The following is a 52,986-nucleotide window of genomic DNA, read 5'->3' on the forward strand; positions in this document are numbered from 1 at the left end:
GCACAACTTCCCAAATTAGCTCTATTTCTTAATGCTGCTTGCCAGGCTTCATCCTGAAGCAAACCTTGTGCCCCAGTAAATGTGTAACAACTCCTGATGAGGGAGATGAGAGTCGTGGGTCCCGGGAGGGTGGCCATCCGAGTGCCACACATGTTCCCAGCTCCCTTTCACACCTACGCTGGAACAGAGAGGATATGACAGACGGCGTCTGTGGAAGGCTGTTTCTCATCCTGCTCCTCCTCCCGTCCCCGCATTTTCCTTTCAAACATTTTCTTTACTGTCATCGAGTTCAGGGAAGACGTACCTGTAGCACAGCCCTAACACTGCCTGCTGAGTGGTACTCAGCCACCACGTTGGGAACACTTCAGAGCATAGCGCTCAGGGCCTGCTGGGGAAGTTCTCAGCTTCGGTTTTGAAACAATTATGAGATGCTGAAAGATGCTCAAAGCATTTCATCCTTACTTTTATAAAAGAACAAACACTCCAAAATAAACAAACACTAACTCATCCATGCCAAACTGCACTTTCCAGAGGAAGCATGTCAGCAGATTCAAATGAACAATGAGAGAATCCCATGATACCAAGATGATTCAAAACTGATGCTTCAGGTTGACATCCAGAGCTGAGAGAGCCACAGGTCACCATCTGGCCTGATTTGGGGCAGTCCTTCCCTTTTAGTTTATTTGTGTGGTAGCTGAAGAGGTGAGACTCTTTCTAGTCAACAGGCTGGCTTCTCCTGTTATAGAATAATTGAGCATCTAGGCCTGACTTAGTGGTTGGTGTGCTATATTAAGAATCATATCCTCTCCCTCAAAGTCTAGACAGTATATTTGTGGCTCTGGCTTATCTCAGGGGTTATGGATTCAGGGATCAGAGAGTTTTCAGTCTTTACATGGATGAGTTCACTGTGACTCTTAAAAAGTTCCCACTGAAATTAGCAGGCACAATTTGACAGACACTTGGAAAGGATTACCCCTAATTTGGTTGAGGTCAGGTTCGGAAGTAAATTGTTTTAAAAGCTTAGGCTTTAGGGCCCTGACTGTTTAGCTCAATGGTAGAGCATCGGCCTGGCGTGTGGAAGTCCCAGGTTCGATTCCCAGCCAGGGCACACAGGAGAAGCGCCCATCTGCTTCTCCACCCCTCCCCCTCTCCTTCCTCTTTGTCTCTCTATTCCCCTCCCGCAGCCAAGGCTCCATTGGAGCAAAGTTTGCCCGGGCGCTGAGGATGGCTCTGTGGCCTCTGCCTCAGGCACTAGAATGGCTCCGATTGCGGCAGAGCGATGCCCCAGATGGGCAGAGCATCGCCCCCTGGTGGGCATGCCGGGTGGATCCCGGTCAGGCGCATGTGGGAGTCTGTCTGACTGCCTCCCCATTTCCAACTTCAGAAAAATACAAAAGAAAAAAAAAGAGGGCTGTAAAATCTTAGGCTTTAGGAAGCACAAGTTGAAGATGAAAGTGGCACAAGTTAAAAAGAGGATATGAAAAATGTTATTTAAGCTTTGTCATGCCCTGGCCTATCTCTCTCCTCATTCAGAAGACCCGCATTGTTCACATGACAGCTGTCTGCAGTGCTCTGTTCTAGCACTCTACAGACAGGTCACCTCTGGCGAGATGGAAGCTGGGGAAAACGTGTTCTGGCAATTCTACTGGGTTCAAAGGATAAGTACTTATCCTCAGCTCGCCAAGGAGAAGAGGCATTCAGGCGCAGTCTGGAACAATCACTGTCACCTTTCCAACTTCTGTGTTGATGACATCAAATGATCGACAACAGAGAAATGATTAAAAATAAACAAGAAAGAGTTTTCCATGATTCACTAAAGTGGTAGGAGTATTCTGTTAGTCAGGAAAGCTTAGAACAATTCATCAGCTGCTACCTGAAATTTAGCATTTAACTTCATTAGGCCCAGTTAGGAATTAAGCAAAACAGAAGGTGTTTCAACACGACCAGCTACTCCAGATCCCAAATGCTTCCCTGTGAAATTTTTATTTAATCTTTTGTTTTGTCTTGCTTTTTGATCCCACAATAAGCCCCATTATTACCAGATTAAGTGTTCTGAAAAGTAAAATATAATGACATTGGCTAGCTGTCTGTCCCAAACCCCCTTAAAACACCAAAGAATAAAGTTGGCTATTCTAGTCACATTTCCCCCAGGAAAGAGGGCCCAGGCCAGATGCCCCTCTCACAGAGCCCCTATGGGACAGAAGCAGAACCTTTATGTCATAGGTTATGGCTGGATTTTTCCAACCACAAAACAGAAGATGAGAAGTAAGCACACTCCTGGAACATGGGGGAAAAACGAACTTCTGCCATCTCATGATTAACTTTCAACCTTTTTCATCTCGTGGCACACATTATGAATTACAAAAATTATCGGCACACTCTAACCCACCAAGTGTGCAATCTGTGGAGGGGTTGAATGGGTGAGGCCAGTCTGAGCCCACACTACAATCTTACTACAGAAGACTCTGTGGGAAGACCAGGCAGCTGCAAGAGGAGAAGCAGCTGAAAAGTGTGGACAAATCTTATGGAGCTTGGGGCTTATACGGTGCTACTGTCATCTCTAAGCAGGAGGAAGCTGATCCTTATACAAAGGTTGGCCCCTCCCACAGTACCCAGGCACAGAAAACACAGACACAAACAGCAAAAAGTATAGAAGCTGCACACAGGTAGCCTACAGCAAGTTACAAACAACAGCTGACGCCAACCCAAGAAGACCTAGGGCCAACACAACTGGTAGTGGGTGGCCAACAGCATCAGCCTTAGACTCAGCTACCTACACAATCAGCACACCCAAAGGTGGACTCTAGCAGGCACCAGATGTTGTGGAGAATAAATATGCTTAACAGGACAGACATTGCACAGTGTGCGTGATACATATGATCAAGGTTGACCCTTAACAGCCAGCCAGCCTGAAGGGATAACCATACCCACAAAAGAACAAACTGCATTTAATACTCACATTCAATAAGAGGAAAAATAGTACCCTCAAGAAGCATTCCAAGAACAAGGAAAATAGGTGGCCTGGTGGTCAGTACCACAAGCCCATCTTCTTCATAAAGCCATCACAAAAATTTCAAAGTCAGACAGCACCACCTAATGCACAAACAAAATGGGCAGGCGGAGAAATGCAACCCAAATAAATCAACAAGAGAAATCCCCAGAAAAAGAACTAAATGAGATGGAAGTAACCAAACTACAAGATGCAGAGTTTAAAATAATGATTTTTAGGATGCTCAAGGATCTTAGAGCAACAATGGATGGACATAATGAGCATGTAAAGAGATAGCAAGCCTCAAAAAGGATATTGAAATCATAAAAAAAAACAAAACCAGTCAGAAATGACAAATACAGCCCTGGCTGGTTGGCTCAGTGGTGGAGCGTCGGCCTGGTGTGCAGGAGTCCCAGGTTCAATTCCTGGCCAGGGCACACAGGATAGGTGCCCATCTGCTTCTCCACCCCTCCCCCTCTCCTTCCTCTCTGTCTCTCTCTTCCCCTCCTGTGGCTGAGGCTCCATTGGAGCAAAGTTGGCCTGAGCTCTGAGGATGGCTCTGTGGCCTCTGCCTCAGGAGCTAAAATGACTCTGGTTGCAACAGAGTGATGCCCCAGATGGGCAGAGCATCGCCCCCTGGTGGGGGTGCCGGGTGACAGGCACATGCGGGAGTCTGACTGCCTCCCTGTTTCCAACTTCAGAAAAATAAAAAATAAAAATAAATAAAAAAAACAGAAATGACAAATACAATATCAGAAATGAAGACTGAGCTAGAAGGAATCATTAGCAGGTTGGATGAAGCAGAGAATCGAATCAGTGATTTAGAGGACAAGATAAACAAAAACATGGAAGCAGAGCAGCAAAAAGAAAAGAGGCTCAAAAAATCTGAGGAAACTCTAAGAGAGCTCTGTGATAACATGAAGAGAAACAACATACACATCATAGGGGTTCCTGAAGGAGAAGAGACCCGAACAAGGATAGAGAACCTGTTTGAAGAAATTATAGCTGAAAACTTCCACAAATTGATGAAGAAAAAGGTCACACAAGTTCAAGAAGCACAGAGTGTCCCATTAAAGAGGAACCCAAGGAAGCGTACATCAAGATACATCATAATTAAAGTGCCAAAGTTAAGAGACAAAGAAAGAATATTAAAAGCTGCAAGAGAAAAGCAGTTAATTACCTACAGAGGAGCCCCCATTAGGATGACATCTGATTTCTCAACAGAAACACTTGAGGCCAGAAGGGATTGTCAGGAAATATTCAAAGTGATGCAAAACAAGAACCTACAACCAAGTCTTCTTTGTCCAGCAAGGCTATCATTTAAAATTAAAGGAGAAATAAAGCTTCCCAGACAAAAAAACAGCCTCAAGGAATTCATTACAACCAAACCAGTACTGCAAGAAATGTTAAGGGGCCTGCTGTAAAAAGAGCAAAGGGGAAAAAAATCTAGAAAAAGAGGATTGTAGATTTAAAGAGTAAAATGGCAATAAATAAGTATATGTCAATAATAACCTTAAGTGTAAATGGATTAAATGCTCCAATAAAAAGATATAGGGTAGTTGCATGGATAAGAAAACAGGACCTGTACATATGCTGTCTACAAGAGACCCACCTCAGAATAAAAGATACATATAGACTGAAAGTGAAGGGATGGAAAAAAGTATTTCATGCAAATGGAAATGAAAATAAAAAAAGCTGGGGTAGCAATGCTTATATCTGACAAAATAGACTTTAAAACAAAAGCTATAGTAAGGGATAAAAAAAGTCACTACATAATGATAAAGGGAGCAATCCAACAGAAAGATATAATCATTGTAAATATTTATGCACCTAATATAGGTGCACCTAAATATATAAAGCAGATTTTGATGGACATAAAGGACGAGATCAACAGCAATACTATAATAGTAGGGGATTTTAATACACCACTAACATCAATGGATAGATTCTCCAGACAGAAAATTTACAAAGAAACAGCCACCTAAATGACACACTAGATCAACTGGGTTTAATAGGTATCTTCAGAACCTTTCACTCCAAAGCAGCAAAATATACATTCTTTTCAAGTGCTCATGGTTCATTCTCTAGGATAGACCACATGTTAGGACACAAAACAAGTCTCAATGAATTTAAGAAGATTGAAATCATATCAAGCATCTTCTCTGATCACAATGACATAAAACTAGAAATCAACTACAATAGAAAAACTGAAAAACATTCAAACACTTGGAGGCTACATAGCATGTTATTAAATAACAAATGGGTTAACATCACAATCAAGGAAGAAATAAAATATTTCCTTGAAATAAGTGAAAATGAACATACAACAACTCAAAATTTATGGGACACAGTAAAAGCAGTTTTGAGAGGGAAGTTCATAGCATTACAGGCATACCTTAAGAAGCAAGAAAAAGCTCAAATAAACAACTTAACCCTCCAACTAACAGAACTAGAAAAAACAACAACAAATAAAGCCCAGAGGAAGTAGAACAAGGGTAGTCAACCTTTTTATACCTATCACCCAATTTTGTATCTCTGTTAGTAGTAAAATTCTCTAACTGCCCACTGGTTCCACAGTAATGGTGATTTATAAAGTAGGGAAGTAACTTTACTTTATAAAATTTATAAAGCAGAGTTACAGCAAGTTAAAGCATATAATAATAATTTACTTACCAAGTACTTTATGTTGGATTTTCACTAAGTTTGTCAGAATAAATCTTTATAAAACAACTTACTATAGTTAAACCTATCTTTTTATTTATACTTTGGTTGCTCTGCTACTGACCACCATGAAAGCTGGAACACCCACTAGTGGGTGGTAGGGACCAGGTTGACTACCACTGAAATAGAAGAAAGGAAATAATAAAGATCAGAGTGGAAATAAATAACATAGAGGTCAATAAAACAATACAAAAGATCAATGAAATCAACAGCTGGTTCTTTGAAAAGGTAAACAAGATTGACAAACCTTTAACCAGACTCATCAAGAAAAAAAGAGAGAGGACTCAACTAAATAAAATTAGAAATGAAAAAGGAGAAGTAACAACTGACACTGCAGAAATACAAAAGATTGTAAGAAAATACTATGAAGATCTGTATGCCAAAAAATTGGACAACCTAGGTGAAATGTACAAATTCCTAGAAACATACAATCTTTCAAGACTCAATCTAGAAGAATCAGAAAACCTAAACAGACTGATTACAACAAATGAAATGGAAACAGTCATCAAAAACTCCCAACAAACCAAAGTCCTGAGCCAGATGGCTTCACAGGTGAATTTTACCAAACATTCAAAGAACTAACACACTCTCACACTATTTCAAAAAATTCAAAAGGAAGGAAGACTTCCAAGCTCTTTTTATGAGGCAAGCATTATCCTCATTCCTTTTTTTTTTTTTTTTAATAAATTTTTATTAATGGTAATGGGATGACATTAATAAATCAGGGTACATATATTCAAAGAAACATGTCTAGGTTATTTTGTCATTAAATTATGTTGCATACCCCTCGCCCAAAGTCAGATTGTCCTCCGCCACCCTCTATCTAGTTCTCTGTGCCCCTCCCCCTCCCCCTAACTCTCTCCCTCCCTCCCTCCCATGTCCTCTCTCCCCCCACCCCTGGTAACCACCACACTCTTGTCCATGTCTCTTAGTCTCATTTTTATGTTCCACCAATGTATAGAATCATGTAGTTCTTGTTTTTTTCTGATTTACTTATTTCACTCCTTATAATGTTATCAAGATCCCACCATTTTGCTGTAAATGATCTGATGTCATCATTTCTTATGGCTGAGTAGTATTCCATAGTGTATATGTGCCACATCTTCTTTATCCAGTCTTCTATTGAAGGGCTTTTTGGTTGTTTCCATGTCTTGGCCACTGTGAACAGTGCTGCAATGAACATGGGGCTACATGTGTCTTCACGTATCAATGTTTCTGAGGTTTTGGGGTATATACCCAGTAGAGGGATTGCTGGGTCATAAGGTAGTTCTATTTTCAGTTTTTTGAGGAACCACCATACTTTCCTCCATAATGGTTGTACTACTTTACAGTCCCACCAACATTATCCTCATTCCAAAACCAGGTAAAGACACTACAAAGAAAGAAAACTATAAACCAATATCCCTGATGAACATAGATGCTAAAATTTTCAACAAAATATTAGCAAACCGGATCCAGCAATACATTAAAAGTCATACATCGTGATCAAGTGGGATTTATTCTGGGGAGGCAAGGCTGGTAAAATATTTGCAAATCTATCAATGTTATTCATCACATGAACAAAAGGAAGGAGAAAAACCACATGATAATTTCAATAGATGCAGAAAAAGCATTTGATAAAATCCAGCACCCATTCATGATCAAAACTCTCAGCAAAGTGGGAATACAGGGAACATACCTCAACATGATAAAGGCCATCTATGACAAACTGACAGCTGGCATCATACTCAATGGACAAAAATTAAAAGCAATCTACTTGAGATCAGGAACAAGGCAGAGGTGCCCCCTTTCACCACTCTTATTCAACATAATTCTGGAAGTCCTAGCCACAGCAATCAAACAAGAAGAAGAAATAAAAGGTATCCAAATTGGAAAAGAAGAAGTAAAACTATCATAATTTGCTGAAGACACGATACTGTACATAGAAAACCCTCAAGTCTCAGTCAAAAAACTACTAGACCTGATAAATGAATTTGGCAAGATGGCTGGATATAAAATTAATATTCAGAAATCAGAAGCATTTTTATACACCAACAATAAACTGTCTGAAAGAGAAATTAAGGAAACAATCCCCTTCACTATTGCAACAAAAAACAATAAAGTACCTAGGAGTACATTTAAGCAAGGAGGTAAAAGACTTATACTCAGAAAATTATGAGTATAAGACATTAAAAAAAGAAATCAAGAAAGATACAAACAAGTGAAAGCATATACCGTGCTCATGGTTAGGAAGAATAAACATCATTAAAATGTCTATATTACCCAAAGCAATCCATATATTCAGTGCAGTTCCTATTCAAATATCAATGGCATACTTCAAAGATATAGACCAAATATTCCAAATATGTAGTATATGCAACCAAAAAAGAACACAAATAGCCTCAGTAATCTTGAAAATGAAGAATAAAGTGGGATGTATCACACTTCCTGATATCAAGTTATACTACAAGGCCATAGTAATCAAAACAGCTTGGTACTGGCATAAGAACAGGCATACAGATCAGTGAAACAGAACAGAGAACCCAGAAATAAACCTACACCTTTATGGTCAATTGATATTTGACAAAGGAGGTAAGAGCATACAATGGAGTAAAGACAGTCTCTTCAACAAATGGTGCTGGGAAAATTGGACAGGTGCTTGCAAGAAAATGAAACTAGACCACCAACTTACACTATTCACAAAAATTAAAAAAATGAATAAAAGACTTAAATGTAAGTCTGAAACAATAAACATCTTGGAAGAAAACATAGGCAGTAAACTCTTGATATCTCTTGTAGCAATATCTTTGCTGATATATATTCACAGGCAAGTGAAATAAAAGACAGGATGAACAAATGGAACTATATCAAACTAAAAAGCTTTTGCACAGCAAGACACCATGAACAAAATTAAAAGACAACCCACACAATGGGAGAACATATTTGCCAATATGTCTGATAAGGGATTAATAACCAAAATTTATAAAAAACTTCTAAAACTCAACACCACGAAGGTAAACAATTCAATTTAAAAATGGGAAAAAGAACTGAAAAAACACTTCTCCAAAGAGGACATACAGATGGTTAATAGGCATATGAAAAAATGTTCAACGTCATTAATCATCAGAGAAATGCAAATTAAAACCACAATGAGATACCACCTCACACCTGTCAGAATGGCGCTCATTAACAAATCACCACAGAATAAGTGCTGGCGAAGATGTGGAGAAAAGGGAACCCTCCTGCACTGCTGGTGGGAATGCAGATTTGTGCAGCTATGGTAGAAAACAGTATGGAGTTTCCTCAAAAAATTAAAAATGGAACAACTGCCTTTGACCCAGCTATCCCACTTTTAGGAATATATCCTAAGAATACCAAACCACTGATTCAAAAGAAGATATTCATTCCCATATTTATGGCAGCATTGTTTGCAATAGCCAAGATCTGAAAACAGCCCAAGTGTCCGTCAGTGGACGAGTGGTTTTAAAAGCTGTGGTACATCTACACAATGGAATACTACATAGCTGTGAAAAAGAAGGAAATCTTACCTCTTGTGATGGCATGGATGGACCTGGAGATTATTATGCTAAGTGAAATAAGCCAGGCAAAAAAAGACAAATATCATATGATCTAACTTATATGTGGAATCTAATGAACAAAAGTGAACTGAGGAACGGAATAGAGGCAGAGGCAGGGTCACAGGAACTAGAGGGACAGCTGTCAGAGGGAAGGGGGATGAGGAAATGGGATCAGAGAAGGTAAAGGGATTAGTGAAATTATAGATACATAACACAGAGACACAGATAACAAGACAGCAAATCCCAAAGGGAAGGGGGTAGGGGTGGGCAATGGGGGACAAGGTGGTGGGGTGAGGGAATTATATTGAGTGGGACACTTGAATTCATGTTAACATAATAAATTAAAATTAATAAATTTTAAAAAATTATTGGCACACCAAAAGATATTTTTTGCCGATCTGACAAAAATAGGTATAATTTTGATTCATTCACACCAGATAGATAGCCATTGTTGGGTTGACTGTTGTCATTTTTTTAAAGTTAACCTTAAAAAAAGAAGATTTATTGATTTTAGAGACAGGAGAGACAGAAGCAGGGTGGGAGAGGAATAGGAAGCATCATCAACTGGTAGTTGCTTATCCTATGGGGCTTGACTGAGCAAGCCTGGGGTTTCGAACCAGCCACTTCAGCATTCTAGGTGGACACTTTATCCACTGCGCCACCTGTTGGCACTTTTTCATTTGACAATCTAAGGGAAAAGAGGTCAGTGACCCTGACTAAATAGTCAAATATTGCATGTGTTTAAAAATTCTTGCTGGCCCTGGCCGGTTGGCTCAGTGGTAGAGCATCGGCCTGGCATGTAGGAGTCCCAGGTTCGATTCCCGGCCAGGGCACACAGGAGAAGTGCCCATCTGCTTCTCCACCCCTCCCCCTCTCCTTCCTCTCTGTCTCTCTCTTCCCCTCCCGCAGCCAAGGCTCCATTGGAGCAAAGTTGGCCTGGGCGCTGAGAATGGCACTGTGGCCTCTGTCTCAGGTGCTAGAATGGCTCTGGTTGCAACAGAGCAACACCCCAGATAGGCAGAGCATTGCCCCCTGGTGGGTGTGCCGGGTGGATCCCAGTCGGGTGCATGTGGGAGTCTGTCTGACTGCCTCCCCGTTTCCAACTTCGGAAAAATACAAAAAATCAATTAATTAATAAAAATTCTTGCAGCACAGTGGTTGAAATCGCCAACTTAGAGCATCATGAAGTCATGGGCCTACCCACTTGAAGCTTGCATTCTAATATAAGGAGAAATCGTGATAGCACATGATGAATAAACAGACCAATCACTGGGAGGGCAGAAGGTAAGACAGTTAATACAATGAGCAGGTTATTAGTGAGATTAGCCAATTCTCCAGGTTAAAAGACAAAATGATTTTAGGAATGAAGTAACACAAAAATTCCTATCCAACTCTTTTCACTGTGTCATTAAGGAATTTGGAAACTCAGTTGATTTTGTCAATTTCAAAATCAGTAAAAGAAGGCAACTAACTTGATCTGTTCCTTGAAATCACCTGAAGAACAGAAATGGCAAGAGAACAACCCAGTAACTGTAAGACACATTTTGAACCTTTGCATAATGCTAGTCCAATTCAGTCACTCATTGCTATGGCTGGGAAAAGATCCAAGCAAAAATTTAAGTGACTGAAAAAAGGAGGCATAGGGTGATAGCCTCTAAAACCTACAACTTGTTCCTAAACTTGAAACCTACTCATAAACCTCCCTAAATCCATCTGGCACAAACACCACCACGTGTTTAAGCAGCCTACTCCCCCCAAACTTGAATCAGCCCACAGAAGAGACATGCCAACTTGAATGACTCTGCTCTGTGTCACTCTCTAGCTTGCCAAATTTAGGCAGAAACGCATCCATTCACCTCCCTAGAACTTTCTAGAATTTGTCTAGTGTCACAGGTTGTCCATATCCTGTCACTTGACCCGGTTTCAATAACCTTACAGTCCTTTCAACACACAGGAACGACCACACGCCAGCTTTAGCCCTGGGTTTGCTTTTCCTCTGCCACACGGTGCTGGCTGACTGGGGAGACCTCTCACTAAAAACGCAAACAGGAGGTTAGTGCACGTCAGTTGTTTGGGGTAGAGTTCTCTGGACAGTTTTCTTGAAAGAGCAAGTCTTCCATACTGATAGGAACTGGCAAAACCACCTCAACATATGCTCTGCCCAGATAACACAGGAGATTTGACCCAACTTCGCAAGCTAGAGAATTAAGCAGGAGTCAGAGGGACCTAAAGGAGGAATGTATTCCATTGCCTTTTGTAAACCAGGAGTAAAGGAAATTGTGAAGGTTATTGTTATTATTATTATTATTTTGAGAAAGAGATACAGACTGATAGATGGAAACAGACAGAAGAAAGGGAGAGAGATGAGAAGCATCAACTCATAGTTGCAGGACATCAGTTGTTCATTGATTGCTTCTACTATGTGCCTTGACCAGGGGGCTTCAGCTGAGTCAGTGACCCCTTACTCAAGCCAGCGACCTAGGGCTCAAGCCAGAGACCTCGGGCTCAAGCCAGTGACCTTAGGCTTCAAGCCAGCAACCTTAGGCTCAAGCTAGTGACCTGGGGCTTCATGCCAGCAAATTTGGGCTTCAAGCAAGTGACCATGGGGTCATGTCTATGATCCCACTCAAGCTAGTGACCCCATGTTCAAGTTAGTGAGCCTGTGCTCAAGCTGATGACCTCAGGGTTTCAAACCTGTGTCCTCAGTGTCCCAGGCTGACGCTTTATCCACTGTACCACCGCCTGGTCAGGCTGTGAAAGCTCTAATAGTCAAATTGCTTAGTCACCAGAAGTACCAGGACACCCTCCTTTCAGAGGCTGAGGCTTCAGTCTGGACACTTCCCTGCCATCAGGGAAGGCTCTGGTCATTTGCTCATTCTCATTTTTCACAGCCTGTGCTATGGCAATTGGAAATACTTTTTGGATAAGGCAGAAGTTACTTGAATAATATGCCATGATATTTTTCTTATTTTTGTTACTCTGTTGCCCAAAGAAAGAAGCCTCCTGCTCTTGTAGTTTGCAGAGTCCAAATTCTAGAGTAGAAAAGGCACTGGCTAATCCTGAGAACGAAGTGGTAAGAAGCAATGGTTTCCTTCAGGGTGCACACTAAGGACAGAATTTGGCACACACTTGTTTCTGTGGAGGCTGGAAGCAGAGGAAGGTGGGGGGAGGGGATATAGAACCAGCAACAGTGAGGTACTTGGTTACTGCCTCTTCTCTATCTGTCTTAATAACATTTCGTTAACAATTAGGTTATTACCAGTCCTGCTTAAATCTTGCAGAGAAAAAGAAAGGATGTTGAATACAGAGAAATAAAACGGATAAATACTAGTTTCTAAATTTTCTTGTTATAACTGAAGTTCATTCAGAATCTAGGGCTGTGATGGCGAACCTTTTTATAAAAACCGCCCACTTTTGCAGGGCTGGTCAACCTGGTACCTCCAGCCCACTAATGGGCGGTCCACCTTTCATGGTGGGCAGTAGTGGAGCAACCAAATGGCGCCATGATTGGCCCACCATGAAAGGTGAAACACCCACTAGTGGGTGGGAGGGATCGGGTTGACCAGCACTGCAAAAGTGGGCGTTTTTTATAAAAACGTTCGCCATCACGGATCTAGGGACTAGTCTTTGGTTTAAATCAGGGGTCAGCGACCTTTTTGGCTGAGAGAGCCATGAACGCCACATATTTTAAAATGTAATTTTGTGAGAGCCATACAATATGTTTAACACTAAATACAAGTAAATATGTGCATTTTATGTAAGACCAACACTTTTAAAGTACAATAAGTCTGAATTCTTTTTAATAACATTGTTATGCTGTTGCTAACCAGTGATGAATAATGTACTTCTTACCATTAATGCAAGGTCTGATGCTGCAAGGTTTTGCTGATGGCTTTGTAGTCTGGTTGATATGTGGTGAGGTTAAGCTTCATGCAGGCGTTGAGATTTCCATCCGTTAAATAGTGTGATCATAGGTTGGTCTTAATGTTCTTTAGATGTGAGAAAGACTGCTCACATGCATACGTAGAGCCAAACATTGTCAGTACAGCAATACTCACAAGCTGCAGTGTGCAGTATGTGATGGGAAGCATATTCCAAGTTTTGATAATCAGCTGGTCCGCGGGTTGAAGTTTTTTCATTTCTCCCCATTTGTGTTTGCTCACCAACTCTGCTTGCTGTCGTGCAAGTCTTTCCAAATCTTCGTTCAGTGACTTGAACTTACCCACATGGCTGAGGCCTTCAGGTCAGCAGCTTGTAGCTCAAAATCTCTGACAGAGACACCAGAAATGTAACTCAGGTCGGCACTGTCCACTGCACACTCGTGTGGATGGGATGGGTGATGAACTTAAAAAGATGAGTGCGCTCACGAAATTCTCCAAAGCGTACTTTGAATGACTGCAGGAGATTAAATGTGAAGCCCTCTAGCTGCTGGAGATAAAGATGTTGAGCAGGGTCACTTGCTGTGCATGCATCTTTAAACTCTCCCAATTTTTCAAAGTGTAGTAAACAACCTGTTTCAATGTCAGCAATAAAGTGTTCCAGCTTGTTTTCAAATGCCAACACTGCTTGTTGAAGGGATAAGACTGTATTTCCAACGCCTTGCATTTTCACATTTAGCTGGTTCAGATGTTCAGTCATGTCCACGAGATAGTAGAACTTCAGGAGCCACTCAGTGTTAGCTAACTCAGGATGCTCAACATTTTTCATTTCAAGAAAAGTCTGGATTTTGCTCAGACAAGCCGCAAAACGGCTGAGCACCTTCCCTCTTGACAACCAACACACATTGCTATGCAGAAGCAGACCAGGATAATTATTCCCAATTTCATCCAGCAGTGTTTTAAACTGGTGATCATTTAAAGCTCGGGCAACAATAAAGTTGACCACCTGAATGACCAGCGACATCACCTCACCAAGCTGCTCACCACACATCTGAGCACAAAGCGCCTCCTGATGTAGGATGCAGTAAAAACTTAGGATGGGTCTCTTTTCATGTTCACGAAGAAGTGCTATGAATCCTGTTTTTCCCCACCATGCACGGAGCACCATCAGTACACACCGAAATAAGTTTATCCATCAGTAGTTTTTCTTTAGCTAACTCAGTGAAAGACTTGAATAAATCCTCCCTTCTTGTTGTCTCTTTCATAGGCAAAACAGCAAGACTTTCCTCACATAGTGTGTCACTGACAGCATACCTTGCAATTACACCGAACTGGGATAAATGGCTTACATCTGTTGACTCATCCAAAGCGAGAGAAAAGAATGGTGCTGCATTTATGTCCTTCACTTGTGTTGCCTCAATTTGATTTGCCATCATGATGGTACAATCGTGAACAGTTCTTGCCGACAGAGGCATGTCTTTTATTCGTTTGATTATCTTGTCTTTATCCGAAAAGTCGTCAAAAAGTTCATTGGCAACATCAAGCATGAATGTTTGGCATACTCCCCATCTGTGAGTGGCTTTCTATTTCTCACAATTGCTAAAACACCAGCAAAGCTAGCCGAATTCCAGTCACCTTGTTGGGTCCAAACACGGAGTTGCTGCTGACTAGCTTGCACTCTGCACAGTAGCTCTTGACATGCTTTCTTCCTGCTGTCCCCCGCTGGATATTTTGATGCAAATGTAGTATGGCATGTGTCAAAGTGCTGCTTTATATTTGACCGTTTCATCGATGCAATTTTATCACTGCATATTACACACACTGCAGAACCTGATCTCTCCACAAAGGCGAATTCCTCTGTCCATTCCTGCTGAAAAGTACGATACTACTCATCTTTTTTTCTTTTAGCCATCTTCTTCGTCAAAAGGATTTCTGCAGTTAGCTAGCTGACTACTTGATTAAAAGGAGTGAAGTTAGTTTACTTCCTGACCTCACAACGACCTGTGTACATTACGCATTATCCAATAAAAATTTGGTGTTGTCCCAGAGGACGGCTGTGATTGGCTCCAGCCACCCGCAACCATGAACATGAGTGATAGGAAATGAATGGATTGTAATACATGAGAATATTTTATATTTTTAACGTTTTTTTTTATTAAAGATTTGTCTGTGAGCCAGATGCAGCCATCAAAAGAGCCACACCTGGCTTGTGAGCCATAGGTTCCTGACCCCCGGTTTAAATTGAAAGTGGGAAAACTGTGGCACAGTAAGGTGGCAGACAGCTGGAAAAAGAGGAGAGAAAGCAAAGAAACCAGTTATGTTTACCTGATAGTGATCACTTTTGTAAGGAAGAGAGTCCATAAAAATGTAGCAAGGAGGCCGGTCCCTGGGGTTCCCAGGAATGAGGAAACTGCAGTTTGCATGCCAACTCTACCTTTAACGTCTGGGTCACTTGGGGTAAGGAAGCTGCTTTGTCTTCCTTAGAGACCGGGGGGAGGAAGGCATCTGACTCAGTAAAATGCTTTGAGCGCCCAAGAAACAAATCAGAGACAAAAAAAAAACAACTTAAAAATAACTACAACATAAAATAAAAACACTACATAATACAGAATTGAAGAGAAAACAAATGAGTCATGAACAAGCAGGAACACCAGTTCCTCAGGTGACCAACAGCTGCCCAGAGCTTCCTCCACCCGGAACTCCACTGTGAGCCGTCACCTAGAATGAGCCCACAGAATGGCCCGCTGGGGCAAGAGAACTGGCTTCAGCTCTCATCCATAACTGCTGCCATGTCCCAAATTACTTCTCGGGAACAGATGCTGAGGGAGATTAGAAGTGAGAGACAGTCAGAAGAGACTTTTTGGTCTAGCTTGACAGAAAGGGACTTAAACCAATATAACAACAGACAGGCTAATGTACTTCTGACAATAATAACAAAGATGCATAGACCTATAAAAAGTCATTTAATGTATATTCCAGGATGGCCAATACAAGCTGGTTAGGTAATTAGCCCTTGAGTTCTTTTTACAGCTATACAAAAATGTTTTGCCTTGTGAAAAAAAACCTAGTCTAACAAAAACATATCCACCAATGGCTTGTATTTTTCTTTTTTCCATTTTCAGGTTTGCAAGATAATTAAAAATATATACATGTGTATGTATTTCTGAGCATCTCACTGTCCATCAGCTAATCAATTTTGGCAACACACTGCACAGAGGTATACCACCATTGGTTTCAGACATTAAGTTAGCTTTAAGCTTATTGGCTATGCCAACAACTGGAGGCAGCTTGGAACCCAGTCCCTGGAAAGCATTCACAGGATTTACTACCCGTTTTCCTGACCCCTTCTCAATAGTGAGAGGTCGGGGGACAGACTTGCTAATCCAAGGGTGTCTTAAAGCTTGAGCTGGCGTCAGGCGGGCAGAGGGGTCCCAATGAAGACACCTTTTCAAAAACTCTATAAACAAGTAGTCATCACACCCTTTCAGTGCTGTCACCCAGTCTTTGCTGCCTGGGGGACCCCGCTTTTTACCCCTACATGAGCGACCCCCCACAAGCACAACCCTCCCATCTGCCTGAGTGGTCACAGAGCAGTAGCGAGGCAGGCCCTTGGAGTTAATGAAGTACTTGGCACGCTTGGACTGCTCCAGAAGTTTGGGTGGCGGCATCCCTAGGAGCTCCATAATACAGGCCAACTGGTCTCCTTCATCCTCCCCAGGGAAGAGAGGCTGTCCTGTTAAAAGTTCGGCAAGGATGCAACCAAAACTCCATATGTCGATAGGCGTGCTGTAGCGGCCTCCTAAGATGACCTCCGGAGCTCTGTAGAACCGAGACTGGATATAAGTGTACAACTTCTGGTACTCGAAACAGCTGGACCCAAAGTCAATGACCTTAGTCGCACTGCGCCCATGGTGCTTCAGGAGAATATTTTCTGGCTTCAGGTCACAGTGGATGATCTTATTTTTGTGGAGAGCATCCAAGGATTGCAAAATGGATTGAGCAAATTTTCGTACTAACTGGACGCTAAAACCCTGAAACTTGTTTTTTTTAATTAGCTCATAAAGGTCTATGCTCAGCAATTCAAAGGTCATGCAAACATGGTTCCGGAATGTGAAACTTTCCAGCATGTGGATAACATTCATGCTACCAGTTTTATCCTGCTTCCTCAGGTGCTCCAAAATCCGGATCTCCTCAGCGGCTTGACGGTGGAAACGCTTTTCGTTGCGCACCATCTTCAGGGCCACGTACTGTCGGAGTTTGTGATCATAGACCCGGGCGACCTGCCCAAAACTTCCCTTGCCAATAATTTTAAGCACCTCATATCGATAAGCTAGATGGTCTCGAGGTACATGAATATAAGCCCCTTCTGCATCATCATACCCCCCATTATTGGGACCACCAAGAACTCCGTGTCTTTTTTTGGCATTTGGACCCACAAAGTAGATTTCTGGGTAACTGGCGATTTCCAGCTTCTCATAAGCAGTGAGTTGGTGTTTGTACTGCTTTAGTGCTTGCTCTGGAGTCAGAGGCACAGCTTTGGACACTTTGGGTGAACCGCTGGATTTTACCGTAGGCAAACTATCTGAGCTTTTACCCTGAGAAACAGTAGGAGAGTATTTTTCAGAGTCACTGACGCCATCTGATTGAAAAGTATCAGATCTTCTATTGCCAAATTCTTGAAACAGCTGTTCTACCTTCATTTCGCCTCCATTCAGAAAGCCCTTAGTATGATCTCTTGTTAACTGCTCAGTGGTGATCTATGGAAAAGAAAAATGAATATACCATTAAAATCACAAAAACCAATGGAAGGATGAAAGAATCCTCACCCCCTCCCAATACAACAAAACATATCCAGTTGTTAAAATGACATAAAAGTGAGATATAAAAAGCAGGTGTCTAGAAACTTTGTTATATTAAACCTCAGACTCCCTGAGTATTCTAGACATCCTTACCCTTGCTTTGTTCACAAGATTGTCCTTTCACCATACCTTAACCAGCCTAGGGTCCTTGTAATAGGTATGTCTTTTTACTGAGAATGTTTTCTCCCCAGTCACTCAAATCGTACACTCTTTCAAAGCCCAATTCAAGTCCTCTCTCTTCCACTTAGAACTACTTTAAGTCCATACTAATTAACCTCACATCTTCACTAGAGTTTCAAGTCTACCACAAAATCTGGCACTTGATTGTCAGTGTGTGTGTGTCTGTGTGTGCGCACGCGCATATGTATCTACATATATACATACTGTTTTATATTTTTTACTAATGACTTCAAGTATATTTCCAAATCTTGAGGCATTATAAGCATGATCAAAACAATGTTTATATGATGGTGAAGTGTTCTGTACATAACAAAGTATGTATTATTAAAAAACAGAGGCAGGATTTGAACCCTGGTCTTCTGTCAGTCCAGGGCCCTTTGAATTAAAATAACTTGGCACCAGGTTCCCCTGCTGCCTGTACTACTGGCTCTCCAGAGGGGCTGAATGCTGACCATCACCTGGAACCAACTCAGGCCGTATCATCTACTCTTAGGTCCCTAAATAAGTTACCGCAGCTTTCTAGCTCAGTTCATTGAATCAAGTTCTAAGGCAAAAAAAGAAGTCTTGAGATCATCTAAAATTCTTTATGTATCTGAATGAGAATGAGAATCTAATGCCCTGGCACTTCTAGTAAAAATTCTCTTATAAAGGGTCTCTCTCCCTCTCCCGTACACATACACCTACTCTTTCTTAGCATGAGCCTCGGTGATAAAGACTACTATTACTTGCCCTGGCCGGGCAGCTCAGTTGGTTCAAGTGTCGTCCCGAGACGCCAAGGTTGCAGGTTCCATCCCCAGTGAGGGTACATAGAAGAATCAACCAATCAATGCACAAGTAAGTGGAACAAATCAATGTTTCTCTCTCTCTCCCTCTAAAATCAATAAATTAAAGAACAAAAAGACATATTACTACTCTTTTTACTTGATTTTGCTTAACCTTTGCAAAAAACAGTAACCTACAGAAGAAACTTGCCTCTGAAATGAATCAAGATTTTCTGAAATGAGATGGAGGAAGAGAAAATAAAAAAGCCAAACACTAAAACAACAAACACAAATAAATGAAGAAAAACTTTAGAAGGTGATAAGGGGAAAGAAAAAAACAAGAAAAATAAATATTAGCCCTGGCTGGTTGGCTCAGTTGGTTGAGCATCGCCCTGAAACGCCAAGATTGTGGGTTGACCCCTGGTCAGGGCACACATGGGAAGTGACCAATGAACGCACAAGTGGAGCAACAAATGAATGCTCCTCTCTCTCGCTAAATATACATATCATATATAAAATAATAATCAATCACTAGGTAGAAATTAAAAAAAAAGTTTTTTAAGAAAAAAATGTTAAATCTGCCATTAAAAAAATAATTCTGGGACATTTCAAAGAACATCTGTTTCTCTGAATAAACCCTAAAGAACTGTACTCGGATCTGTTTGACAATTTCTGACAGCCTCTATGATCAGGGGTAGATAATTCCAGGGCAGCTCTGAACTATAGTTATACTCTCTAAAGAATATGATAAAAGTTTAAAAGTAATGATCCAAAGTGGTCAAGCCTTTAAAGACAGAATTTTAATATAACCTAAATAAACAACACCTGGCCTATTACCTGAACTACGTAACAATATAAAATATGAAAATATAAAGAAAAACAATAAAAATGATGAAAATATTTAAGTGTTGACCTACTCTTTTAAAGACAGCTCTTAATCTTAAGTTATAAAAGCAAAACATTGGGCCCTGGCCGGTTGGCTCAGTGGTAGAGCGTCGGCCTGGCGTGCAGAAGTCCCGGGTTCGATTCCCGGGTTCGATTCCCGGCCAGGGCACACAGGAGAAGCGCCCATCTGCTTCTCCACCCCTCCCCCTCTCCTTCCTCTCTGTCTCTCTCTTCCCCTCCCGCAGCGAGGCTCCATTGGAGCAAGGATGGCCCGGGCGCTGGGGATGGCTCCTTGGCCTCTGCCCCAGGCGCTAGAGTGGCTCTAGTCGCGACAGAGCGACGCCCCGGAGGGGCAGAGCATCGCCCCCTGGTGGGCAGAGCGTCGCCCCCTGGTGGGCGTGCCGGGTGGATCCCGGTTGGGCGCATGCGGGAGTCTGTCTGACTGTCTATCCCCGTTTCCAGCTTCGGAAAAATACCAAAAAAAAACCCCCACAAAAGCAAAACATTGGTTCTTGCCTCCTCCTTTTAGGTCATTTAATCAAATTAAACATTTATAGAGTACTACAGACGAGATCGGGCGCGTCCAGGGTGGTATGGCCGTAGACTATAGAGTGCTACAGCTAAGAAGCAGCCAGGACAACAATAGCCACACTTTGGCGTTTAGTTTTAAAGTAAGGAGGTGAGATATGGACTAGGAAAGATCTGTCTGATACTAAAATTAATAGCTATCACTAAAAATATAAAAGGCCTTCTAATATAACCTAAATAACTTTAAAAAATATTTATTTTATAAAATATAATGCAAGATTTTTTGCATCAATGATTAAATCTAGTAACTATTCCTGTTTTTAAGGATGAAAAAATATGAAGGTCTTATCCATCCATCCAACATTCACATGAACACTTATTGCTCACTATTACAAATACTAAAAAATGAAAAACAAAAACATAGGTGTTCTCAAGGAACTACAATCTATTAGGAGACACTTTGGCTACACTAGGGAATGATAATTGTTTGGTTTTAGGTAGATACATATAACAAAATGAATATTTGCATGCACCTCAGCCAGTTTTCTTTAACATTTTTACTCCCTAACTTAAACGCATATGAATATTTACTGCTAGTCTTGGGGACACATCACGCAGCAAGGTGAAGTCAGAAGGCCTGGGTTCAGGTCCTGACTATACTGCTTAACAGCTGTAAGTCCCTGGAAAGGTTTCTTAAGCTTTAGCCCAATTTCTTAGCCTCAGTTTATCTGTAGAATGTGGACAGGATGTTGTACGAATAAATTAATAATAATATATGAAAGACCCTCACAAACTATAAAACATTTTAAGAATACTGGTAATAATAATTCCTAATATATCAAGGAATATATATATTTAAACTCTTATACACCCTCCCTTTCCCCTTTCAGATTATCTCCTCTCTCTGTGATGCCTTCTTCCATATTCCCAGTCTCCCTCCACTAGACATCTGGCACTAAATGTGCCTTCTGCTCCGTCAAGGCGCCCACAATAGTCTTTCCCTGGGGATGCACAGAAACACCTCGCCCACTTTCTCCCCCACATAAAACTTAATTTCAACTTGCTATATGTCACCTCTCCAGAGATATTTAAACTTGAACGGAAGGGGAACACCCTAACTCAAAGGCATTACTCTGTAGGAACTGCAGTCACCAATGACAAGTTGATAGAAAAGGTATTTGCGGTCCAGGGTCCATCCCTGGGTATTTCACCTACTCTGCCTACATTAAGACTACACTAGCTCTGGAGGTCTTCATTTCTGTTTGTGATCAACAGAGGATCTCAGTTACAGGACATTAATAAGAACAGATACAGCACAGAAACTTAATTTTCACAGAACTCTTACAGTAAGATTAAAAATGTCACTTTGATTTCCTGACTCACGCTTTTTCCAAAAAGCAAACCTAAATCTCTCTCCCTGAAAATTAAGTCTTATTTTGCCCTCTGGAACTACACAGAAGTATCCAAATTTCACATCAAAGCCCTCAGATAGCTAAAAGGAGCTGACCTGCCCCTAGCAGTTTTTAGGGTCACCATCCCTATTACATTCTCTCCCTCTCACGGCTTGTGTCAGGCTCCTCATTATCCTATTCACGCTCTCAATCAGGCTGTACTTTAGGTCTCCCTCAAAATGTAGCTCCCAGAACAGAACATGATACTTCAGGTATAGTTCATTATGGATTATCAGGGTTCCAATCTCCAGTCCATCTGAAGAATTCCAGGAAGGAATTTTTCCACACAGGAAGGGGTTCTCTCCTTAGAGTTCTTTCCTTTCCTGTAATACTGGCCTGAATCAATTATGTATCAAGTCTGCTGTGCTATAAATAAAATCTTCCTTCCATTGTTCTAGGAGAAGCTACAGTTTTCACACATGCTAGAGTGTAATAGTTTTAAAACACTGTATATTTCTAGTCTGGATTTATTATCACAATAACCAAGCAATGTACATGATCAACTATACCAAATAACTATGTAATTACTATATATCCAGAGAGACAGATAATGCCAGCTTAATAATGTTTTATTTAAGAATGCTTTACACACACTGTTAATTTGGAAGTCTCTTGACATTTCAAATAGAATCTTCAACTGTATTAATCAAGTCTTAAAGATCTTATTAAGAAGTTAAAATCTTTTTCATCTAGACATAAGACACTACCCTCTCCCCAGTTCTTGACCCCAAATCTCTGCAACATAAAGCTTAACCCAATAAAAGCCTATGAGCCGATGCGTTGTGTTAAAATGAGAATGTAAGTATATCTTGAATAAACAATGACACTAAAAGACTTTGTGTAAAAAGGTGTCAGGATAGATTCATGGGATCATGAACTGTAAGTGTAACCAAGAGGTCAAAAAGCATTTTTCAACAAAGTGTGCAAAGACACCATTGGGCTAGAATCTAAAATCCTGTTTCCCAAAAACCATTACTTTGAATACCATACAGTAAGAAATTTATTTTGATCCTGAAACATACAATTTGACCTCCTGGAAGGTGATGAGCATTAGCCAACTCTGAATTAAAGTTAAAAGGAACTTTAAGACACATGTTAATGCACCAGCCTCTTACAGAGGTGCTAACTGGCAGCAAGTAACCAAGAAATCTGATGGGCAACACTAGGAATATGTGGTTCTGGGGTTCTCAAAGGTTTTCACGTGTTAAAGAAATACATTTACAGAGAATGGAAAGGGACCTTGCTTCACTCCAGAGAGGAGATTAAAAACAAGGTGACCAACCTTCCAAATATATTTAGCCCACACTTTGTAATATTAGTCTTGTAAGTAGTGAAAAGACTGATTTGCAAAAGCTGACAAAAAAGTTGGGAAGGACTAAGAAAAATACAAGTCATTTTTTTTTCACTCAGAAACAATTTTAGGTCTTCAACACGGAAATATGAAGGTGAAATATTATGTTAGTCTATTCATAATTTGTTCATTAGATGCTACACATTTCAAAGTCACAGGATACCTTCTCTTTGTCATGGAACTTGTCCAAACCCTGCTCTCCTTGCTACGCTGAGGGAATATGAATTAGTTTTTTTATTATCTTAAGTAAAACAGTGTCCAAAGCTAAATTTCTGCAGTCTCTAAAATGATTAAGTGCCTCATAAACCAAACTGTGCTGTCACGTATTATTTATCATCTGCAAAATAGGTGTCTTCAAACTGATGGTTGCCAGAGGGGTGAAAAAGGAGAAGGAACTTAAGAAGCATAAACTTCTCGTTATAAAATAAGTCACCGGATGTAAAGTATAGCATAGGAAATGCAGTCAATAACATCATAACAACTACATACGGTGCCAGGTTGGTACTAGACATGTCACTTTGATCCCTGTGTAAGGTGTATAAATGTAGAATCACTCTGCTATATACTTGAAACTAATATTATATGTCAACTATCATTAAAAATAAAATTTAAAAAGAAGAAATTAAACTAAAAAATGGTTCTCTTTAGCATACTAACAAGCTAGACCTACCTTTCTATATTGTAGGAGAAAAACCTGCAGATCTATGAACTCAGGGATATTTTCTATTCCTTGTTTTTGTTAAATGGAGCTTTTGTACACTGTATATATCATCCTACAACAAAATATAACCTAGATAAAAGTAGCATATTAATTTTTTCCTAATATCATCTAATTTATTCCAGTGATTGAAAGGAACAGGCGGTCTCCAAATCAAAATCAATATGAAAAGCTAAACTCAGACCACAGAAATTAACATGCCAAAGTCAAGAGAAAACCAAAAGGAAACAAAGGCTCCGGGCTGTCAAAGAGATGTAACTGTACCTTGGGCATTAAGCAGCACTTCCTCCTTTTCAGACAATTACAGCACAAAGAATCACTTCATATACTTACATTTAGTCTTCTAGGTAGAGTTGGTTCAGAAGGATTGCAGAGAACATTCGAACAGGGTGGACATTTGGTTTCATCTACCATCATGAAGGTATCATAGACACCATCTCCCAATCTAGTTGAAAGGATTACAGATAAAATCTGTTAGTAACTGATGTACATAAATTTTTATTTCCAAAACATCCTGTATCTTAACTGCTTCATACCTGCTACAAAGAAGAATGAATACAAATAAATGTCTATACTCTATTTTGGCATTGAATACAAACAAGTGGGGTGTTTGGTAGAGGAAGAAAGGAAACCCAAGTTTTTCCTTTTTTTAAGAGAAAGTAGAGGATATCTAGGTTTGTCTCTTGAAATAGTTCAAAGAAGTCTTACTTTCTAAATGTTGTTAAAAACAAGGGCTAGCAAAAGGGATCTCATTTCATTTACTACTTGAAAATGAAGGCTAGTTTGAATCTGAAGCCCCAAAATTAATCAAAACAAGGGGAAAAAGAAAGAGAGACGGGTCACTGTATTTTTCAGATTTGGATTCTAATCTGAGCTCTACCATGAGCTGCACTGCGTCCCTCCTGAGCCTGTGTTTCACATGCTATAATTGGAAGAATAATTCCAGTCTACACACTCTGTTCTCGCAGGCAAGAAATAAAAGGCCTTCTTAGGTCTGTCTTCTTTTTTTATTTTCTTACCTATTTAACATCTACATAATTTGCAGAAAAACTACAGCTAATATTAAAGGATCCTTCTAAATTACACAATGTTCTAAATTTCACTTCTTTTTATCCACTCCATTTTCTGGTGGATGGTGGAAGCTAAATGCTAAATGATTTAAGATCATTTCTCTCTTCTTTAACACTGCCTCCACCCCAGTAAGGAAACACAAAAGACGAAGAATATTTATTTAATCCACAAGATGGCCCTGAATAATGTATTTCATCTACCACCAAGAACATGGATTTCCCAATTAAACACATTAGCACTTCATTCTATCATTTCTACATGATATACAATTATGATGACTGGGTTGCAGGGAAAGATTTTGTTTAAATCTTTTAAAATATGCTGCAATACTTCAGTTGCCTTTAAAAACTGTTTTGTAAATAGTTCGAGTTTTCTAAATTGATGTGTTATAAGAATACAAACCGTAAAAAAAAAAAAAAGACAAATATTTTTGAAATGTTCTTTTTGAAACATGCTCACATTCTGGGTGAAATGAAAACTGCTTCAATGACAATAACTAAAATTCTGGGTGTGACTGACTCTGTCAAAAGTAGGAATAAAACACACAAAACAGGCCAGAGGTCCACATTTAAAGAGAAAAAGATAAAGAAGATCTACAGATTTCTTATAAATCATCAGAGGAAATTATCCAAGGAAGTCTCCATGCAAACGAAGCGAGGATGGAGCTCTTCTCTCCACTTATGAGTAAAATACAAAGCACGGTGGAGAATCTGTCAAAATAGAATCCACTGAAAGCACTATCAGCAGAGCCCCTCACCTGCATATCCAAAGCCAAATCGCACCCCTCACCGCAAAGCCCCAAGAGTTCAACCCTTGGTTATCAGCTCTGAGCAACAGGGCTTCTCTGAAAGAGACTGCTCCCTGTCTCCCTCAGTCTGCTAAAAAGTCCCAGCTCCTCAGAGTTCCTTATCATATACACCCCGATCTAGGGCTTGAGAGATCATCCCAAGGGTGAGAATTCCTCTTCCCCTGTATCCGCCCCCCCCCCGCCCCAGCTCCCTCCCCGGCTCGGGGTGGGGGGCTGATGGAAGAGGAAGGGGTTGGGCCGGTTCCCGGGACGGGGCCAGACCCCTTCCTCCGTCTCTCCAGCTGGGGTTCAGGCCTTCCCCGCCCCCCGACCTCGCCTGCCAGCGCCAGCCGCTCAATCGGGCGCCTCCAGCCCGTTACCCGGCGGCGCCGTTACCTTCGCTGCTGGGGCGGGAGTCCGGCTCCGGACGGCCCCGCATCCTTCCGTCCCGGCCCGCGAGCCGTGCCTCCCATCTGCTAGCTCGGGATCCCCAGGGGGAGGGGCGGCAGTTGGAGGGTCCGGCGGGCAGCGTCCACCTGCGCCCGGGCGGCTGCCTCCTGGGCCACTACGCTCCCCGGGGACCCTCGTACAGACACTGCAGCTCCGCGCGCCTTCGCTCACGACTGGCCCCGGCGGTAGCGAACAGGAAAGGCAGTGGCAGGCGGGGGAGCAGGGTGGTCGCCTAGCAACCGCGGCACGCCCAGGGAAACGCCTCTGCGCAAGACGCGGTTACGCACGGAGGCGGGGCCCGAGGCCCTCCCTCACCGCGCAGTCTCCAGCAGGTTGGAGGCGGGGAGCCGCCTACACCGCGGGCGGGTTCCCTAGGTGGCGAGACGAAGGCTGGGGTGGTGGCGGCGGCTGGGGGCTGGAGGAAGGCCCCGGCAGTGGATTGTGTCCTCATTTCTACTTTATAAGTTCGCTCTCCCTTAGCACGTTGCAATGTGACGTTCTAAACCTCTTTTGAATGTGAATTTTAAAAATGAATTAAAAAAATGTGTAATTTTTAGACTATCCTACTGAGGCCTCCGCCCCACAGGCAATAAGTTGCATACGAGAGCAATAATGATAAGCCCAGTTAGTGACACCACCAGTGCTTTCGAACGTTTATATATATATATGTGTATATATATATATATATACACATATATATATATATATATTTTTTTTAATCTCAATGACCATATAGAATGACAGCCCTCTTTTACAGATTTCAACTCTCTTTCCAGAATATAAACTGAGGACTGAGTCCCCTGCAGTGGGGTGCCACGGATGGGAGGGCTCAAAGAGCCATTTTAGGAGTGAGAAAAATGAGGCCAGAGGAGCCGCGCTTCCTCAGGATCTTCTAGTTGGTGAATCCTGAACTAGAAGCGTGCAAGGTCCCCAGTCTTCCTCCTGCTGCACCGGCCGCTGGAAGGCTTCCTGTCTTTTCCTGTGGAATGTGTTGGCGGAGGGGGGTGTTTTCTGAAAAGTTAAGACACCTTAGTAACATCAATGTTAAACGGCTTTTCATAGTTGGAACGAAAGTGAAAGGGAAAGATGTTAAAATAAAAGAAGGCAAGTGTTTTTCTTGAGTGTGGCATCCAATCGGATTGTCTCAATCCGCAAAGCACGAGGCCATCTGAGCCTCAGGGAAAGAACTGAATGCTGTGTCCTGCAAATGCCGGACACGGGCTCCACCTGGTGGAACTTGGGGATTCATTGACCCAAACTGTAGTCCATAAATTGAAATTTTTCCATCCAAGGTTCATTTCCGTGTGACTGAAAGTCATAGTCTCTGTTTTCATGCTTCCAAGTAAACATGCCCTTACAATCCAAAGGCTCTTCACTTATTAAATTAAGAATGTGTTCGTTTGAGGAATTTTATTCTTTGTGATCGATGTTGCTTTAGCCAGATATGAATATAAATTAAAATGGTTTCTCCCATAATGCTTTTTAAAATGTTTCTTATTTTATAAATAAGTATTTGCCCCATGCACCACCACCACCGCCGCCGCCACCACCACCCCGGAGCAATCCTGCTTTCATATAGGTTTGTAGTTGGGTTACTATGGAAGCTTTTGTTTAAAGAAAGTTTCATGGCAACAAAACGTTTGAACTAGATTATTGCTGAGGACCCTTTCAGCTCTAAGATTGCAGAATTCTATTAAATAATCACTGCTCTTAGTATTTATGTGAACACTTCGGACCACTTTACTGACCTAAACATTCGAATGAGACTTACCCCACAAGTTTTCTTATTACCTCATTCTGAATCACTGCTTTGAGGGGTTTGAATCTCCTGTCTGTGTTTCAGATGTATCTCTGTGAGTCACCTGAAGCATCCCTTTTCCCCTTCCTGTCCCAGAGGAGGGAAACAGCGGCTTCATCTTTAGCTATTGTTCCCATGGTCAAGGGAGAGAGGATTTCTTGAGGTTGCTGGAGCTTCATAAATCTCTAACCTTAGTGACCCAAGTACTTGCCAATATCTCTTCTAAGAGCCCTGTTTTAATGGTGTGGTTGGGTCAAAGTCCCCCACTGAGCTGCTGCTCTGTGATCTTCAGCTCTTGAGCAGGCAGCTCCCTCTTCATTCATGCCCTTTCTTCCCTCCCGAAGACCCACTCAAGAGTAGTTCAAAATCGCCATTATCTTTCTCCACACAGCTAAAGCTATATTCACCTACCATGGATTAGCAAAGTATCAAAAATAAGATACTTGCCTGCCCTTTGAAGACAATTCTAACACAACTGCAAAATAAGGAAACTGTGACAAACCAGCAATAAAATGGAATTGTATCAGGATCTTCAAAGGCCATCAGATTATTCAAAATGTGATAACAGCAGTTTCAAAGGCAGAAGTCAAGAAAGTATCCCTCTGGCCATGTTTTTCTGGAATTTTGTGATGAAACAGTTGTTAGTGGGTTAGGGTAAGTTTAAATCATTTCATTGCTGTGAATTATTCTCTGCAGCATGATGTGCCATATTGCATAGTATGACATATGAATCACAAAATTGGAATGCATTAAAAAATCATTTGGAGAGAACTTGTGAAACTCACTCTTTCCCCCAAGCTATATCAACTTCGAATGCAACTGAGCTCCAAGGACATGTACTTGCTATTTTTTCAGGAACACAGAAATCTACCTCTTTGAGACTTTAAAGCCCTGTCTTATTTTTTTAGAGCCTCAGAAAACTGTCTTAGATGCTGCCACCATGTGGACAAGTCTGAACTCTAGTAGATTGGTAGAGAAGACTCAGGCAACACCACTGTCAGACAAGTGGGAGAGGCCATCCGGCAGAGTCATGTTGCCAGATGACAGCAATCACATGAAGATCCAAGCAAAGCCAGCAGAGCCAAGTCAACAGACCCTCAAGAATTGTAAGCAAATAAAGTGATTATTCTAAGCCACCAAGTTTTGGAGTGTTGCAATAAATAAATGATACCAGTACTTTTGAAAAAGATCATTTCCTACCTACCCTCCAATCCCACTAATGATTAAGAATTTCTTGCTAAGGGGCTCCACTGATAATCTTGTTGTGGCTGTTGTTGACCCAACAAGCTTGGAACCCACTAGTGCAGATGTTAGAGACCAAGTTCTTCTGTACACTAACCCTATTCTATTTACTGCACCTGGGCCAAGAAAATTAATTCTGTCTTTAAAAAATTTTTTAATTTATTGATTTTAGTTAGAAAGGAAGCGAGAGAGAGAGAGAGAGAAAGAGAGAGACAGGGATACAGACTCGCTCCTATATGTGCCCTGATCGGGGATCAAACTGGCAACCTCTGCACTTCAGGATGATACTCTAACCCAGTGGTCCCCAACCCTCTGGCCGCAGACCGGTACTGGTCCGTGAGCCATTTGGAACCAGTCCATAGAGAAAGAATAAATAACTTACATTATTTCCGTTTTATTTATATTTAAGTCTGAACGATGTTTTCTTTTTAAAAAATGACCAGATTCCCTCTGTTACATCCATCTAAGACTCACTCTTGATGCTTGTCTCAGTCACGTGATACATTTATCTGTCCCACCCTAAAGGCTGGTCCGTGAAAATATTTTCTGACATTAAACTGGTCCGTGGCCCAAAAAAGATTGGAGACCACTGCTCTAACCAACCAAACCATTTGCCAGGACCAAGAAAATCAATTCTCTATCACCTAGTGTACAAATCAGGGATTTTTCTATTGCAAGTAACCAAAAAAGGAGGAAAGGAAGAGAGAGAGAGAAAGAAAAAGAGAGAGAGAGAGAGAGAAAGGAAAGGAAAGGAAAGGAAAGGAAAGGAAAGGAAAGGAAAGGAAAGGAAAGGAAAGGAAAGGAAAGGAAAAGAAAAGAAAAGTAAGGTAAGGAAAGGAAAGAAAAGATAGGAAAAAAACTGTAAATGCTTAGAGAAAATGCATTATATACCCTGGATGGTTGGTTCAGTGGACAGAGCATCAGCCCAGCATGCGGACATCCCAGGTTCAATCCCTGGTCAGGGCACACATGAGAAGTGTCCATCTGCTTCTCTTCCCCTCCCTCTCCCTCTTCTGTCTCTCTTCTTTTCTTGCAGCTAGTGGCTAGATTGGTTCAAGCCTCTACCCGAGGCACTGAGGATAGCTTGGTAGATTCCAGCATCGACCCCAGCCAAAAGTTGCCCGGTGGATCCAGTTGGGGTATATGTGGGAGTCTGTCTCTCTATCTCCCCTCCTCTCACTAAAAAGAAAAGAAAGGAAAAGAAAATGCATTATAAAAGTTTTAAAATAATCTTTTAGGCACTAGGGCTAAATTCATATATGGTGTGTGCCTCTTCTTTTCCATTTCTCAGCTCTGTACTCCTGCATACTGACTTCATTCTCAGGCTTCTATGCCAACAAGATGATTACCAGCAGGTCCAGGATCAAGTCAGTGGGAACGCTCTCTCAGTAGTCTCCAAAATGTCTCACTATACACCACTGGTTTTGATTCAGTCCATCCTTTTTTTTTTTTTTTGTATTTTTCTGAAGTTGGAAACGGGGAGGCAGTCAGACTCCCGCATGCGCCCAACCAGGATCCACCCTGCATGCCCACCAGGGGGCAATGCTCTGCCCATCTGGGGTGTCACTCTGTTGCAACCAGAGCCATTCTAGCGCCTGAGGCAGAGGCCACAGAGCCATCCTCAGCCCAGGCCAACTCTGCTCCAATGGAGCCTCAGCTGTGGGAAGGGAAGAGAGAGACAGAGAGGAAGGAGAGGGGGAGGGGTGGAGAAGCAGATGGGCGCTTCTCCTGTGTGCCCTGGCTGGGAATCAAACCCGGGACTCCTGCATACCAGGCCAACGCTCTACAACTGAGCCAACAGGCCAGGGCCTTTTTTTTTTTTTAATGTATTGATTTTAGACAGAGATGAAGGGAGAGAGAGAGAGAGACAGGAACATCAATCTGTTCCTGTATATGCCCTGACAAGGGATTGAACCCACAACCCCTGCGTTTTAGGTAACTAACAAAGCTACCTGGCCAAGGCAAGATTCAGTCCATCCTTGAACCAAATTTGTGGTCAGGAATGTGCAATGCTCTGATAGGTCACACCTGTGCCACCTGTAGCCAGCAGTGTTGTCATCTGAAGAACATTAGGAAGAGAGTTAGGGAGACAGTGATTCTCCAAAGAAAAATTTCTCGAGTGCTTTCCAGAAAAGGGGTAAATGGATATTGGGCAGCAAAACCAACTGATATTTACTATAGCTGGACATTGGAGATTAACTCCAATGATGTCACTTAAATGATGATCCACATCAGGCTCGCCTGGCTATTGGAAATCTTTCACCTTTTCAAATGTCAAGTGCCTGGACCCCAGGCTTTGAAATGCATCTCACCATGTCACCTGAATGATGGAAGAAAGGCCTCCTCAAAAATGCCCCCACCCATGCGCTGTAAAGCAATTTGTAAAGTACTTCCTATGTGTGGTAATTTAAACCCAGCAACTAAGGGCCCTACCAATATGTCTCTTTCATAATCCTCTAACTCCATGTACCTCTTTTTAGTATAAGAGACAGATAACCAGATGATTCAGCCAAACATTTTCCCAGAAAGCTAATTCATTAGGGGAGCTAAAATTAACTGGAAGTATAGAAAGATAGAGAATAATGTTTTTATCTGGATTATTCTTATGAAGAAAACCCTCTGTACCTGGAAGAAATACTTGGATCAGTACCTTGTAGAAACAGTTCGGGACAAGTATAAAATCCCAAGAGATATTCAGAAAAACTGATGATGTCTAAACTGCTCTACAAGGAGGATGGGCCCATTTCTCTGTGGGGATTTAAGGGCCAGAAAGCTGGAGGTCTTCTTCCCTCCCCTTTTCCCTGCCTAGCTCAGCCCCTCCTCTGAACAAAGAAGCAAATATCTGGGGTTGAGGGCAATCTGGGTATTTCAACACTTGTCTTGATTATAATAATGTGTGCATGAGCCTGTCTCACTTTTTGAGACTGGGACCTTGTTTTATTAAATGGTGAGTGGATTAAAAAGTACAGATTGGTAGTTACAAAATAGTCAAGGGATGCAAAGGACAGCATAGGGAATATAGACAATAATAGTGTAATAACTGTAAGATGTCAGGTGGGTACTAGACTTATCAAGGAGATCACTTCACTAGTTATATAAATGTCTAATATTATGCTGTACATCTGAAGCTAATATAATACTAAATGTCAACTGTAATTGAAAAATTATAAAATTTAAACAAAATTTCAATTTTTGCATTGTAAGCAAAAGAACTAGTAGAGGATGATTTCCTGGGAGAAGAGACGGACTGCATATACCTGTGGACTCCATCACAGTGACATGGACAAACTGGCTATTTCAGGATACACTGGGACTGAGAAATGCTTGAGTTCCTATATTAGTTATCTGTTCCTGCATAAAAAAATCACCCCAAGTTTAACAGCTTAAAATAATAATTACTATCGCATGGTTTCTATGAATCCAGTATTCAGACAGTGCAAAGTGAAATGGCTAGTTTCTGCTCCCTGATAGCTGGGGCCTCAGCTGGCAGACTTGAAAATTTGTGGGCTTGAGCAACCTGCTCAGGGCTGGAGGCAGGACCCCTAAGTGTAGCCAGGGGCGTACAAGGGGCAGGGCTTTGTGTTGCTGTCCTCCTCTGGGTTTCTCTAACTTTGATCTGTGGCTGCAGTGTTTCAGAATAAAGTCCTGGTGGGTCAGAGGTGCAGCGGGAGCTGGGGGCTGACCCCTCTGTATGGTTGTGGGCAGACACTGTGCAGGGCCTAATCTTTGGACAGTCAGTGTGGAATTCTTTTTGGTGCAACTCCGTCATCTAATAAAACAACTAGGATTTTTTTTCTTGGATTTTCTTCAGAGCTCTTCTCTGAAGCTTTCCTATGCCAAATTTAATTTAGTAGGGGCCAGGACCCTAGATGCTTAAATTCCTGCCTCCAAGGTGCACAGCTGTCCCTCTCAGAGAAACCCAAATACTCATCTCTGTCCAGACTGTTTTTTTTTTATTAATATTTACTATTTATTGGAAATTTGCAAAACATTGTGCAACAATCTCACATGTTATCTCAGTTGTTTGAATGGAAGCCCTATAAGGTAGGTATGGCATCCAGTCTCACGGAGAATGCAGGTTTCAGAAAGAATAAGCATTGGTCCATGATCACACTGCTAGTGAGAGGCCAAATCATCATTTGATCCTAATCTTAACAGATTTTTTATTTTTTTTATTTTTATTTTATTATTTATTTTTCATGCACGCAAAGAGAGTCACAGATTTTTTAAATAAGCAATGTGAGTTAATAAATTTATAAGTAACATAATTTCTTTGGAAACGAAATAATGGCTGGACCCAAAAGGTACATACAAATCACCAAATATGTTTTAAAGTAATACACTTGAAGATCGTTTGTAGTTTTTTCTCATAACATGAGAGGGAAATCTGGGATGAGTGGGTTCCCTGTTATTGTTATTATCACCCCATGTAAATTTAAAAAACGAGTAGTAGAAAATCTTGGAGAAAATCCTGAGGCGTTTAGTATGCAGTAAAATGTAAAAATTTAATAAACAAAAATTCTAAAGAAAAACCATTTCAGAGGCTTGCAAGTTTAGTAAAACACAAGAGTTCAATTAATTTTGTAGAATTGAACTAAATTGAATGGAATCGGCAGGACTCCTACTCAGCATACTTCAACTCTGATGGAGTGGAAAAAAATGCAAATCCCGGTGGTCAGGGGCGTGTCACCACAGCCCTGCCCGCTAAGGCCGCTCGCGCAGGCGCAGAACGGGGCAAAGGGGCGGGGCATCGGGGAAGGGGTGTGCAGGAGTCCGCTCCACCTTCCCCTGGCCCCGCCCCGCCTTGACTCTGTTCCTCGCCCTGCCGCTAGGGGCGGCCGCGGTCTCCGCAGTGGCAGTATCCGAGAGCTGCGCGGCACGGGTTTCCAGCCGGGCTTATTTTCCAGTCGGGCCCCAGCATGGCTGCACCCAGGGCTGCGAGTTGGGGAGACAACGCGTTCTCCTTTTCCTGACAGCCTCTGGCTTCTGTGCTCTAATTTCCTTCCTCAGGCCACTTCAGCAGACATGTTTGCCAAAGCCTTTCGGGTCAAGTCCAACACGGCCATCAAGGGGTCGGACAGGTGAGGGAGAGAAGTGGCCAGCTCCGCTCACGAGGGCACCCAGATATCTTTCAAACCGGGTTGGTCCACAGCCCTCTTTCGGTTGGGTCAGCCGACCTGGGGTAGAGACCAAGGGGGTACACCTGGGGAAGGGACCCTAGGAGGCAAGGGTGGGTTAGACACACTTTGAGGGTGAAGGCTGACGGGAGGCCTGCTATATCTCTCAGGCTGTCTCTTGGCTATTCTAGTGAGTTTAAAAAAATAAGTAATTTAGTCAGCGCTCATAGAATGCAGTCTATTTAAGTTATAGAGGATGAAAAAATGAAGGAATACAGAGTCCCTGTCCTCCAAAGAGCTTAGAGGCCCCTCGGGAGAGATCAGATGGGCACAGAGAACAAGTATATAAGAAAAAGTGTCTAGTGATTACTTCTGGCCGGATAGACAGATGGAGAGTGAGGTGGGAGAGGATAAGGCATATGTGGTAAGATCTATATCTGTGCAGACAGTGTTGCTAATCCAGATGTCATGCTGGCAATTTTGGAACCAGTGTTCTATAGTTATTCTTGGTGCCCTAGTATAGTTATTTAATCATAAGCTGACAGATTTGCCAAGCATATGTGAAAGGAGTGGGTCCAAGGGCTAGGCATGGAGTCTGGAAAGCAGGTCTGAGTTTTCAATGTCAGGCTAACTTGGGATGTTCACTGAATATCAGTTTTTCTCTTTTTTGTAAAATGGAATAACTTGCCCAGGAACGTGTGAAAATAGATGAGACTTTGGATGAGAAACAGAGTAGGATGTTATGGAAGAGTATGCAAAAATAGGGCACTGTAAATCAGACAGTATTTACTTGGTCCTCATGATTTTATAGTGTGTCCTTAATATTTATTAAAATTCATCCAGGCAGCATTCATACCAGGTACTGGTGTACTTTCTACAGGAGAAAGCTTCGGGCTGATGTGACAGCTGCTTTCCCCACTCTGGGAACTGATCAGGTCTCTGAGTTAGTACCTGGAAAGGAAGAGCTCAACATTGTGAAGTTGTATGCTCACAGAGGGGATGCAGTGACTGTGTACGTGAGTGGTGGTAATCCCATCCTATTTGAACTGGAGAAAAATCTATATCCGACAGGTATGGCAGTAGCATGGAGATGGCCATTACTATAGTCCTTGCCTAACATCTGTTTCTCCTTATTTTTTCCAGTAACCTATCTTCCTTCCTTAAAACAAACAAGTTGAAAATCTCCCAGTATCATCCCTAAGGATCTTTTTGGATCTAGTATCTCTAGAATTGGGTCTTTCAAGGGCAGAAACTGGTATAGGAGGGACAAAAAAAGAGCTAATACAGAAAAAGGGTGGTTGCTAAGGGAAATTGTGAGATGAGGAACAATAGATTGTAGTAAGTTAGTTAGGGATAGAGCAGAGGTCTTGAAAACAATGGAATTTCAGGGCATGAATGAACTATTGCCAGAAGGATTTTGTTAAAGTACCAAAGAGATACTGTTTCAGGAAAGAAGCTGGATTAATTAAACCACATACCATGCTGGCTTAGTGATATACTTCAGTTGAGATAACTCACAGGGAGTCTTTCTTAGGCTCTGCCTGGCTCTCAGGATTCTTTGCTTTCTCTCTTTGTCATGGGTGTCAGAAACTCAGTGGTCTTTTCTGTTTTCCATACCTGCTGATACCTACTTTGTCACTTGGGGTTTCTTTCTCTAAGCTTAGCTGAAGCAGTGTAATGCAGCCTCCTTACCAGTCCTCCCCGACCCCACTTTGCTGCTGTACAAACATGGGCCCTTGCTGATCCAGGGTTTTATTTGCTAATCGCTATGGAAATGGAATACAAATAATAAACGTAGGAAAGTTTCATAATTTCTTACAGCCTGATACCCTATCCTTACATTACTTGCTTCCAAGTTAATAGTGTAATTCTCTTTGGGTCTGTGTCCCCACTGTTACCCACTCACTGTGGCCATTTTCTGTTGCTGCAATAGAGGTGGAACAATAGGTGCCTCTAAATCTCAAGTGACATCCAATTTCTTAAGTCTCTGCCTTCTTCAAGAATGAAATCTCTTTGGGAATTCTCTCAATCTTCTTGCTAGCTTTGAGTTGAGTTTCTTTTTTATATCCTAAATAAATCCACCTTAGTATTTGGCGTTGCCAGTTCCCCAGGGGGTTGATTCTTTGGCAGTTACGTGTTTTCTGGGTCTCTTTTTGGACAGTGTATACCCTGTGGTCCTATCCTGATCTCCTACCAACGTTCACAACATGGCCTCCGGTGCTCGAAAAACTGGTGGGGGGAGCAGGTAAGAGGATTTTCCTTTATTCTGGCTATTGGCTGGAACCTACTTAGGAAGCGCCAACTACTTTAAGAAATGTACCTGTTTTCTGAGTGGAACTTATTCCCCATGTATGTTATGTCTCTAGCTTGGCTCCTTCCATAAGCCCTTTGAGCCTCTCTGACCCTTTTGTAAAGCTTAAATGAGATAAGTAATGTGAAAGTATCTTGGAAATTGTCATATGCTGTACTGAAAATCAACAAGCTGAATTTAGGAAACTGGGATAAGCGAGGTTATGGAGTTGGACCCTCAGTTTGGTGCTTCAATATGACCACTAGGCCCATTCCCCCCAAAGGGAAAAGGTCTACTACTCAGGTTGCCATTTTAAATTTTCATTATGAACAATATAGTTAATTATTACATTAATAAATGTTTGTTTGTTGAGTGAGTAAATAAACGATGACATTAAACATGGAATTAGATGGAGGCAGAACGTAAGTTGTGATGCTTTTGTTTGCTGCAGATTTGATGCTGCCAGGACTAGTGGTGCCCCCTGCTGGTCTGCCTCAGGTACAGAAGGGTGACCTCTGTGCCATTGTCTTGGTGGGAAACAGGTACTGTGCCAGCCAGCTGTGCCTTTGAGGGAAAAACAGCTAAAACTGGGGAGGAGGTAGGGGAGTGACAACTTCCAAAGCATATGGATAAAGGATTAAGAGAAAAAGACAGTTTTTTCTGGAAGAAGCAGAGTAGCAGTGAAAAGTGTGGGTGTCCACACACCTGGGCCAACCATATTTGCTGCCACTGCATCTCCTCTTTTTTAAATTTTAGATTCACAGAAGACTTGCAGAAATAGCACAGAGTTCTGGTATACCCAGCTCCTCTAATGATAACCACAGTATAGTTATCAAAACTAAGGAATTAACATTGATACAAGGCCATTAACGAAATCATAGACTCCAGCTTTTCTACTAACGCCTTTCTCTTTTTCTTCAAGGAGTCAATCCATATAGAATACCACAGTGTAATTGAGTTGTTCTGTCTTTAGTCTCCTGTTTGTGACATTTTCTGTTTTTCCTTGTCTCTCATGACCTCGATCCTTTTCCCATCATCCACATCATCGTCCTCTTCTTTTAACCATCTCAGTAGCATTATTGAGGTGTTGCTTACATAATATAAAATGAACCTGTTTCAGATGTACAATTCATGCTGTTTAGTCTATTTACAGTGTTGTTCAGCTCTCGCCACATTGCTTCTTTTTAGAAATAACGCAAGAAGTAATAATATGAACAATTCTGAAAAATCAAAAAAAACCCTTATCTCATAATCCTGTTCTCTTCGAAGTAACCAGCATCATTTTGATGCATGTCTTTCCCACCTTCTTCAATGCCTATAGATATATGTGTCCATGAACATGTATGATTTAGCATATGCATATTTAAAAATACAAACAAACAGAATTATACTTTCACTGTATTGTGTTTCACTTAAGATAGTGTGGGCATTTTCTATGTCAGCAAGCACAGATATACAGAATCTTTTTACCTACTTTGTGGTGATGGGAGAGGTCCTCTCCTAGTGGACATTCTGGTGTCTCCAATTTGTCTTTATTTAAAACAATACCTTACTGATATTGATATTGTTATCTTCCGGGTACTCTAGAAGTACCAGGCCAATATTTTTCTAGATTAGATGCGCTATTGTCCTACAAAAAAGCTGCATCAGTTTTCACTCCCGCCGACAGGGTGTGATTCCCTCTAGTCTCACCAACACTGCAAATGATGCGTCATTTGTGTCATCCTGAGTGAAAAGTGACATCTCAGTGTCATTGCTTTGAGAGAGAAAGAGGGAGAGATTGTAGGCACAGGAGGGGTCTTTGTTTAAGGATCTTATTTTTTAAATTTTTATTTATTTTTTATTTTTCTGAAGCTGGAAACGGGGAGAGACAGTCAGACAGACTCCCGCATGCGCCCGACTGGGATCCACCCGGCACGCCCACCAGGGGCGGATGCTCTGCCCACCAGGGGGCGATGCTCTGCCCCTCCGAGGCGTCGCTCTGCCGTGACCAGAGCCACTCTAGCGCCTGGGGCAGCAGCCAAGGAGCCATCCCCAGCACCCGGGCCATCTTTGCTCCAATAGAGCCTTGGCTGCGGGAGGGGAAGAGAGAGACAGAGAGGAAGGGGGGGGTGTGGAGAAGCAGATGGGCGCTTCTCCTATGTGCCCTGGCAGGGAATCGAACCTGGGTCCCCCGCACGCCAGGCCGACACTCTACCACTGAGCCAACCGGCCAGGGCCAAGGATCTTATTTTTACTACTGATGTTCTCCAGTTTGCCTTGAACCTTTTAGAACCAAGCACCTAAAAATGTTGAAAAGAATGGTGATATTGTTTTTCCCTTCAGTATTCTAGTGAAGATAGGAGAAAACTCCGTAAATGTATATTTGGCCTGTTTGGCTGTTTGGTTTGGCCTTTAGAACACATGTGGGGATGAAGCTTGGGCAGCGGTTTGTGGCAGGGGATAAGGGTACAAAGAAGTTTGTTAAAACTATGAACCAGGTTCAAGACTGAAGTTCCTGCATCATTGACCCAGGATGGAAGAAAAGGCCCCGCTTTTAGAAGCTGGGGAGGAAGCCAGACTCAAAGTTTCTATGGCAGTACCTGACCTATGGACACAGGAAGTGGAGCCACCAAGTTAGCAAACATTTTTTTAACTCGGCTCCTGAATCTTATCCCTTGGGCCCAGGTGACCTTCCCTCTCTGTTATCCAGCGGGTCACCAATCCTTACAGGCCTCGTGTGAGCAGTGCTTGAGTAATACCGGGAAGGCGGATTACTCATTGGGCTTTGTAAGTCCTTGTAGTTACTATCCATGCGGTTGTTTTTGACATTCTGGAAACACGGGTTCTTAGAGCAAGTCCAGCTATAAAGAGCCAATGCAGAAGGAACCTTTCTAGGTGGTACCACTATTTATCTCTTCTCTCTTCCCTGTGACATCCCTCAGCCTAACTTACTGCATACAAATGACCTCTCTTCTGATTTTCCGTATAGGATAGCTATACCTTAAAGGCCTTCTTTAAGGAGGGGAAGTAAATTGTATTTTTGAGATTAAAGAAAGGGAACTTTAAATATCTTCTCATGGATATATAGATGTCCTTCCCGGGCTTAATTCATACTGAGAATAAAACAAAAAATGACAACCAGCAGAGGAGTTACAAGAAAAGGACTATTCAGTCAAGGGATTTTCTAAGTCAGATTTGTAGGTAATCTGGAGAAAATTGAGGCCAGACTGAGTTTAGTTTTATGATCCTAGTGGATGCTTCAGTACTGCAACTCTGGTGCTTTTAGCACATGTGTGGAAAGATGGTCCTGACAGGTGCCCTCCCGGAGGACTTCCCTGACCCTTGTCTCTGGCCTCCTCCTCTCAGAGCCCCCGTTGCCATTGGAGTCGCTGCTGTGTCCACATCGGAGATGCTGACTTCAGGCCTGAAGGGAAGGGGCTTCTCTGTGCTCCACACCTACCAGGACCACTTGTGGTGGGTTCAGTGGTTTTTCTGTTTTAGAGAGAGCCGCACGGGTGGAGAGGGCATGGGGCCTGGATTCAGAAGTGCGAGTTTTGGGCCCTGCTGTGTCCTTAGGCAAGTTGCTGACCCCAGATGTTAATTTCCTTGTTAAATATGAAGAACTAAAAAAAATTTTATTTATTTATGTATTTATTTTTTTGCCTGTTGATTATTTTCTAGGAGGATTATAGAATCCTAGGCCTGGAAGAAGGCCTTAGGGATTGGATTGTCTACTCTGCCTCTCAACACAGTGATAGGATTTATTTGTATAGCTCTGGTTGGTCTGGCCTTACCTGACATGCACATTTAGGCATCTTTTGGCCCCATGACTAGTGCTCAGAAATTCTCACTTCTGAATCCAAACAAGCAGAGTTAATCCTCAGGCACCGAGAATTACTGTTACGTTGTTCAGGTTTCGCATTCCAGGTCTTCTCTCCAGGATGGAACTTGCACTTTCTTACTGGAACAGTTGCTTTCTGGAGCCATATACCAGTTTGTTTTCTAGTTATTTTCTTGTCGTTTTACCAAAACAGTAAATAGTGCTTAGTGCTTTTCTCGAAAGTGCTATACCTGGTCTTTTTGCCAAGTGTTGTGGCCTGCTATTATAGATTCATCCTTATATATTTTTTTAGCCCTCTCTTGGAGTTACTCATTTTCTAAGTGCTGACCAAGCCCTGCTTTGCTGGGGTACCACCTCAGCAGCCTGTGTTTAGCAGACATTTGAGAGCTGCTTACTGGTGTTCTCCCAGCACCTTGTTTCCTAACAGTCTGAAGATGGCAATCAAGGTCACATTGTCTAAGTTGTTTTATCAGCAGCTGCCTCCCAATCCCCTCACCTTTAAAAAATATTTATGGTATTGAGTTGATTAGAATAGCCTAAACATATACCCTGGCCTTATTGATCACGATAGTGGCTGCAGCTGTTAGTTAAAACTTAGTATAATTTTCTTTCTTTCTTTATGTGAGAGAGGGAGAGATAGAGAGACAGACTCCATGTACCCCAACCAGGATTCACCTGGCAACCCCTATCTGGGGCCAATGCTCGATCCAACAGAGCTATCCTCAGTGCCTGAGGCTGACACTGGGACCAACCAAGTCACTGGCTGCAAGATGGGAAGACAGAGAGAAGGGGGAGAGGATGGGGAAGAGAAGCAGATGGTTGCTTCTCTTTTGTGCCCTGACCGGGGATTGAACCCAGGGTGTCCATACACTGGGCTGACGCTCTATCCACTGAGCCAACTGGTCATGGCTCATGTGATTTTCATAATCTTGAATAAGATCAAGTTTTGTGCTTTTACCACTTTGCATGCTCTGTTGTGTGTTACTGCTTTTTTTTCTCTTTTCTTATGGCTTGGTGGCATAAAACCATTGTAATGTCTACTCTGCAAGTTAAATTGTGTCCTGATTTAACACAGAGCAAGTGGTTTTGCTGTCCAGTGTTTGTCCTTTGTTACATCCTGTGAGCCTTGGGCCTTTCTAGTTCAACAAACTGGTCCCACAGATGCATTTGTGATCATAATTTTGTTATTTAATTCAAAATGGTTTTATTTTTGACTCATATGAATGGAGTATTTTGGGGGTTCCTCTTTAATCATTTTTTTTATCTTTCTCTGTCCGCAGATATCTACTACTAATATTATTATAGTAATAATATCCCTTTGAGATAGGGCAGAGTCAAGAATTACTCTTTCCATTTGAGAGATGAGGAAACTGAGGCACATGGCTTTTCTGGGTCTGGAATTGGAAATAGGGTTGAGATGACAGCCAGGTTGTCTGCCCCCTGCTGGACAGCCCTGCCTATGGCACTCCCTTTGTCTGATCTTCCGGCTGACCCCGGATCCAGGTTGGAAAGTGCTGTGGTTGCTCCTTGGTGTTTCTGACATGAGATTTTTCCAGGCGATCTGGAGACAAGTCCTCTCCACCATCCATTGCCCCACTGGCCCTGGATCCCCCAGAACTCAGTGAAGAGAAGGGGTCTGTCCAGGCAGACCCCACCCTGCAGGGAGATATGAGACACCTGACCCTGGAGAGAGAGGAGGAGGAGAATGGGGAGGACCAGGAGATGTGTGGGGCGAAGACCCTACCAGAAGCCTCAGAAGACCCCAGTGTTGGGGACCTGAATCCAGAGCCCACAGACGGCAAGACCCTTCAAGGTACAGCACTGGGAGCAGGAGGGTCGTCTCTCCAGGAGGACACTGAAGCTGTGCCCTCCGTCTGACTGGAGCGACAGCAGGGCTCTGGGGGATGAGGGGCGTGTCCAGATTGTTGGTGAGGGGGTGCAGCAGCTTTTTGACATCTCATCTGGGTGTCTTTTTCACATAAGTCATGTTTCCCTGGGTGCCAGTCTGCCCTAGCATCTGGACCACTTCCAGCTCCAGAGCCCTGTGAGGTTTCTTTCTGTTGGAGAAGAATTGGCCCCTGGCCGGGTGGGACTTGGGGCTTGAGCTCTTCTCTGGGGTCAGCCGAGTCTGGGAGTTTTGGCACCTGGGAATGGGTTCCTTCACGGGCAAAGGGTGAGGTAGGGGTGGAGCTGGCGGGGAGCGCCAGGAGGCGTGCGGGTCTGCTCCCCCAGGAGGCATGTGGTTCTGCTCTTGTCCTTGCAGAGCAAATGGATGAGCTGTTACAGCAATGCTTCCTGCATGCTCTGAAGTGCCGAGTCAAAAAGGCTGACCTCCCTCTGCTCACCAGCACGTTCCTCGGCAGCCACGTGTTCTCCTGCTGGTACGGAAGGCGCGGTGCGGGCCAGAGGCCGGGCGGGGCTCTCCGTCTTATTCCTTGATGGTGGGACAGGACAGGGCTGATGGGAGCCTTGGATGAGAGACACCCCATGGAAAGAGTGGAGTAGAGGGTTGATTTGGCAAATAAAGTGGGTCCCAAGTTTTAAAAACTGAAATTTTAGCCGGTGAAAGGATGCTAAGGAAATGGAGGGTAAGATCTCCAAGATTCTCGGAGGACTGCGTCTCTGTGGTGCCTCTGGGTTGACCCTCATGAACTGGGCAACAAGTCCTGCCTAGGGAGAGTCCCAGGGCAGCCTCTTCATCGAGAGCTGCTTCTGGAACGTTCAACCCCTCACTCTTCTGAAAGTAGGGGGGCCAGGGTAGATTGTATCAGGAGGGAGAGTTGGTGTGGCCCCTCCCCCAGCACCACCCCAAGCACAAGCCACCAGGAGAGAGAGAGTCACATGTAGACAGAACCCGTGGACAGGACCTGAGCTTTGAAGACAGAGCCATCTGGGCTCAAATGCCAGTTCCCCAGGGTGCTGGAGCAGGTGAACTCGAACTTGTCACTGGGCTTCTCAGAGCCCCCATTTCGAGCACTTGCCGGATTGCTGTCCAGATGAAGTAGCCTGACATTTAGTAAGCACTTAATAAACATCATGTCAGGAGGTTTGTTTAATAGTTTTTACCCTTAAACTGAACTTTTTTTTTTTGCTCTGTTTTATAAAATGCAGTTTTATTGTAATTTTCTCCTTATTTACATATGGGCTTTTGTAAGATGTCCTAGACAAGTGTGAGGTGTGGGGAGTGTGGTGGGCACTTGGCCATTTGTCCTGACCTTGCTGGGTGGCATGTAACTGTGGGCTCTGTGATGAGGGACCTGGGGAGGTTTCTAGAAGGGCTCCCTGTGAATCCACTGCTGTGTGTGACAGTGTTGGGGAGCAGAAATGGTCACAGCTTCATCAGGAATGTCCCCACGAAAACTGGTAGCCCTAGGGCAGGAATCACCCAACATTTTCTGTAAAAAGTCAGATAGTAACTTGGAGGCTTTGCAGGCCATACTGTCTCTGTCGCAACCCCTCCACCCGGCTGTGGGAGCACAGAGGAGCCGGGGACCAGGCGGGGGGAGCGATAGGCCTGTGGATGTAGCATGCCGAGTCCTGCCACAGACCCGCAGTGAGTCAGTGTCGGAAAGATTCACCTGGAGGTGGAGCTCCTGAGGCCGCAGGAGCTTGTCTCATCTGAGAGGAATCTGAAGCTATATCCAGTACTGGAGCCACTAGCCACTTGCGCCTATTTACATTTCAATTAGTTAAAATTAAATAAAATTTAGAATTTAGTTCCTCGGTCACATTAGTCACATTTCAAGTGCTCAGTGGCCACGTGGCAAGCGGCTACCAGGTAGAATAATAGATAGAGAGCCTTCCATCTTTGCAGAGGGCTCTGCTGGACAGCAGTGATCTAGAGCCGTGGTTGGCAGCCGCTGTCTACAAACAAGTTGCCCACCCTGCTGCTGTATGAAGATTAGAGAGTCTATAATCATTGGGTCTCCAACCTTCATACAACATCAGGGTGGTTAACTCTTTCATGGACCAGCTGAAAACCGCTGATCTAGAGTATCCTAAAGTCCGTGCCTGTCAGTGAGGCCCTGTGTGTAAGGCCGCCACAGGGCAGGGCTCTGGCACAGCGGCCTCTTTCTGAACGTAGAGGAGGGAGGCTGGGGAAGGCGCCCTCCCCTGTGTCAGGCAGGTCCCACCACGACGGCTTTGCTAGCTTAACTTGCCTTTTCCATCTGCCATCAGCCCTGAAGGATGGCAACTGGATATAAAGAAGTCAAGTTATAGAAAGGTAAGCAGGCACTTGTCTGTACACCCACAGAGTTGTGTCAGGGCACACGGGACATGAGCTGGGTGACACTGGAAAAGCCCTTTCTCTAGGGCTCTGGCTGGAATTAAACTTTTTGATTCCAGGTATAAGGGAAGAGGGCAGGAAACTCTCCCTGGGCTGAGGCAGCTGGGTGGGGACCCACCCCCTCTTCTGGCCCCTTCCTATCTGCTCAGAGCTCTGAAAGCCTTCCCCCTTAGTCTCTAGCAGCTCCTCACCCCCTGAGCCTCTGGGTGTGGGCCTCCCAGTTCCTAGTTTGATGAGGGCAGGGACTGTACCACGTCCTTCCCCAGGGCCTGCCTAGCTCGGTGTCTGGCACATCCTAGGTGCTCAGTATGTGTGGAAGTGACGAAGTCCCTACCACTGGCCCTCTCTCCCTTAGCTCTCTAAGTTCCTGCAGCAAATGCAGCAGGAGCAGATTATACAGGTGAAGGAGCTGAGCAAAGGGGTGGAGAGCATTGTGGCTGTGGACTGGAGACACCCGAGGTGAGTGCAGGGGGCCTGGCCACCGTAGCTCAGCTGGCTCCGGGGCACCTGGGCCATGGACTGGGACTTGCCGAGACACTAGTATAAAATATGTTTTTTCTTTCCTTCTGCTGGGTTTTAGGATCACATCTTTCGTCATACCCGAGCCCTCCCCGACCTCCCAGACTATCCAGGAGGGTAGCAGGGAACAGCCCTATCACCCTCCAGATATAAAACCCCTCTACTGTGTCCCAGCCAGCATGACCCTGCTCTTCCAGGAGTCTGGCCACAAGTGAGTTTTTGGAGAGCAGCCCTTCTCTGCCTGCTTGGTATTCTGGCCTGTAGTTCCTCTCCGCCTGAGTAGTGTTCTGTGACTGGCCAAACCTCCTCTGCCCTGTTCTCCCTTTCTCCCAGATCCAGCTCCAGCCTCTTTCCCTGGAAAGTGTCTCTGGACTAAATCAATGAGAGAGTAGGTCTCTCCCTTTCCTACCAGTAAATATACTTTACATGGTCCTGCTCACCAGCTTGGTCAGGAAAAGAGAAGAAAACAAGTGGTCAGAAAGCTGGGGACAGCACCCTGCTGCACAGGGAATGAGTCTTGGTGTTTGCAGGCTGTCTCTGGCACACTGTGCACTAACCGCCCTGGTCACTTCTCACCTAGGAAGGGAAGCGTTCTCGAGGGCAGTGAGATCCGAACGGTCATCATCAACTATGCCAAGAAAAATGACCTGGTTGATGCAGATAACAAAAAGTGAGTGGCTCAGGGGAGACCGTGCTGTGTTGTTCATGTTCATCTTTAGCAAACTCGGGCACTTGGGGACATCCAGGATTATTGTCTAGGGTGTTCAGCTCCATATGTGCTGTCAACATTCACTGTAGACAGAATAACTATGATCTCATATCTATCCACTATTGATTTTCAAATGCAGATGCTTATTGTGAAGGATAAAATGCAAACTTGAAAGAATTTACCACAGTCATCATAGCTTTTTGGTCTTCTCTGAGTTCTTAGTAAGTGGATACAGTAGGTAAATTACTAAATGAAGAGCATTCCATAATTTTTATTTTTACTTTCAAAAGATTTCCTTATGATCAAAACATTGTACGGGCCTAATCATGGTTAGTTAGTAGCAGAGCTGAGCCAAGACTCCTGGTCATTGATTTTTCCCATCCCCTTCCTTCCACTGCCTGCTTCTCCCTTGTTCTAGGAGCAGGGGTCCCCAAACTTTTTACACAGGGGGCCAGTTCACTGTCCCTCAGACCGTTGGAGGGCTGCCACATACAGTGCTCCTCTCACTGACCACCAATAAAAGAGGTGCTTGTACAGGAAGTGCAGCGGGGAGCCAGATAAATGGCCTCATGGGGCCGCTTGCGGCCCGCGGGCCGTAGTTTGGGGACGCCTGTTCTAGGAGAGTATACTTGCACCTCCTACCCATAAGGTGCAATGATGCATAGAGTGTGGTCCCAGTTGGGTTCTAATAATCCTGAATGACTATAAGGAATATTATAAGACTGAATCCTGAACTGGCCCTTGGGTCAGAAGGGGTGGGGCTAGGATTTCTTTATTAGACGAGATCGGGCGCGTTCAGGGTGGTATGGCCGTAGACAGGATTTCTTTATTAATAGCCTTTTTTCCTCCTTTAGTCTCGTGAAATTGGATCCTATCCTATCTGATTGCATCTTAGAGAAAAGTGAGCAGCACACAGTCACGAAGCTTCCATGGGACAGTCTTTTGACCAGGTAGTGAAGATTGCAGCCCCTCTCCAGTGTCTCGGCCCCTCTCCTTAGTACTATCACACTGAACTTTAGAATTGTCACTATCTGAGTGTCTGACTTTCCATAATTTTTACCACGTCAGTCTACGTAAACACAGGCTTGAGTAATTCTGACGAGGAGGGTCTCTGGAATGACATGAGCCAGCACAATATAGGAGAAAGTGAGAGAGAGAGAGAAAGAAAACTAACTAAAAATAGAACTTACAGTGGTGGCGCAGTGGATAAAGCGTCAACCTGAAACTCAGGTGGCCAATTTGAAACCCTGGGCTTGCCTGGTCAAGGCACATACAGGAAGCAGCTACTATGAGTTGATGCTTCTCGCTTCTCCCCTCTCTCTCTCTCTCTCCTCTCTCTAAAAATCAAGAAATAAAACTGGAAAAAAAAAAAGATTTAGAAACAAAATGGCTGAGGGAAAATTGTCTTAAAGTCTTCAAAGGAAAGATTCTTATACTCTTTATTTTCCACAGAAACAAAACTTAAAAGAATTTGTATCAGGAGTTTGCAGACCTACAGCATGGGTCAGATCTGGCCTACTACCTCTCTTTTCCAGATAAGGTTTTATTGCAGAATAGCCATGCCCATTTATGTATTGTCTGTGGGCTGCTTTTGTGCCCCAGGGGCAGAGTTGAGTGGTTTCAGCAGAGACCACTTGGCCCTTAAAGCCTAAAATATTTACTGTCTAGCCCTTGATAGAAAAAGTTTGTCGAAACCCATATACAAGATAGCAAGAGACAATTTGATTAGATAACAACAGGCAGAAATTCCCTGTGGTAAAGGCGTTCTATAACAGATGCATTATTGCAACATGTCAGAAATGCGACGTGGCACTTTACCAGGCTGGGTAAGGTTGAGTTTTGAGACAGGTAGTAAATTCCACAAAGAAGCCTGGGTAAATTCTCAAGGCCAGAGTGGATAGTTGCCAGGGGCTCACATCGCTGATGTTCCCTTGTCTGAATATTCCAGTGGGTTTTTACTTTGGCCACACCTGGGTAGCTTTAAAATATGTCTATGCCTGGTCAGTTTCTGACTTAATTAGTGTGGGTGCAGCTCCCTCGTTGATTTGAATGATTCTAATGTGCAGCCAAGGGCGAGCCCCTGCCTGCTGGTGGTGGGGTATGAGGTAACAGTTCCTGTTGGCTTTACCACTCTACAACTCATTGACGCCCATTGCAGATGTCTGGGAAAATTGCAGCCTGCTTATCAAGTGACCTTTCCCGGACAAGAGCCCATTGTGAAGAAAGGCAAAATCTGCCCCATTGACATCACCCTAGCACAGAGAGCTTCTAATAAAAAGGTAATTTTTAAAAGGACACAATGTTTGAAGATGGTGATTTAATGTTCCTGCTAAGTACCAGTCTCTCTAATGTGACGGGAGGTTATTAGATTGACCTCCAACACCTCAGGGTGATTTATGAAACACCCATGTTTGAGTGAAGGGCTGGGCCCTGTATAGAAATTCCCTCTCACTCAGTGCCCTCCAGGATTTTATGCCAGGAAATTGGCCTGAATCTGGTACCAAAGGTAAACGGGATTTTACTTTTTTCTTAAAACTATGTTACAGGCTTTCAGCTCTTATTCCTTCGATGACCTCTTGGGCCTTGCTCAGTGACAGTAACTTCTAAAGAACTGCCAACGGAACTGTGTAGTGTGGCCACACAGTCTTTGGGACCCTCAAACATGTGAAAAACTGCCCTTGGGAAGGAGCGTCCCTAGTTTATTATGCGCCTTGGGAAGACAGCAGTAGAGTGATTGGATGGAATTCCCAAGGAGGCAGATTTGGGTTCAAAATAAAGAACTTTTTAGTAGCATATGGTTATGAGCATAAGCTTTGGGATCAGAGACCTGGGTTGGAACGTGGCCTTTGCCTTGCTGCTTGACCCTGAGCAAGTTACTTAATGTCTTTTTTGCCTGAGTTTCCTTATAAAGTGATGGGAATAATACCTACCTTATAGGGCACTGTGAGGGTCAGTGAAGGAATATACATAGTGAGGCATTAGAATAGTACTTGGCCTATAAGCATTCAATAAATGAGAACCAGTAATAACCTTAGTAATAATTAGGAACAACCACCATTTCTTGAGAGTATAATTTATGTGCCAGATTCTATAATGAGCAGTTTCTCTTATATATTAGCTTATTTAAACACTCATTTTTTAATATTAATAATAGTTAGAATTGTCTAAAATTGAAATTTGTGCTTTCTAAAATAGGGACTTATTTTCTGGAGGTAGGTCTACAAGCAAAGATTGGATGGCCACTTGCTGTCAGGGGTTCGTGCATCTGCTAGGGGGCTAGAACAGATGTGACTTCTAGTATCTGACTGAGTCGGAGATTCTCTGGGGCTGGAGCCCCTTGGCAAACATAGGTTATTTGGAACTTTTATGGATTTTACTGATAGCAGCCCTCCCCAACCCACTCCTGATAGTAACTCACTTTACTGTCTCTAGTCATGAATGAGAGAGAACTTGTTTTCAAGAAATAGGGAGAGCCCTGGCCGGATAGATCAGTTGGTTAGAGCGTTGTCCCAAAGCGCAGAGGTTGCAAGTTCAATCCCCAGTCAGGATACATCTCAAAGTCACATACTGGTCATTTGTGAAGTTGATGAAAAATAGGAAAATGTGCATGTTATTGATGAAATTCTTGGTATTAAGAATTATTGTTTATTTTTAGGTGTGATGATGGTTTCATCTTTATGTTTTTAAAAAGTGCTCATGTTTTAGAGACACATGCTGGAATATTTGTGGGTGAAATGATCTGATGTCTAGGATTTGCTTTAAAGTAACGTAAGAGTGGGAGGTGGAGATAGATGACCGAAGGTTGGTTGTGATTTGGTAATTGTTGAAACTGCTGATGGGTACATGGGAGCTTATCCTATTCTACTTTATGCTTTAAATTCTCCATAATAAAAACACTTTTAGAAAAGTATAACATATGAGATAGAGAATATTTATCCCACTAAATGTAGAATATAACGCATATATCAGATGGGTTAGAAAGAATCAATTTAGAAATACAAAAACAAATCATTTGGATGAAAAGATAGTATGGTTGCTGGGACGGTGACCACGGGCGAGGAGGCTGCCGAGGCTCTGGAAGGCCCCGGAGCGAAGGCACGTGGTGTGCACCCACCGGCAGTGCTTTGTCCCCCAGGTGACCGTGGTCCGGAATTTGGAGGCCTACGGTCTGGACCCGAGCACAGTGGCTGCCGTCCTCCAGCAGCGATGCCAGGCCAGCACCACTGTCACCCCTGCCCCTGGGGCCAAGGACAGCCTGCAGGTCCAGATCCAGGGGAACCAGGTCCATCACCTCGGCCGGCTGCTGCTTGGTGAGCATCCCCCCCAAAGAAGCAGAGACACTGACCTAACTTGGCGAAAACCTTGCCACCAACTCAGCTTCTCTAGTTATCAAAATGGCCATATATGTATATATATTTGGCCAGATAGTTTTTAACAACCAGCAGGAAATGGAGCTAAAGTTTGAACCAGATCCTTTGGCCCCAAATTCAGTGCTCCTTCCTTGACATCTTAGAGTAATGTTCTTCCTGGTCCTTCCCTTTTTATAAACATTTGTTGAGCACTCAAACTGTGCTAGGCACTTTGCCGGGCTTTTTACAGGCTTTCAATCTAAATGATGCTGCAGAAGTGTTTCTGTTTTGTAGATGAGGAAACTGAGGTTCCGAGAGGTTCGGTACCTTGCCCTGAGATATTCAGCAGTGGGTGCTGCAGCTGGCCTTTGGTTTATCAGACTGCAGAGCCTAAGTTCTTTTGTCCAACTGGGTCACCCCGCCTCTAGTCTGTCATCAGGTCAAGCCATCTTCCACAGCTCTGCCCCAGTCAGCTTTCCAAAACAAATGTGATTATATCACTGTCCTCTAAAAGTCTTCTCACGCCTCTTCAGTGCCTTCAGCATTAACTCCTAAGCTCAGCCACAAGTGCTTCCCAGCCCAGCCGACCCCAGTCAGGCTCGTGGGCAGATCCCATACCCCATCCCGGTCCAGCCACGCTGCTCTCTTGCTGTCTCCAGACACACCAAGTACGTTCACATGTGGGTGCTCCTCTATGGTGCCTCCCACAGCCCGCATCTGCCTGACCCTCCAGGCTCATTGGCCAGCTTTAGGGTCACAGGAAGCCTGTCTCAGAGCATGTCCCATTTTTTTCTGTTTCCTAAAATTAGCATTTGAAAAATTGCTAATGTAGCACTTTCCAACTGTATTTATATTTTTGGTTAGTGTCTGCAACTTGGCTGGTTTTTTCTTTTTCCTAATGTCTGAACTTCCTGCTGAGCATCTTGGATCAGAGACCTTGCATTTTTCATCTATTTTCATGCTCAGGGCCTGGCACATAGTACATGTTCAATAAGCAAATTTATTTTATGATATAAGGCGGTACTTAGCAGTTAACTTTTAGAATTGAGCCTTTTTAAGTGAAGAACTCTATATGAGGTGCTGAGATTCAGAAAACGAGGAAAATAGACAAACACATGACTGAACACAGACACACACATTCTCTCGAATGAGAACATTCTAAATGCCTGAAGTACACCTAGCAAGTAGCTGTTAACTGGGAAATCCCTGAAATAACAGGTCAGCCTTGAGGTGTAAGGAGAAACCCTCATCCCAGAGGGCTTCCCGTAGCAGTGGAGTTTGAGCTGGGTGTGGAAGAGCAGACCCCAGGGTGGACACTGTGTGAACAGGCCCGACTACAGGAGTGAGCACAGGGGGCGGGGCCAGGAGGTTGCTGTGCAATGGCGATGGCACCGTGGGAGTCAGGGCCAGGGAGGGGTATTGTACAACTAAGGTGGGCTGTGGGAGGGCCAGTGGGGGGAGCTCGTGCCCCACTGACGGATTTCTGCTTTCCGGATTGTAGAAGATTATCATCTTCCTCGAAAACACATCCAAGGCCTAGAAAAGGCCCCCAAGCCCGGCAGGAAGAAGTGACAAGACAGTTGCGCCACGCAGTGGATCCAGTGGAAGTCCAAGCCTGAGCTGGTCATTTATAGGAGCATTTTCAGCTTTTGCAAATAAAAAATATATAATTCTTTACCAAAATAAATTTTTATTCTAATTTAAATCTGATTTTCCTTTTGTTTACTCCACTTAGCTAAGACGTGCTAACTTTTCAGGGCAGAAGCTGTGTGACTCGACAGTCGTTCAGCCTTTTCATTCCTGTGGTTTCCGAGGTTTTGGTCCCTCCTGCTCTCAGGGCCAGACAGCCCATCCTGTTATTCTGAGGCTTCTCTGCCGAACAGTCCACAGCCTCTTGCTCATCTGTTCCTACTACTGAATTAACCTCCTAGCCCCAAAATAGAGCCGTCTCATCTCTAAAGGATTATTCATACAGAAAGCAGAACGCTGCTGTTCTGTCACCAATCAAGGCAAAAGAATCAAGGGTTGGCCCTGAATTGCAGCAAAATTTAAACTAGATGGGCCTAAGAAGCTGTGAAAGCACAGAGGGACCTGGGTCTCTGCAGGGATTCTCCCAGCCTAGGCGCCCCTCGCAGTGGGAGACGCAGGTGTGGCTTCAGGATGACGGCTTCTTACAGTGCAGGCTTATCCAACAAAAGCCTTCTGCAGCCCACATTGCTTGATCAGGGGCTCACAGAGGGGTCTTTAGTTGGTTTTCAGAGGGTCCATGAACTCCCTGAAATGGTGTGCAAGATTCTGTTTGATCCTTTTCCCAAGAGAGCTTGCCAGGCTTTTGTCGAATTCCCAATGGGAACACTTGATTCCAAAATGGTTCAGAATCACCGCTCTGGTCCCGGCTCAGTTCATGGAGGTCATTTCTGTGACCCAAACTCCCCTTGTACAACAGGAAGGAGTAGGGCTAAATTGAATTCCCTTAGAGTTCTTTGATTTTACCATCAAAAGACAACTATACTGCAGTTTACTTTTTTTCTTTCTCGTATCACTTTTTTAAAAGAAACAAAGGTAAAGACTTGTAAGTACACACAATATATTCACACACATCCATTTGAAAAGAAAGGAATATGTATGAAAAGGTATGTGTGATTGCCTCCTACTGGCTTTTTTT

General features: G+C 43.2%; 2 protein-coding genes across 4 annotated transcripts; one reads left to right on the forward strand and one right to left on the reverse strand.

The window, feature by feature from the left end:
* Nucleotides 1-12,911: 12,911 nt before the first annotated feature.
* DYRK3 (dual specificity tyrosine phosphorylation regulated kinase 3) lies at nt 12,912-26,374 on the reverse strand. The gene is made up of 3 exons (XM_066261508.1): nt 26,133-26,374; nt 24,212-24,323; nt 12,912-17,902 (listed from the first exon to the last, which is right to left on the reverse strand). Exons 1-3 carry the CDS (start codon nt 26,207-26,209, stop codon nt 16,328-16,330), a joined length of 1,764 nt encoding a protein of 587 aa, XP_066117605.1. The 5' UTR covers nt 26,210-26,374; the 3' UTR covers nt 12,912-16,327.
* Nucleotides 26,375-34,069: 7,695 nt separating this feature from the next.
* EIF2D (eukaryotic translation initiation factor 2D) lies at nt 34,070-52,026 on the forward strand. 3 transcript variants are annotated; one of them, XM_066261509.1, is made up of 15 exons: nt 34,071-34,307; nt 35,224-35,414; nt 36,505-36,588; nt 37,085-37,175; nt 39,982-40,089; nt 42,013-42,269; nt 42,720-42,837; nt 44,636-44,681; nt 45,100-45,203; nt 45,325-45,474; nt 45,844-45,933; nt 46,827-46,922; nt 48,131-48,251; nt 50,108-50,282; nt 51,823-52,026. In XM_066261509.1, the coding sequence occupies exons 1-15, from the start codon at nt 34,252-34,254 to the stop codon at nt 51,891-51,893; spliced, it is 1,758 nt and encodes a 585-aa protein (XP_066117606.1). In that variant the 5' UTR covers nt 34,071-34,251; the 3' UTR covers nt 51,894-52,026. The 3 variants fall into 3 exon arrangements, with proteins under 3 accessions (XP_066117607.1, XP_066117606.1, XP_066117608.1); XM_066261511.1 differs by lacking the exon at nt 34,071-34,307 and having other exon boundaries at nt 35,220-35,355; XM_066261510.1 differs by lacking the exons at nt 44,636-44,681; nt 45,100-45,203; nt 45,325-45,474 and having other exon boundaries at nt 34,070-34,307.
* Nucleotides 52,027-52,986: the final 960 nt, after the last annotated feature.

This window comes from Saccopteryx bilineata, chromosome 2, assembly GCF_036850765.1.
Source record: "Saccopteryx bilineata isolate mSacBil1 chromosome 2, mSacBil1_pri_phased_curated, whole genome shotgun sequence".
NCBI lineage: Eukaryota > Metazoa > Chordata > Mammalia > Chiroptera > Emballonuridae > Saccopteryx > Saccopteryx bilineata.

Bases quoted from the DNA above. Each gene is read 5' to 3' on its own strand.
- DYRK3 (XM_066261508.1), bottom strand. From the start codon at position 26,209: ATGGGAGGCACGGCTCGCGGGCCGGGACGGAAGGATGCGGGGCCGTCC. The intron at 24,324-26,132 runs GTAACGGCGCCG...CCTTTCAACTAG, and splicing joins CTCCCGCCCCAGCAGCGAAG to ATTGGGAGATGGTGTCTATG. The intron at 17,903-24,211 runs GTAAGTATATGA...TCTTTTCCATAG, and splicing joins CTCTACCTAGAAGACTAAAT to ATCACCACTGAGCAGTTAAC.
- EIF2D (XM_066261509.1), top strand. From the start codon at position 34,252: ATGTTTGCCAAAGCCTTTCGGGTCAAGTCCAACACGGCCATCAAGGGG. The intron at 34,308-35,223 runs GTGAGGGAGAGA...TACTTTCTACAG, and splicing joins GCCATCAAGGGGTCGGACAG to GAGAAAGCTTCGGGCTGATG. The intron at 42,838-44,635 runs GTACGGAAGGCG...ATCTGCCATCAG, and splicing joins AGCCACGTGTTCTCCTGCTG to CCCTGAAGGATGGCAACTGG.